The sequence below is a fragment of the Mya arenaria genome, chromosome 10, assembly GCF_026914265.1.
Source record: "Mya arenaria isolate MELC-2E11 chromosome 10, ASM2691426v1".
In the NCBI taxonomy this organism is placed as follows: Eukaryota; Metazoa; Mollusca; class Bivalvia; order Myida; family Myidae; genus Mya; species Mya arenaria.
This window is the reverse complement of record NC_069131.1, coordinates 1,426,568-1,498,656: the sequence shown is the minus strand read 5'-3', so window position 1 is coordinate 1,498,656 and position 72,089 is coordinate 1,426,568. Positions and strand designations below refer to the sequence as shown.

The window sequence follows — 72,089 nt, the reverse complement described above, 5'->3', positions numbered from 1 at the left end:
CAGACTAAATGTATCAAAAAGCATTATATTCCTTAAGTACATTTAATTATATATCACCTTATGTCATTGCATTGCCAATATCGCAAATACAACTTAAAACTTATATTATTTGATTCTGACCAAAATGCTTGAATAGCTCGAGTTCGTCAAGCAATTAATTAAACAAATTCAAATGTAATGGTTGCTATGCATGTTCCTGTATATTCCATTTGGGGTATTCATTTAATCAAGGTTTGTCTAGTTCAGTTACCGTTTAATGGCGATATCAGCAAGTACATGCCAATGGCGAAACGCTGGCATTCCAATGGTTATACAGACAAACAAAACATAGAACAGATTTTTATAGCAACACAATCATGAGTATCAAATAAATAAAGCAATCCATTACATCAAATACAGAATCAACAACATCAAGAGTTTATGGATGTTTTACAAAAAGAAAGAAAGATGCCCAGTGTCTGAGTGTCAGTACTAGACATACTAAATAACAAAAGTGAAGTTCAGGAGTATCAGCTTGTATAAAGTGACATTATGCCTTTTAAACACAGATTCAACTTTTACTTTATCGTGTTTTACACGTTCAAGAGCAAGTCGTGTTTTGCGACATGTTTATGTTCTCCTTTAATTAAACTGAAACAATCTTTGTAACGATTCAGTTTGATTAAATAAAGCATCACGGAGCCTTAAAGTTATGTGTACATGAATGTACCGCGTTATTGTGACGTCATTTGAAAAAAATGTTTCCGGTTATAGTCGGGTCGTTCTATTTACCGAATGGGTAAGAACGGTTACTGAAAGGTTTTCTTAAATGAAATGAAGTATTTTTTAACAATTCTTGAATGAAATAATGAACTATTGGTGTAAATATAAGGAATGAATTGCGGGGTTGATGTCATTATCGGGGATATGAACGCAATTGGGTTTGTCAAAGTACGCGTGGAGTCCTTCGGACTCCACACACATTGACCAACCCAATTGCGTTCATACCCCAATAATGATATCAAACCCGCAATTCGTTCCTTAAATATATATATATATATATATATAAGTAAGTAACGATTTTTTTTAAATTTTGTATCCCTGTTATAGACATATAGTTTAGTTCGTTTCCAGTGTCAGTTTTGAGCATTTTATTTGTTTAGGTATTATATAATTCCCATATCATGTGATTAATTTTATCCATTATGAAATCATTAATAGTTGTCTGAGTACTGAGTAGTTTATTAAGTTCCGCATAGAGAGGTTCAAGATAAGTATAGCGCCCCATATCTAATATTTTCCGAATTTTAGTGTGTATTATTTCGACATCAGATCCTTCATGGTAGCCCCATATTTCTGCCCCATATTTAAGTGTTGGTAGTACAAGAAATACTCACTTACCTCATAAAATATATTGGGATTTCAGTATTCTATGGCCAATGCTGGCTAACGAACGATAACGCAGAGTTATTTACAAAACATGTGTTTCTGGTATAAATTACATAAGCAATACGGCTTTCAGGACATATGGCCATGCTGACTTATGTAATACTGCTGTGGAAATGAATATATGTTGGAAATATCTAAGGATGGATATCTTGCTCTTCTTGATATTAAATCTAGACGCCTTCCATATTTATAACTTAAACAATGTAAGACATCCAATATCAAAGCATCCTAATTAAATCTTCAACTCGAGGCTTACAGTGAGATTACAATGGCTTTTTGAGTGGTAGTGCTTGTAATACAGATCGTGCATGGAATATGTCAAATCGGCATGCTTGCGGCTGTCAGTATTGCAACATTCTTGCTTTTGCCGTGGTCTTCTTTCGACAATGCAAATAGTTTCAAATTGATTTGGATTACGAATAAAATGAGATTAAACGTGTCGATCGGCGTCCAATTGCACTTTTTTTCTAATTTTGAGGCGTCTTCATTCGTCTTCACTGTCTGAACATAATTGATCGGTAAGTAAGGTTAGACAGAAGAAAAACAATTACGAATGCAATTCAGAAAAGAGATTCGTAGAAATTCCGGTTAACTCTCCAAATGTCAGTGTATATTGTAACTTAGTAAGGGTAAAAGAAACTTGTAGAAACGAAGTCGATGGTATTAATTATACCATTTACTGTATCAAATGAAATGCAATCTACGTACGATTAGCAGCCGTTCGTAAAATGCTTTCCGCTGTGTATGCATTGAGCCGTGTATAATTATCTAACTTGATTTGATCTCTCTTCCGATATAAGTTCAGCGTCTTATCGCGTTGACAATTAAATACCAGACACATCATAATGTATAATAACATTCAGGTTTGAAACTAAAAAAAATCAAATCGGGCGACAATTATTCTTTGGCAAGCACTTTGAAACCGACTTGTTATTGATTAAAGCGAGAGTGATTTATGGGAATATAATCCAAAGACTGCATTTTGTTTTCATCGTTTTAGTTTATACGAGTACCTGTAACCATAAGGAATTGAATGAATGGTACCCCTGACCTTATTATCAACTGATATTTCTTACATGTCAAGTTACCTCTAATATAATTGAAACTGTAAGGCAATTATGATAGGAATAAGCAAGATGCAATCCACACTGTCACTGTAGGGTCACTAGGTCGTACAATAAATAAAACAACTACTAAATAAATGATCCCACAGGCCTACAGACTTTAGTACCGCAAATCGAAATCTGCTTTTCTGTAATGACATGTTAAACATAATTTAGGGCCGGGTTTACAATTGGCGTACGGTGTCACATTGTTTAAAAATGTGCGAATGAAGATACAACTTTAATTAAATACGTTCATGAGATTGTAAAGTTAATGTGGATTTGAAAGCAACATTACACTAGCAATAAACTGACCAAAATGTTTGTTTGGATTCGACTTTGATTGCCTGTGTAAAAAAGTAAAGTCACGATTGTTTCGCCTACAACCTTTTAAGGCTTTCAGGGCTTTCATAAGTTTTGATTTTACAATGTATACGCATAGTAAAAACGTCCGTATGGCTTGCTGTATATTTGCTGTATTTATAATTATATAAGTATACGGTTTGATTATCAAATCCAAAGCGGTTGTCATAAATTAAATACAATTTTGAAAATAACGTTTACCTCAAAGGTTAACTGCTCTAATACCGGTATCATCCCCAGTTAATTGTTTTCAGTTAAATGTTTTCATTTATTTATGTTTTCATATTTGAATGGGTTAAAAATCCCTAGACAATTTGGTTAATTAGATGCTTTTAAGTTTGCTTAATACAGAGTACCATTGCAAGTTTAATTGTTAGTATAAGTCTAGTTCGAACAAAGAAAGTAATGCAATGTGCGAAAATACTCGTCGTTAACGAGGTTTGTCATAAGGTCTATGCTTGACATTTTTTCTGGAACATTGAGTAAAATTCAAAGTAGACTAAAGTAAGCCAATGCATTTTCTAGATTACTTCTTAGGTTGTGACAAACAATTAATGGAGAACCTAAACGTCTCCTTAACCGATGAAAAAACAGAGGTCCCTACTAAGATCTTTCGAAGGGCGTTTTACGTTCTCGAACTTTACACAAAGGGAATGTAATACGTGTACCTAAGAAAAATACCGTACGAATAGTGGGGTATATCCAAAATATCATAGCCAAACAGTCAACAAACCTGAAAGAAATTTAGTCACTGATCAAGTCCTTCCATTGATGTTCCCGTGGGAAAGCGTTTTCGCCTCTTCTGTAGGAGATAAATTAACTCAACGTACCGTTTAACAAAACCCCTTCACATCCATTTTTCATACAAAGGTCCGCTAGTCTCACAATTGAGGCTCATTTTCCTCAGATAATTCAATGGGTTTCAGTATTCCGTGACTAATTCTGGCCAACAAACGACAACGCAGAGTTATTTACAGAACTTGCGTGTCTGGTATATAACGGCTTATTACGGGGTAATTTTTGAATCAAGGATTATTTACATGAAAACAATAACACTAAATCTTATTTTTTTGCCGAGTTTGCTAGTGCTTTTACTGTTTAAGTCATTGTTTTATCCTTGATTAGATACACTCCTTAAACTTTAGATCGGATGTTTTAAAATGGATAGCACTATTCTACAATAATGTTATATCCATTAATAACGGACATATATCACAGTCATTTAGAATAGTGAGAGGCGTTCAACAGGGCTGTCCACTGTCTGCCACATTGTTTATATTTTGCTTACAAACACTACCGAACTCTATAACACTAAACAAATAATGACGATAAAAATAATTATCACATAATAAAACAATGTTTTTTTGCCGATGATTTAACATTTGTCGATAAATGCGACTAAAAATCCGTTGAAACACTTGTACAAACCTTAAAAATGTTCCCTAATGATCAGACCTATTGAACACCAATAAATCAATGATAATGAGGGTGGGATCATTAAAAAACACTCGAATATACATGTTTATAATACAGAAAAAATATTTAGACATCTGATTATGCAATACTTTAGGAATGACATTTAAAAATGAAAAGAGTACAAAAATTGTAGAGTTCAGAAACGTATTCAAACACAGTCAAAACGAAAACTGACACTGATAAGCTACAGTAATTAAAAACAACGTTTGCTTTACCAAAGCTTAAGTAACACGTCACATTACTAGCTAATCCAACTAAGCAAATGATAGTTGATATAAAACACACATTTTGTTTTTTTATGTGGGATGGGAAACCGTTTAAATCAAAAACAAAAAAAAATCCTTAACCAGAACGACGAAATACAGTGAACTTTAGATGACATATATAGAATCATTTCTGAATTCAAATAAAGCATTGTGGATAAATAGATGCATAGACCCGTCAAACAATGGAGAGTTGAATTAAATCATTTATAGATAAAAACAAACCTATGGCCATAAACTATTACTAGATTTTGATTAAATAGTTATAAATCGAAACATCACAGAAGGAACTGATGTACTCAGGTCTTGGTTAAAGATAAGAACCGTCATATTATATCATGAAAGCAAGTCGACAACAAACTGAGTTTAAACCAATTTGGATTAATAAGGTGATAAAACAAAATGGTCACATACTATATTCTTAAGAATGGCATACAATTATTTGAACACATATTAGACTACAGGGTAAATTAGTTTATACAGTTTTGAAAAAAACACACGCTTATATGAAAATAAATACAAACGATTTCTTAAAATATAGTTCACTAGTTAAGTGTATCCGTATGCATCTGAAAACTAAAATTAAATCCGAGAATAGCAATCAAACAAGGCCCCAAAAATATTAAGGCAAATTAAAAGAATCGAAGCAGACAAAACAATTATTATATTCAATATAACAAAAACAGTATCAACCCAACATCAGAACCTAAGTGGCAACCTACATTATAAACCAAAATAAATGTATAATACAATTTGCTTAAGCTCGAAAGAAACACCGCTTCAAAGCTTAAATAACTGCTAAGAATACAATGATCACAAATACATATGTTTACAACTGTTCAATAAAAAAACAACTTCGAAACTATGAGCCTTTTGTAACATCAATATCGCATCGATTGATCACCTATTTTGGGATTATCAGAAAGTACACCCACTACGGAATGCCTTAAATGACTTTGTTAAACAACGATCCATATTCATTGTTATTACAAATCTCGACTAACCGTTGCGGTAAATCGCTTATTTCATTGATTGCACTGTAAAGAAAGAAAACATGAATACTATAAATAGTTCACGTCAGAAATATACCAAAGTAATATGACCAAGGAAGACTCAAAAGTGTATATGTTTAGTGTCCGTTTGGCATTAGTACATTTTGGCCTTAATGAGAACTTTCAATTGTAATGTTTTAAATAGGATAGTTGACCTATAGCGATGGTTATGGTATCTCGGAACAACGCAATCAATACCATTCAATGTATAATGTGCTGTATGCTACTGAACATGTCAGACAATGTTAAGAGCAATGGTGTAAGTTTCTGAGGTGACTGCGTCTCTTAGGTATGCCTTAATTTTGCTTGCGTGATGTGCATACGAAACAATAGTTTGTATGGACATATTTTGATGGTTGTTGTAATTATATATCTATAGTGTTACGTCTTGACACATAACTGAAATGAATATCTTGAAACCATCTGGTGATGTTAAGGACAGGCTTGATGTAGAACATTTCCTATTCCTATTTGTGATATTGCTTTGTCGAGAAATATTTCTAGTACATAGCTATTGGCTTGCCAGTCTGAGAATTGAATGATGTTAGAATTAACATTATAAGGTCATATTGGACGCTATTCTCCCAAACACTATAAACAATTCATTATGTTAAATAAATGATATATACATAAATAATATCAAAACAATTCGATTTGGGTTTTATAATTAAACTGTTCGTAAAAGGGTTTCTGAAAGATTGAAGTGTCCACAAAAACGAATAAATTTCAGTCGTGACAATCCCGTTGACAGTCAGACACTATTGGTGCAAGTCAGTAACAAATTACTTCGGAATTAATCTTTGAGGTTTGCAATTATTTTTATATATAATATTAATGGACAGCAAAAACCTTCCAAACGTCACAATTAACCATACACTTCTGTTAAGATTGATTTACCTCTCTACATGCCAAACACATTGTATAGGGCTTTGATCGATTACGCGAAATATATATCAATGTTATTTCCCTTCCATTTATACTGTCTCCGGTCGTAGAGAGACATCATTTCCTCACCAACAGCGGTCATCGGGGGATTAGTGTCTGTCCATATCAGCTTTATTACATTATGTTTCAAGATAAAAAGCGTATTATTGGGTCTTTGTTTAGTGTTACCTATGTAAATGACTTACTGTTTCTTGCCATGAATTAATAATGAAAGGAACAGATGAGGGGTGGGCTTAACGTTTGGCATGTTTAAAAGCTTTTATTCAAATCCAAAACGAAACACAATAAAAAACACACACTTATTGAAATATATTATGGCATTTTTCGACGCGAAAAGGTTTCCTTTTAAAAGTATGATTTGATATAGAGTAGTGATTCATACACATAGGGCGCAATAAACTTGACGGCGTTGGCAGGTTTACACCTACCACAAATAGCAATGTCGTAATCACACCTTTAAATCCAGAATGAGCATATTTTACATCATTTAAAGTTCTAAACCTTCTCCAATGTTAAAAGACACATTTTATCAGAATTTGCTGATTACTAATTAAGTAAAGTCCTAAAAGACTGTATATATATATATATATAAAGTTGAAGAATAACTTGTTACTCGCGTCAGTTACTGCGGAAACTGAATAGGCCTACTACCTTGCACAGATTAAATTGTTTTATATTAACACACTGATAAATACCGGGACATGCATAGTAGACAAAAGTCCAAAACCTAATCTCTGTTTTTGGCCAAAACGAAAATGAGCTGGAGGCACAAACGTAAACACACCAACAACAAAATCCAAACACTATCAACAGACCACACACGCCTTAGAATATATTAAATCTTTGATAAACACACCTAGTTTTTATATAATATATATGCACTGTATTGTTTGTGCCGTTTTGTGCTGTGGTTCCATTTTTCTTGTTTGTGAATTTTTGTTTTTGTGTTCTATGTTTTTGGCGTTTATCATGTGCCATTAAACGGGGATATTTTTAAACTTTTGGCTACTGAGTTTGTTTCTGTAGTTTTTCAAATAAATATTCTTAAATAAATGATTGTATAATCGCCTTAAAACGGTCATAGAAAAAGGAGATACAATGGAGCATAAGTCAACTGGGAGCTAAAACAAGTGTATATGGCTATAACCACTTGTCCTAATATCCATTAACAAAATAGTTACATTACTGTCACACATAAAGAACAGAAGCTCTAATAAGAAGCCGGATACAAGGAACCAAGCAGTTTATTGATAAATTTTTGAGAATTTTTGAGAATCGCCTTGTTACTGTCAATATAACCGCTCAGGATTTCAGCTGGGTTTTAAACTTGTTTGCATGGCCATAACCTTACATTTGTCCCAACATTTATCAATAATCAATAATCAATAATAGAAGCCTTATCGGAGACAATTCCACATTGAAATAAAATAAAATAAATAAATTGAAACTAACATTTAAACTGATAGAGTTAAAATCCACACCAGGAATTAATCGAAATGTTCTAACATTGTCAGTCAATAAGACAAAGGGCTCTATTGTTCAAAACTCTTTGCTTTTTACTGACATGTTATCTTAAAAGTATCCAGTTTAATCATCGACATTGACGTTATCCTGTGGATCAAATCACTGTTGACGTAATTGTTAGTTTACGTTGATGTAACGCTTACGTTTAAGAGTTTGTAAAAGCGCCATTTCCTTTTGCCATTTTTTTTTATTTCGATCAAGTTGTGCTTTGCGATACAATAATCAACCTGTAAACAGTATCATGCAAAATTAATTGCAACTATAAAATGAATATATTAAATAGACATGCATATATTCATACATTAGAAAGAATCAATCTTCGCGTCTCAATTTATCATTCATTTTGATAATATTTTTAAACGTATTATAACCTGTATCAAATTTTAAAGAATCAGTGGGTCATATGTAATGATCTTGCTAGTACAACACACTCTTACGATTACGTTCTGTCTCCAAACATTGTTTATATTTGATATTTGAGTACAGGGTTTATCCATGTAGATTTCGTTTCAACTTCGATTTTTTTTCAAAGTGTTACTAAATGATGACAAAGTCATGCGACTAGAGTAATAGTCGCTTGAATAAAAGTTGGTAGAGTAGTAGTTGAAATAGAAACCTGGTGCATGTATACGACTTTTGCGTAGTCTAGATCTCATTGTTATACATACGAAAATGAGTTATTGCATTATGCAATCATGATAATGTTTAACAGTGCTATGTGTATCTATCTATGTCTGTTTCGTGTTATGTGTTCAGATTTTGCATTTGTTGGTGTGCGGCACATAAGCGAAAAATCTCTGGTGTACTCAATTCGGCTTGGAAGTAAATTTTCTTCTTAAGATGTTTCCATTTAGCCATCACTCTCTTTTGATTCCTAATTTGTTTCCGTTTTCAATGTTCTAAAATATCATTTGAACAATAATTTAAAAGCATCCAAGGAATACAATTTAAATGAAACAAATATATGACATGTATTACTTGGTAACAACTACTTGACTTATCATATTACATGTATGTGTATATTACAGCGGAATATTCCATATTGCGTGCTTCTTACTGCCAGTTACTAAAGTAACCAGAAAAAAACCTTCCACTTTCAACGGATGTAATGGATTCATGGAATGTGTATGTTTCATTTAGATATTTAGGATTATGTCTCTCGCAAATTATTTGACACTGGTGTGTTCATATTTTAAGTATAATCCGTATATTATTCTCAGTTTCGAAATATTTATATTATTTGAATGTTAGTATCTTTAATTTATAGCATTTAGTATTTTTCGTTTCCGAAGGAATCTGTTTCAAAGCCTCCAGAGCATAAACACACTAGTGCCAGCTCATTGACAGCGATGGTAAGTTCAACTCTGTGTTCGATCCTTAGCAGTGTCTACATGGCCATGATATTGCAATGGAATATCCTTTAGTTGATTCTAAATTGTCTTTTTGCTATTTTGTGAAAATCACTATAGGTAGATATGAATAAGTCCGTATCAACAATAACTATTAAATACTAAAGGCATTGCTTAATGTGAACAAGTTTTAAAGATTTATGGCTAAATTTAGATGCTCTTCGCACTACCTGGCTATTGAAACAGACAGACATTCTGGAATCGCTAGAGATTTAAGATTTTTTTATTTTGTAAAAATCTTGTAGAGGATGAATACCATTTTGTTATCAAATTCCCATTGTTTAAGGTCATACGAGAAGTTTATATTCCACCGAAATATCATTATAATTGACGGTATAAGGTCTCAGTGCTTAATACTTATGACTTTTCAACGCTCTATACCTCTATTCCACAATCTTTAGTTACAAACAAATTGGCTCCTCTTATCGAAAAAACTTGCGAGGGAGAAAAATACTTACATGGCATTTAATGTTAAAAAGTTTTTTTTTAATAAATGATCACTCAGATAAATATATTTATTGGACATGCATAGATGTAATTGAAGTTTTAAATTTTGTACTTAATAATTCTTTTCTAAAATACGGTAAATGTTTATATAAGCAAACAATTGGAATTCCAATGGGTGCCAATAATGCACCTTTACTTGCAGACCTCTTTTTATACTGCTATGAAAGTGAATATATGTTGAAATTAACTAAGTCGGCAGAACTCGCTCTTGTTGATAAATTCAATAGCACTTTTAGATATATTGATGATATTTTAAGTTTAGATAATCCTGTGTTTACAGATAATATTCAATCGATATACCCTTCACAATTGCAACTTAATAAATCGAATACATCCGTTTTAAAAGCATCCTATTCAGATCTGCAACTCGAAGTAAAGGAAGATGTATTGAGTATCAATCTTTATGATAAACGTGATGATTTTAATTTTAAAATAATCAATTACCCTTCTTTAGATGGAGATGTTCCTAGTTCACCATCATATGGTGTTTTTATTGCACAGCTGATACGATTAGCTATATGTACAGATGTAAAAAAAATCAGCTCTCGCAGTAAATTTATGACGGAAAAACTTCTAAAACAGGGTTTCATATATAATAAATTAAGGAAAATTTTCTCAAAATTTGTTAATGGTCATTATTATCTCATATCAAAGTACAATAGTAGTCTTAAATCGCTGATTGCTAATAGTATTGCTCATCCCGATTTTTATGGTGATGTTTTAAAGAACATTCGTAAAATTAAAATGTTTCCAGCAGGTAATTGGGCAGATGGACTCTATGAATTACTTGGATTTTATTTAAACCGTGGATATAAAGGCAATATTTTGAAGAGCACTAGCCTTGTAGTTTTTAAAGATGAATTCCTAAAACAAAATATAGGGTTGACTATAGCATCCTTACATAACTAAGCTTTCAGTCCTTTGATTTTATGAAGATTTTGCTAATTCATGTTATCTTTAAAATCTTTTTTGGCTAAAACTTTGTTGGCTGACTGTTTTGGCATGTGACTTCAAATATTTTACATTTTCAAATCATTTGGAAGGAAAGATTAGCTTATACATGTCGCTTTTATTTTTTATAATGTTTCCTTTATTTGTTCTCAGTATAGTACAATGATGTTTGTTATTATGAAACTCTATGATCACACAGTTTTTAACCTTTTATTTTTATAAGGCAGACTGTGTGTGATGTTCATAGTTTCATACAATGACTGCATCGTATCTTTGAAAAGTTTTTGCATTAGGTGCTCTGAATTGTATTCCTCCGTCTGCAGATAGAGCTGGGATCTCTAACCATAGAAGTACTTTGGGTTTACCTATCAGTTTATTATTTTTTGTTTTATTGTTAAGTTTCCTCAAGTTAATGCATACTTTGATAAGATTTACCTTTTGCATTTTATCTTTATTTAAGATTGTTGGGATAAGAGTGAGGTTTGTGCACTTAAACTGGTTTAAACCCCAGTAAATTTACCTTTTACTGACCGTTCCAAGGCGGTACCGATTTTATGTTCTATGTCTTTGGCGTTTACCCAGTGCCATTAAACCGGGTTTATGTTTAAACTGTTTGCTACTGAGCTTGTTTTTGTAGCTTTTCGCATAAATATTTATACGTTATTTTTGCTAATTGCATCTGAAAATGAAACAATTATTCAGAAATTGTCCATGCACTTGTTTAATGCTGATAAAGTAAAACAAACCTTTGTGAATAGCAACTAGCAAGTATTGAAGTATATCGTGGTACTTCTTCAATGCAAATTTGGTCTTTTTGTCTGATACATCTCATATTTGCCTTCTCCTTGTTTATAATTGATTGTATGCATATAATTTGTATATGGGCTGGAGGCCTTCATGCAATAAATGTTTAAACTTGTAAATACTAGACGTCGTGCAATAATACCGATTTCTGCATATTGAATAGATCATCTCATTAAGGTGTCTCAACAAAGCAATATTTATTTATCTTGTATCACTGTCAAACGAAGACATACGTAATCACTTTGCATTAAGTTAAGCTATTCCGTTTCAGTCAATTTAGAAAAAAGAGAGATAAAGATTCACTCAATCATATGTTACCTATTTTACACAATCCGATTTGATTACGAATGAGATATAGCTCTTCAAGCAGTTATGTACTCTTCACTATGAATCACGTTTCATTTTATGCAAGCCATTATCTAATCCAGTAGATATATTTTAATCTTAGGAATCAAGATAAGGTATAAAATACGTTAAAATGATAATAGGTTTAAACAGTTGGATATCACGAATGAATGGCCTATTCCTCGGGGACATGGGTGGTTAATGATGTGGCCATTGATACAGGCAAAGGTGGATAACAATGATCAATACTTCTTATCCATCATCTCATCAGCAATATTAGCTATAAGAAAGGGATTAAATACAGATGAAACAGTAAGGATATATGTGTACTTTAATCAGCCCCCCCCCCCAATAAAAATATCTAATTGCAATAAACAAAATATTAACAACCGCATCTTTGCGAATATCGAGCTTTCAGTTATGACAACATTTAATTGCTTGTAATTGATGAGACCCACCCAATACGAAATATTAGTAATATTTTTATTATACGGATAACTTTTATTGTTCTGGAAGATGAGAACTACCGGCTTTAGACTCATGATAGCTTTCGGATATGATGTAATCAATACGCATGGGATATATTTCACGAAACTCGTTTAACAATATATGGATTTACAAAATTACTAATGTATTTTTGGTTGGACGATGCTAGCTAGGTTGAAAATAAAGATCATAAAAAGGAATTAATCGTTTGAAATACAAAACCATATTGTTTTTGAGTATATAATTCGTCTTGTGGATATTCACGTAAGGTTTGTGCGTTTGCTAATACCCGCTTAAATCACGTTTCTCGAGCTATCGTTCATGTCATTCTTAACGTGTACAATGTACACAGGTATGACGTAACGCAAAAACGCATCTATCACCTGCGCGTATAAGTAGTGTTTTGTAATGTTTCAAATTGTTACGAGCCAGGCGTAATGAGAAAAACAAAGCCAGCAACACACTTTACAAAATTTATTAAGTTCAAGTTACAATGTTGAAATTCAAATTAAATACCTGTTTTACACTTCCAAATAGCTTCCAAATAGCTTAAATAATTCCAATCCTGGTTTATGTCCTATTTCTAATTTTAAAGTCCAAAAAGCTGAATGTTTTTGAGCACTTATAATTAAAATAGTCCACACAGTAAACTCCCCAAAGAATAATCCAAATGTAAATCTGTATTGTAAAATTTATGAATGTCACAAAAGATAACCAAAACTAACCCTCTAACTCCGCTATACCTTATATATATAGTCAAAGATCTTTCTATAATAATCTTCTTCTAGAATATACTTAATAAGTAACAAACATTCCAGAAGTTTCCATACTATTCTATAACTTTCTTAAAGTATCCACAATGTTCCAGAATGTTCCAAATGTAAATACATGTATAATTTGTAACAATAAACATCATTCTTAATACAAAGCAAGTGCATGATACATAAATAAGCCGCCTGCATAACAGAATAAGCTAAAGATGAACATAAGACAGTCATAGCCGAAAGCGCGTATTATTTGGTAACGCCACATCATAAGGCAACGCTTTACAGTGTGCGATGAATTATGTTAAGTACGCGACAACTTACCTAAGAACGTTCGGTGCTTCCTCGGTCCATAATCGCATCACGATCATGACGAACAGTTTATAGCCTGACTATTCTCCAGTTTGAAAGCATCATATTGGACACACTCTTGTTTTTCCATTGTTTGCTCAACTTTGTACTAATCCATGGTTACCCCAGGAGGTTTAAAATGTGTATTTTTTAATTGTTAGAAACTATGTTTTTAAACACAGCATTTTTAATATGACACCTTACCATGAAGTAAACAGGGCCAAGCACAGTAGCAAAACGTTTATATCTTGCTTGTTAAATTGCACTTTGGTTAATGCCTAAATAACATTTAATGATGGACAAAAAACATCAAATTGCAGCAAACACAAGTATCCGTATTTTGACATTCTTAATTATTAAAGGGCGTTGACGTATACATGTATATATACTAGTATTATATAGTTAGATGACCGAAAGTAAAATCTTATTGACTAAGTAAGGGCAGATTGAGCGTAAGGAACGAGACCCCTTAAAAATACAAATAATACTTCAGATGATCTAGCTTAGAATACATCCCCATTCCCCGACACATTGTCAACGCCAAATCTGGCATAGGGAACTTAAATCGGATGAGGGGCATTGGGCGGATCTTAAACGCGAATGTTTAAAATCTTAATGAAAAGGCCAAGAACTAAATGATTCCCTATCTGCCTTTCCAATGGTTGCAAATAAAGGCTATATTCCTAACTTTGTTGTTCATGTCTTGTGGTTTGTCATTCGTAAGACGCAATCACCAAGAACTCTATGATACCGAAAGAAAATACAGTGAAAACAACAGTTCCAGTAGAAGAAAAAGAAGAAGAAGAAGAAGAAGAAGAAGAAGATTTTATTAACTATAAGCTTACAGCCCATCAGTTGCATATAATATAAACATGTACAGTATATAAACATTTCCGATAGAACAACTTTCAAAATCAATCATAATGTATAAACAAAGTAAAGTTATATCACATTTGCTTTAAATACTGAAAAATAGTTAGTGGAGAAAAGTGTCTAATGTCTAAACTGACGCATTTCAAAGCCCTTATAGACAAAACAAGATAGTTTTCTAATAGTAGTTACATTTTCGCTCGAAATCAGTTCGATAAATTTAGGAATATTTGGATTGCGCCAATAATATCGCTTAATGTATACATTTCTTAATTCATGATATAAAGGACATTCTAAGAGAAAATGGAATTCATCTTCAAGTGTATTACAAAGTTGGCATTTTCGTTCATTTCTTGGAATTATCTGGGGCTTGTGCCATCTGCCCATTTCTATTTCTAATCTGTGTGATGCTACTCTTAGTCGTGTTAAAGCTGTTCTGAATTTATTGTTTTGTATGGTGTCTAAATATGACTGATAATTAAAATTTGCAAATAGTATGTATGTTGACGCTCTTGATGACTCTCGTAATTCTTCATTCCATTTTTGCATGAAACAGTCTCTAGCCCTCATCTTAAAGGTGTGTATAAAATATTTTGTATTTACAACCCCTTGGTTAAGCAAAACTTCAGCGAATCCCATAGATTCTAACAGATTTTTAACTTTAATTGCCCAATTTATTTCCGTTGCGTTGTTGTGTATATCAGTTAACATCGAGTTATATGTAAGTCGGATGAATTTTCTTTCATCCGTCATTGTTATTTTCAACCAAAAGCGGATGATTGATGTCAATCTATGGCCATACAATGGGACTCTACCTAATTCTCCATATATAAAGTTGTTTTGCGTTGAAAGTTTAACGCCTAATTGTGTTTTTAAAAAATGGAGGTGGATTTTTTCAAGTCCATCTGCTTTCGAAAAACCCCATACTTCTGAACCATAATTAAGTATTGGAGTTATTAATTTATCGAATAATGATAAGACGTGGCTTACTTTCAAATTTGTAAATATTGATAAGTATTTTTTAAGTTTAAATATGGCTTTGAGCGCTTGACCTCCAAGGGCTTCAAACGTTTTATTAAATGAGCCCCCAGTGGAAAAAGTTATTCCAAGGTATGTAAACTGATTAACTATTTCTATTTCTTTATTATCATTAAAGAATTTTAAATTATTTCTTAATCTGCCCCCTTTCCGAAACACCATAATCTTTGTTTTTTCAATATTAACAACTATTTCCATTTCTGACAATAATTTTGTAAAATATTCAAGCCATTTTGTAGGTCTTCCTCTGAATTGGAAAATATAACGATATCATCGGCATACAATAATAGCAGTAGTTTGAGTGTGTTAATATTAAGACCTCGGAACCCTTTTAGTAAGAATTCTTCTTCTATGTCATTAATATACATAGAAAATATAAATGGAGACAAGCAGTCCCCCTGACGTGTCCCTATTGAACATTTAAATGTCTCACTTAGCTCATTTTGAAATTTATGCTTGATTTTACATTGCAATATAACGACTGTATAGTATTCATCATGTTGCCACGTATGCCGTATTTAATTAGTTTGTAAAATATATTACCCCTTAATAATAAATCAAATGCTTTGGTAAAGTCAACAAAACATACTTACAGTTTGTTGTTTTGTTTAAGAATACTTTCAATGATATTACTAAAGACATATATATTGTCAATCGTACCCATATTTTTTTTGAAACCGGCTTGTGACTCGGTGTAAACATAGTAATTTTCTGCCCATGTATTCAATCTATTATTAATTATACGGGTAAATAATTTGCCTAATGTGCTTAGAAGAGTTATACCCCTATAGTTTTCAGGCAGATTTGGGTCCCCCTTTTTAAATAATGGTACAATATAGCCCTCTGTCCATTGCGAAGGGAAATAACCAAGTTTTAGGACAGTATTAAATAAAGCATTAAAATATCCCGATAAATGAGGAAATCCATGTTTAAGAATTTCGTTTAAGATAAGATCAGGTCCACCAGAGCGACCGCTGGTTAGTTGGGAGCATGCTGTCTTTATTTCTTTAGTTGAGATATCGATGTCAAGTTCTGAGAACATGACTTGTAGTTCCCCATTTAAGAATCTGTTGTTAAAATATTCGGTTTCTTCATCTTCCTGATAGAAAACCGAATCTGGATTATTGATGGATTTAAAATATTGCTCAAACTGCGAGATTGATATATTGCCCGATGACTTATTATTGTTATTATTTTGCCTAACTTCATCTAAAATTGTTTCAAAGACATATAAATGGGTTTGTTTTCTCACGGCAGACAGTTAATCACATGAATAACATTATAACAAAAAGTTTGAGAAAAAGTACCCAATGCCAGCATTGGTTTGTTTATTCCACATATTGTTATTGAATTTATCAAGTTGGCAGAATCCACACGTGGGTGAGTTTGTATATTGCAAGATATTGCGGTGAGGCTTTATTAGCGAAAACAGCAGTGTACTAACCATATTTCAACAAAAACATGCTTTAAAAACAATTAATTATTTACCGCAAACGCTTTGATCATCAATTATCTCTTGAATTAATTATTATTTGAAATAAAATTATTTTTGATTCAAACTGTCTTATTTATTACCAAGTATATAAAAAGGTTTAACGGTTATCAGAACATATGTTTCGTTATTTCTCCTCTTAATAACCTATTCTGCTTCACGTAAGCGTAAGCACAATATCTGAGAAATTATTTCGATGTATTGAGCAAGGCACTCCGTAATTAGAGCAGAAAATCAGTTTATTTTGACTTATGTAACAAAATATCTCGTCATACAAACGTATAGAAAGTGAACAACATTTAATACATGTCATAATGGTAAACAGGTTGTTAGATTAAATAATAATTAAAAACAATTCATGTATAGTTATGGAATATGGAGAATGTTTATCAATGGTAACATTGTGAATAGAAACCAAATTAAGACTTTGCATCGATAGCTTACCAAATATAATTTAATTGACAACATGCCATTTTATTCTTGGAAACCAACTATTTTTCAGCCCTCAGTTACCATTTGTTTGTTAGATCCGATAACCTTGTTGCCACCGCCTTAATATATTCGTGTTTGACGTTTTATTGGACTGTGATGCATTATCAAGGGGTCTTGCTTTGTCACACGTATCAGTGTTATTTCCATGTCTGTTAAGCTACAAGCGGCCCGGGATACATATCACATTGTCCCACATTGACTCGTCTAAGGCGGGGATACATGTGAGGTCTGTGAAGAACAAACGTTTATAAATATGTGTCTTAAAAATGAATAAAAAGCCCAGCAGTTTAAAAAAAACACAACATTTGTTTTAGGTTTAAAATAAACATACCTAGTGTTTTATGTAGTGTATATGGACTGTGCTGTTTGTGGAGATTTGTGCTGTTGTTCCATGTTTCTTGTTTGTGATTTTTTTGTGTTCTATGTCTTTGGCATTTACCCTTTGCCATTAAACGGCGTTTATGTTTTAACTTTTGGCTACTGAGCTTGTTTCTGTAGTATTTAACATCAGTATTAATATATTTGAAGCGTTTGGCGAAGTACATGCATTTCATTGCAAGTAATTTGTTAGAGGGTTGCATGTGTGTCTGTCTTTGATGTTGTACGTTGTATATATCTCGTTAAGTGTTTAAAGCCTTAGGTTCTTCTCATCAATAGGGTCATTGTTTAATGTTTCGCTACTGGTCTTGTCCCTGACGTGAATATTGTTTTATTTACAATCTTAAACGGCTGTTTTCTAATGGTCATTCAATCAGTGGATTCGAGGAACTGCTCCTAAATTAATTATACCAAAACTGACTTAAACTTCAATTGTTTTTGTCATATCGCTTAACATAATCTTAGTGAGAGTGTATGTGCGTTATAGTTCTTCGATTATGTGGAGGTATGTATCTATTTGCTTTTATACTACTGTACTGATTGGCAGGGATGGAAAGCTCTTATTATTATGTTTGTAATTTTATCAGTGTTTTATTATCCCCGGCCGATATTGGCATCCTTAGTACATTATTGTTTCGTGCTACAATATGATGTTTTTGATATACGGGACGGAACGGCATCTGACGCTAAAAACACGTGACTACAATGAAAATAATCAACAAAAGAACTTCTAAAACATACTTTGAATTTGCGTTTCGTTTTGATGGAACGTTCAGTGTAGTGATATAGTTATATGAGAAATATGACATACAATCTGGCATTGTTTGGTTCAAAACAAGGAATGGACAAGTAAGAAAATTCATCATTACTCTGTATAGAATAAAATTGATGCAGTTATTGACTAATAGCCAGTGAATTATATCGGATATTCAATGGCAGAAATTCAGATTGACCAAAAGCCCCAATAAATATGATATATTTTGCTTCGTCGATGGCTATCTTTGCTAATGAAAGTCTGTCTAATTATAGGTGATATTTAAGTTTCATATATTTAAACACTTTTAAGATGGAAAAACACTTATAAAATGACTTATATGGTCAATAGCCACAACTATATACTCGAGGTCGGTGAAGGTCCAGGGAACTATTGCCCAAAGCCAATAAGTCGCTACTTGGTCCTTCTGATAGCAAACGTTTGAGTATTGACCGATATTGACCGATTGACCGGCCATTTAATAATTGATTTATAACATGACATTGGAAAAAATATCATTCAAAATTACATTTGATTATAAAGTTTTAATGGTAAAATATCCCCTTACAGTATATTTCCTAGTGGATTCCCTTAGTACAAGGAGAAATGTAAACAAGCGCCCATTTTCAAACAACTTTAAGTACGAACTGTTTTACTTTGAGACATTGGAAATGAATTATAGTTGAAGATAATACATATTTATAGCAAAATATTAGAGTAGACAATACACAGAAGACAGCTATTTAATCTAAAAGAACATTCGGAACAGATGAAAGACTATCAGTTGACCGGTCACATGAGCCATGATTGATATAGAAAGCCATGTGGATAAAGCTCATAACTGATACGCTGAGTGTCCATGTTTGCCCCAGCTGGATACCTGTTAATATTTGTGCAGTTGCTTGGTTATTTTCTTATAAATCATTAGCACTCAATACAACTCAGCGTCTCTTGAAAGCAGGTCATATATTAAGCCGATGTTAGGGTCATTGGCAGGTTCGCGCATCCCGTATTGACCATACACGAGCACACCGATAAAACTATGAAGATTAATTAGTTATTTTTTCATACAAGCACATCGAATTGTACCACGTGATTGAACTATATAGAGAAACATGCAATTAACGTAACGTATCATAAGTTGCATGAAGTAAGTTGAAAAAAATCACATATGCCAGAAATCGTATTAATAATATAACAACTGTTTTTTTATATGGGTGGTGTTTTTTTCATGAAAAAAAATCACAAATAGAGTGAGGTAAAAAACCATATCCTTTAAATCTGTGAACAAAAATAAAACCATTAAGGTTCAAGACAGCTTTTAAAAAGAGTTATCGAGTTAAACAGATTTGAACATAACATGAACGAGCTGCCACATATGTAACGCTTGTTTTATTGGCAAATTGACCGGTGACCACTCAAATATGGTATATTGCCATTAAAAGACGCATATCCTAAAAAATTTATAATGTATAACTTAATATGTAATAGCTAGATATGCTGCTTGCTAAACAATTCTAATCGACAATTAGAACTACAGAGACATGCCCAGTAGGCGAAAATCCAGATGCACAAAGCTAGGGTCTAAACAACACAATCTATATATACAAATACAATTACCACAAACAGACCGCATTTTAATCAATTTGGCTTACCGATAAATGATGGGATTGTTGCCTTGGAAAGGTCAGAAAAATGCGACTTCACTAGAAAACGAGTTTACTAGCGGCTTATGCTAGTTTCTGTGCAAGCCGACGATGTACTTGAATACTAATTTAAAGAAGAAACCGACCGCTAATACGTTCAAGTCATTTAAGAAAACTTTCTGTATATCTATTTAAAACTCAACAGTACTTCGCCTTCTAATGAATATCAATAATATAATGAACATTACAAGGATGAACAAGGCAGACAAACAGACAAACTAGTAGTCTTTTATATATTGAACACCGTTTAAACTCATACGATGTATATTATGAAATATGTTAACGTGTCTCAAAGTAATAAAACGAGTACATACATACAAAAAAGCCAAACACAAAGCAACAAAGCATCAGAATCAATTCAATTATTTAGTGTATTATGGTACATCATATCTTGAACACTGTATAACATTGAGAAGGTAAACTAGTTGTGTTCAACTATGTCACGGTATTAGTAAAATTCGGTCACAATTCAAGAATATCCGCACAATTAAACATGGACTTATCATTTCCATTCCGTTTTGGGATTGAAACAATTCCTAATAAGAACAAAAACATGAAACTACGACTGTATGCCCTGTGGCTGTAATATATATGCAGCCATCAATATGCAGTCAGTGTTTGATCTAATTCAATTCAATTCGATGTATTTTTATTCTGTATGCCTCAAGTCCAGGACATCATCATACATCAAGTGATATATGGGATTTTCAACACAATCTCAATGTTATTGAGAAGAATTTGCATTTTCTCTATCAAACAAAAGGAAATAGTACTTTGATCACATTTAATCAAAAGAATAAAGTACCAGACGATTCCACTGATCACGATCATTAATCAAATAAGATAATTACGATCTCGTGTAAAACGAAATCAGAAAGTGAATCAACTGTCTAGCGCGGTTCTCCATGATATTGGAACTAAATGAATGTATCATTTTGTCACGTGCAGATCCCATTATAAGCCTGTAGTTTGTTGCTAGTTGACACGTTATATTTGTCATACGCCGAGTGGTATATATTGCTAAATATATCACTTAAACTGAGTAACAATAATTCAAACTTTAAAAAAATCCTGTATTTCCAAGTCGGTGTTGCATAAATTATAATATAACAATATATATGCGATATGATGATAGAACGCTATTCTGGTTACCTGTATCACGTCGACTTCGGTGTGTAAACAAAAACAAGAGGAAAAAGTAGTAAGGTTTATAAGAAATGACTTGACGCCGAACGAGACTTGACGCAGGTCACCAGAAAAGCGTGTTATCGTAATATTCCATTTATCATATACCTTACTGTTTATTTCTTTATTGTTTTTCGGTCAAATTTTTAATTTATTTAAATTTACCGCTATCTTTCAAATGTCTTGCGCGTTTGAATATGTACCGTACGTATGTGTAACATAGGTCAAGGGCGGTTACTCCAGCGAAACAATTTACAAAAAGCAGAATTCACTTTATTGAGCAAAATAAGAGGAAAAGGTTTTATATCTCAGAAAAATTAACAAACTGCAAATACGAAAACAACTATAACATGTCAAAGCACAAAACAATAACAACCATAACCGGTACTTATTTTACTAGTATAAACAATTCGTTATTTCCTTAAGACGTAAAGCGACCATTTTTAACGTAAGTGCATATTCGTAGGATTTTAGACGACCATTATATGCAGAAATGAGGTATGTTCGTGAGTCAAACGCTATTACTATCGTATCGGCCCGCTGCTGATGTTTATGATAATGTTACAATTCATATTCTTCGAATTGGCAAACAACTAGTTCAGTAATTGTCTAGAAAAGATCGGAGGTGTTCTCTGCTTCGTGCTTATCCTCAGGTTTCTTTGATAACCATGCTCATGAATATTTACATGCTACTACATAGTGGCGTGAGTAAGCTAAGGTAATTTTATGTATCCAAAATTTAACAGGTTTTATCAATTATTTTTGTCACGCCATTTTAAGCGCCGCGAAAATAGTTCCCACACTACACATCGTACTAGCATAATACGGAATCAAACAACGAGAGTATGGTGATACGGATTTTTCAGTAAGGCTCGCTGTATTTTTACTGTTGGATATGGAAAAAGAGCTTGATAGGCATATTATAGACTAATCTATTTATAAAATCTTAAATAGATATCCTCAAAATACAATAATTTTCAATACTAGGACTTTAACACCTGTACACAATTACTCTTTGATCTCGACAAATTATTCACGAATGTTTGTTTGTTACTTCAAAAATCTATAAAACTTCCATTAAAAACAATATGTTTTATGCCCGTAATTATTTAACCTTGCTATTAGAATTATTAAGTAATAAAAAGCTAATCTCCAAAACCATTTGCATGTAATTAAATGGCTGAGGTTAGATGACACAGCAGAAACCATATGTATGTAAGCACTCTCAATACACAGTTAAATGAAATGTGCAATTTGATGCAATGTATGAAATGTAAATTGTATATATTATATCGTCGATAGCATCTGAGATAATGTTAGGATATGAATATCTACATGAAGATAAAGGTAAATGTTCAATTCCGTAAATACGCGTGTATCGTCCTGTTGATTCGGAAAGGGCCACGTGAGTTTCTTTGCTGTTCAAAAATGATTTCATCATGATTTTCAAAAACCGTGATAGTAGTCCTAGTGCATTAGCTACCTAATCGTATTGCAAGGATATCACAGACTCCACTCATGGTTGTCCGTTGTCAATTGTGTCTGAATCCTTCTCACAATTAATAACCTATTATTTACGGTGAAGTTTACAGGAGTGTAAACTCACGCGACATTCTCAAACGACAAACGTTCCCAAAACAAACGATAAACTACACATACTTGACAGCCGTAAACATTTCCGGAAATATTTACCACAGCATCTGCACGAATGTACTTCATTTAAAGAGTAATATACTCTATGATTGTTTAACTTCCGACTCAATTATTGCATGATTTAAACATAAACTATGAAAACAATGGGAAACAATCCGGATTCTCGTTTCCTACGTAATCAGACTCGACCATCTGTCTCGTGCGATATGGACTTGATGCAACCAGCTGTTGTTACAGCCCAACAGATCAACCGACTAGCATACAAAATTACCTTTATCCAAAACATCGTGATCTTACATCTGACAGAAAGCAGAGTGAAATCGGGGCAAATACCTGATCACAATTCATTTACCTTACTAACGTATAATCGTCAGTCCATCGTGAACTAAGTTTTACATCATTAATAAGTCTTGAACACACTTTGAAGAAAAGTTATTTGTTTTTAAATCTTACATTATTTACAAGGAAACAATAAAACATGGCTCTTTTTGCCGACATGTTTTAAAGTTTTTGACAGTTTAAACTAAACCACAGTTGTATCCTTAAATGCATAAAATCCCTGAAGTGTGGACCGGATGTTTTAAATGGGTAGCTCTATTCAAAATCAACAGAGTCTGATAATTGATAATGGACATATATCACAGCTATATGGACTTTATTAAGGCGTTTGACCGGGCTGCCAACTGTCGGCCACCGTTTTGTATGTGCTTACAAACACTTTATAACTATTTAACACTAAACAATGACAAAGGTATCTAAAATAACGACAAAGTCATCAAACCATATTTTGGATGAATCAACACGTTTTTTTCAATGATGGCGACAGTATATCCTTTGAAACAGTCATGCAGACCTCAGAAAGTACTCTAAACCTGATCACAAATAAATAAATTATTATGAGGGTAATTACAATTTTGTAACTCAATATGTTTGAACATCTGATTATGCCACTATTTTAGGAATGATATTTACAAATGATAAAAAAATAAACATTGTATGAAAAATCAGTTCAAAAATTAAAGAGGTTAGAAACGTATTAAACCATTTCAACACAGAAAACAAACACTGATGTAAACAGTCACTGTTAATAATACGTTTGCCTTACCTAAGCTCATTTTGTCATTTACTGTACAAGGTAATTCAATTTAACAAATAATAGATGATACAAAACTACATTTTTGATTTTTTTTGGAATGGAAAACTAAATAAAATAAGAAGAACATATATTTTACTCAAACTTCAAATACGTCGAACTTTAACTGAGAGTTAAATAATGATTGTTCAATTCAATTAAAACACATGGGTAAGCTGATATATATACCCGTCAAATAATGGAAACTAGAAAGTATTCTTTTAGAGACAACTACAAAACTACGGCCAAGAACTATTTCTAGAATCGGATTTTGATCAAACAGTTAAACATGGTTTTGTACCATAATGAACTTTCCTAAATGATGTACTCAAGTCTTGGCAAATAAATGTCGTGTTTTCATTTTTAATAATGTTTTTGTTGTTTGTTATGTACCTCTATTATCACACAGTTTTAAACCTTTTATTTGCTAAGGCAGACTGTGTGTGATGTTCATAGTTCCAAACAATAACAATAATTCCATCGTATCTTTGAAACGTTTTTGCACTAGGTACTCTGAATTGTATTCCTGAATTGCATATAAAGTCAGGATCCGTAATCATTCAAGTACTTTGGGTTAACCTATTGGTTTGTTATTTTTTGTTTATTTTATTTATCTTCTCCAAGTTAATGCATATTTGATAATATTTACCTTTTACGTTTTTACTCTATTTCATACGGATTATTGGGATCAGGGGTGGTATTTAATAAAAATCTTAAGATTAAACTTAAAATTGGCCTTATCCTTAATTGGCGAATTCAAGATCTTAAGGTTGAAGTAAACTTAAGATGCTCCTTATCCTTACCTTTCGTAAGAATAACTTATCCTTAAGATTTATTATAAGGTTGACCTTAAATCGGTTATCAAGCACGGCTGGCTGAATATTTCTATTTATGGAACGTTCGGTAGTTTCCAAGTTCTTAATATAGATCCTATAAGACATTATTTTGCGCAAAAAGGTATGCTATATTTTGACGTTATCGACTTTGACGTCATTTGATGTTGACGTCATTTCCTGTTTATTATATACATACAACCTGATGAAGGCCGAATGGCCGAAACGTTGTTTCATAAATAAATAATTTGTGTTGAAGTTGGACTTCTTTAAATAACCATTAATATAGTAACGGAAGTCGAGTGCGCGAACGTTATAGAAAGCATACATCATGGCGGAAAATAAAACAAGAAGTCCTTATTTTACGCAGCAAGATTGAATTTTATTAGCAAGAGTTATGGGGGAAGTGGCAGCTTTTGACCCAGGCAAATCAAACCACAATTTGCAGAAACACAAGTACACTTCATGTAAGAAAACTTTGTATTTAGCTATATTAAGAACGCACGTGTTCATATATAAAACGTACACGTGCTTTGTGTGTGCACTTGTACATTCAGCATTGGCTTAAAATTAGATACATGGTGTTTTTAATTTCAGACAAACACTTATCAAGTTATGAAAGATATGTGTACATGTAGCACTGCTGACATAAACGTCATGTACATGCAAGTTCATGTAGTTTTGAACTTTTCCAGGAATTACCTCAGAAACAAAGAAGGATTACACAATGACTTCATAATGGATCAAGATCAATGATGCCTTCAATGAGGATGCACAGCACCCGAGAACAGCGGCTGAACTAACAAAGAAGTGGGACAACCTTGTTCAAACAAACCGGGCAAAGTATTCCCAAGAGAGAATTGGGTAGAACTGGTATATATTCTTTAAATAAAAATATAACAGTATACTGATTCTAATTGGTATAAAATGTATCTTTAGCCAAATGCTTTTGCTTTAAAAAGACGTGAAGCAACAATTATGTTTTTAAAGTTTATAACCGCAATAATCACACACATATGTAGGTGCAGTTTTAACAAACAATTGTTTTTAACAACTCAAACACATCTGTGAATATTCAAAATTAGATTAATGTTTTGGTAAAAGTGATTATTATGTAAATATAGTTACAAGCTAAATAATTGCATATAATCAATTTAATGGAGTTGTTACACCATTATTATTCAGGTTCTGGAACAAATCCTGTGAAACTGTCTGAGGTGACAGAACGAGTTATGGCAGTTGTTGGGGAAAATTCACCCAACATTGTAGGATTAGGCAGTGGGCTGGACAGCACCATACTTCAAATACAAAGGTATTTCATTTACTAAATGTAAACTATTCTTTTATCTACAGATTGTTTAAAATTGAACTGAATGAATTGTATTTAAAACACTTGTATCACTTTTAAATTGCTTTTAATTGCTTTCAGTTCGAATTGCAGTGCAGTGGAGACACCTTCACAGCTTTCGCATACCATTGAGTAAGAAAAAAATGTATACATAATTATGACATATGAATTTCATTAAATACTTTATTTAATAGCAAACATAAGTCAAACATTATTACACCAAAAGCTTTCTCTGAGTGTAAATATTTTCTTATTTCTTAATGTCAGACTGTGCGAGGAGCCACTACAGCCGGTACAGGATATGTCCACAAGTTACCCTGTCAACTGTTCTGGAAGTAGTAGCAGCAACAACACTAACAACAACGGCTGCAGTCACTGCAGCACCTGCATGGAAATCATGGCCCTGAAAAAGAGGAAACTCCAGCTTGAAGTCCAGCTTTTGGTAAAAAAAACTTAAAACTGATTATTGATGTTAATCAAAATATGTTATTTTCCTGAAGCTACATAGTGGCATTTATTGGTGAAATTGTGTTTAATTTTGTTTAAATTTTCATAATAAATTGGCATTTGTTGGTGATATTTGTATAATTTTGTTAAAGTTTTCATAATAAAATATTTTGATGTCAATATGTGTGTTAAATAGTCCTCCCTTAGTACTACTAATTGTCTAAGTAAACTTTTAACTTGGCCTTAATTTTTTTAAGCAAGTTCTGACCATTTCTGATTTACACAATGACTTCATAATGGTTCAACTTTCCTAAACTAAGCTTACTGGATTTAAATGAAATATATGCATTATACGTTGACCAATACTTCTTGTAGTTTAAACATTGATTGGATATAAACAGATGAGAAACTGACCATGGTTGTTTGCTAAATTATACGTCTTTAGATAATGTAGTATACATTTAAATATTTAAAACATTAAATTCATATATATGTATATTTTAACTTTCGAAAGAAGGTATGCATGAGTGCCACAGAGGAAACAAAAATCACACATACCTGGTATGGTGTAATAAGACACGAGTTAGATTTTGAAATAAAAGAGCAAGAGTTATGAACCTTTAAGTTGATAATAATATCTGCTGTGTAAAGTGTGTACCAAATTGTATTGAAGTATATTTTACAGGGTGTTAGAAATTACCAAGGTGTTTGCATTTCAATGACACAGCCAATGACATAATCAAGGCAATGCTTTTAAAATAACTAGGATTTTTCAACAACAGCAAAAACAAGAATCATTACTGAAATATGTTGCTGCAACATGATCCCTGAATCTATTCCCCGCCGCATTTGGAGGTTGCTGCACTCCCTGTGCCAGTTGATCATCTGCATTATCATCCTCGTCATCAGAATCATCATCGCCGTTGATAGGGATTGCTCTCTCTTTGCAGATGTTGTGCAGAACACAACATGCTACAATCACCCTGAAAGAATATATTGCAATTAGCTAGTCTTGTATATGGTTTCTTACTGCAGTATAGCTTTATATGTTTAACATTTTTACAATGAAAATGAATGCATTATAATGTGTTCCCATTGACATAAGGAAAGTTGACAAAAGACAATGACAAGAAACTCAATAAAATGATAATGAATATATTATGGTAAAGAGTGACATTTGCTTACATATAATTCTAGTCCAATGAAATATAATGTACTTCAGGTAACATGTTTTTCATCATTATGCTATCATCTTCTCATTTAATAGGGCATGAACTTTTCGACAACTATCTCTTTATATGTCTGCCAAGGCAGCCCTGGTTTGATTCCCAGCCTGGGTATATGCAAGTTTGGTTTGTAGTCACCAAATAGGACAAGTAGGGTTTCTCCATGCCCTGGTTTCCCCTAGAAACTTACCTGCAAAATTTTTGTGGCTCCAAATTTATTTATCCATGGAGAACACCAAACCTTTTCTTGAGTTGTCCAATAGATCTCTCCACAAGAGCTCGTGTGATTTTGTGACTTCTGCAATATAAAAAATGTACACATCAAATCTATGACATAAGTTGCATCTATGTATCATTGTTCTTTTGTGGAAATATTTCAGCTCACAAAATCTTCAAATACAATCCTGTTACCGCATGCATGCAATATATTGGAAATACTGTATACTGAAAGTAAGAAGTACACTGAAGATATGATGTTTATTTATAAACATACATTTATTCCAAGGAAGTTTCTATATGCTTGTCTTAATGTATCAACTAAAACAAAGAAATCACTCGAACATGGTATCTACAATTAAAATAACATTAAATGCATACATGTGGCTGAATTCACCATTGATTAGCTACTAAGCATATATTGCAAATACGCATTAAAAATCATATTTATAACCCACATGTTACATATAACACAAGAGGGATAAAAGTTTACTTTGGGATTAATACCCAGAAATCATACCGGTTGTAGCCTTCTTCTGTTGCATTCTGTGGTGCCAAGTAGGGGGTTAGCAACCATCTCTTAGCTGGATATCCACTATCTCCCAACAAGTAGTATCCATTTGCATGACCCCCCTCAATCAAGTCAAATAAACCGCTTTCACGGAGCACCCTGCTATCATGGACCGATCCTGGCCATCTCGCAACTACATCTATAATTCTATGAAAAGGATCGAACACTACTTGAACATTTATGCTATGAACACCCTTTCGGTTCACAAACACTTCTTCATGTTCATAAGGAGCCTTAATTCCAATATGGGTCCCATCGGTCACTCCAATAACATTCGGGAATCGGGCAATTCCCTGAAACTGTAATGAGTTTCGCCTGAACTGATCTTGGATTGTTGGGAATCTAATAAATTGTCTTACAATTTCTGGCGTTGATAAGACATCAATGACTCTAGTCAAAACTCTAGAAACAGTAGGTTGGCTTACTTTGTGTAAGTCACTGCCATTTAATTGTAAAGGCCCAGTTGCTAAGTACCTTAATGTAATTAATATTTTCTGCCGGGCACTTATGGCATTATTTCTATTCACTTTTGGGGTGATTTCATTCCCGATTAACTGTTCCAGATATAAGATGCCATTCATGTCAAATCTGTACCGCTGAATAATTTACATTTCTGTCAAATCATTCAAAATTGGAGCACGATCCATGGCCTGAAAAAGAAACAAATCATCTTGTCGTCAGCGATGGCTTATAGATATCAATAACTAATGGTCCAATATTTGGTTAGGAATAAACTATTTAATGCATTAACAATGTTATTGTACTCAATTACTCTGTAGTTCATAAATTAATTGCCTGTGCATTGTATATTTAACAAGTTCAGAAAAAGCTAATAAATTTTAAGAAAAATATCTGCAATAAAGTATGATTATATAGCTAGTACTGAACAAATGATTAGAGATGTTCAAGGATGAGTGTATTTAATCGTTGTTTATAGATCGCGAAAACATGTTACTCTACAGTTTTATCTGAACAAAAGGTCACATATCAATAAGTGATCAAAATATTTAAATAACTGTTAAAAGATATACTGAATGATTCATTCAATAGGGCAATCAGATACTAGAAGAAGAAAAAAAAACAATATAAACAGAGCAATACAACCTTTGACGGGGACGATCGTTGGAGGTACGAAACATATGGAGATTTATCAATAAATACCGTAAATTAAGCGTACCTGTACTGGCTGAAGCGTTGTAGGTTGAAGTTAAATGGTCCGTACCGCACGCGTCGTATACAACGCGTAACAAAACAAGCAAAACTGATTAAAATGTGCTCGTTCTTAAGTTAAGATTTGTTGTAAGGTAGGTTGTATGGTTCCTTAATTTCTAAGGACGAATCTAAGGTTAAGGCCGTATTTAAGAACGACTTAAGTAGTTTCTTGCATCTTAAGTTAAAAGTTAAGGAAATCTTACCATTTAAGGAAATCTTACATTATCCTTAGATTAAGATCGACTTAAGGTTTATATTGAATACCACCCATGAGCGAGATTGTGCACACAAACTGGTTTTTTGAAAATCCCCACCGTAAATTTATTATACTGGCCGTTCCAAACCGGTACCTAACAATCCTTGATAAACACACGTTGTTTTTGTATATTATATATGCACTGCACTGTGTTGTTTCTGTAGTTTTGTGCTGTTGTTCAATGTTTCTTGGTTGTGATTTTTGTTGTGTGTGTTAAAAGTCTTTGGCCTTAACCCTGTTCCATTAAATAGTGTTTATGTTCAAATGTTTGGCTACTGAGCTTGTTTCGGTAGCTTTTCAAATAAATATTTGTTAAAAATAAGAACCAAATATAATGAAGACAAGTCCTATACAAACGTCAGTAAAACAATAATTTCAAATATTAAAGCGATAAAATAGAACGGCCACATATTTGTTTTTTATCAATGATATCAATACGGCATACAATTTCTTGAACACAAATGCGACTACTGGATAAATGGGTTTTACAGGTGTGTAGAACTAAAACGCTTATATGACATAAATAAAAACGACTTCAAGGATAGTTGACACTAGATGTCTTTATCCACATTCATCGAATAATAATTCCAAAAATATCAAACAAACCAGGCCCAAGAAAAATATAGATGAAAATCGAAGCAGACAAACACATTTTTATATTAGATACAACCAAAAAACATTAATATATAATAACAACAGTATCAACCCACCATCAGAAACTAAATGGCAACATACATTCCGTTCGGCTCGAACGATACATCGCTTCGAATCTGTCTTTACGAATGTTTTCCAAGATTACTACCCTCAACCGATATAACATATCAGCACAAATGGAAAAATGATCTTATGTGAAATTTGTAATATAAAGAGCGTTACAATTGATCACGGTCATAGAAACACGAGTTCACTGAGCACGAGTCAACTGGGGGCTAAAACATATGTATATGGCTATAACCACTTGCCCTAACATGCATGAACAAAGTATTTACATTACTGCCACACATAAAGATCAGAAGATAGAATAAGACACCGCATACAAGGAACTATTAATTTTATTGATACAATTTGGAGAATTTTTGAGAACCGCCTTGTTACTGTCAATATAACCTCTAAGGATTTCAGCTGGGTTTTAAACTATTGAGTATGGCCATAATCTCACACTTGTCCCAACATTTAGCAATTATTACAAAATATCAAAAACAGAGTTTGAAAAATATAATAAAAGTAAAGTAAAACTAACATTTAAACTGAAAGAGTTAATATCAACACTAGGAATTAAACGAAATGTTGTAACATTGTCAGTCATTAACAAAAAGGGTTCCATTGCTCAAAACTCTTCGCTTGCTGAAGTGGTATCTTGTAAAAGTTAATTTAATCAACGACATTCAAATTATCATGCGGTTCAAATTACTATCGACGTAATTATTAGCTAACGTTGATGTAACGTTTACGTTTTAGAATTTGCATAAGCGCCATTTCATTTTACTATTTTTTTTTCATTTCGATCAAATTGTGATTTGCGATACAATAACAAACTTGTTAATAGCTTTCTGCAGAAAACATTCAAAAGCAACTATAAACAATGCTTAAAGACATGTATATGTTCTAACATTAAAAAGAAACAATCGTAGCATCTCAATTAATAATTCATTTTGATAATATTTTCAAAAGTAATATAACCTGTATCAACTTCTAAAGAATAAGTGGGTCATATGTAATGATCTCGCTAGAAAAGAACAACAAGTTCAACACACTCTAATGATTACGTTTTTTGTCGAGTTATTGGCAGATTTATATTGCAAAAAGTATCTTAAAACGTAACACAAATTGCCATGGCTAACAATGTCTCCGTTTCTCATTACTGGGTACAGTACAATTAGTAACGTTAATCAACATTGAATTATATGAATTATTTACAGTAGTCGGAATATATTTGGGTCTGCCTTAGCTTAGCTTGTTTCTGTAGTCTTCACATAAGTATTAGTCCCAGTAGCGTAATATGTAATTATTACCAATCAAAACTTGTACACTGTCGTATCGGCCCATCCTTATGCTTCCAAAGAGGGTTATTTTTTAATTTTCAACCACTTTGCATGTCGCTGACGATTTCTTTGTAAACTTGTATTTTTCATTTTGTATTTTGATAAATGTTGGAGGTCATGCAGATGACTACAAGTAATATGTTTATATGTGTACAGATTTTGCATTCGTGGGTGGCACACTAGCGAAACAAACTCTGGTTTACTAAATTATGCTCGGAAAAAAATCTTCTTCCTAAGATGTTTCCATTTCACAATCACTTTCTGATTCTTGTTTGTGTTACGTTGTCCATGGTCTAAAATATCATTTAAAACACGTTTAAAGCATTGTTGCAATACAATTTTAATGAAACGAAAAATACATTATATTGCTTGGTTACGACTTCGTGCCTTCTTATTTCTTTTATGTGTATATTACCGCGGAGTTTTCCACATTGCGTTCATGGCGCGGGATTTAATGGATTCATGGAATATGCAGGTTGCTTTTAGATATTAAGGATAATGTATATCGCAGGAATAACTTATATTAAACTATTCAAATCATTTAATGCATCTGCGCTATTGTTTTTTTATACACTGATGTACTCATGTTTTGAGAATAGTCGGTATATATTTCGAAGATTTCTATTATTTGAATGTTAGTATTATAGTTTTTAGTATTTTGCGATTCCGAAGGAATCTTTTTCAAAGCCTCCAGAGCATAAACAAACCAGTTCTAGCTTATTGACAAGGCAACATGGATATTTCATAACGTTTGCTCGTCATAGCCCAAGGGCAGCGTTCCAAAGAGGCATGGATGTTCATCAAGTGTAGCCCAAGGTCAACATTATAAGGTTGCATGGATATTCATAACGTTTGCTAGTCCTAGTCGAAGGACAAGGATAGCGTTTCAAGGCATGATGGCTATTCATAAAGTTTGCTCGTCAAAGCCCAAAGACAGCGTTCCAAGGCAGCATTGGTATTCTTAACGTTTGCTCGTCATAGCCCACGGACAGCATTTAAAGTCTGCTTGGATATTTATTACGTTTGCTTGTCCTAGTCAAACGACAGCGGTCCAAGTCTGAATGGATGTCAATGACGTTTGCTCATCATAGGCCAAAGACAGCGTTCCGTTGCAGAATGGACATTTATAACGTTTGCTTGTCCTCGCCAAAGGACAGCGTTCCAAGGCGGCATGGATGTTCATAAAGGTTGCTTGTCCTAGCCTAATGACAGCGCTTCGTGGCGGCATATATATTCATGACGTTTGCTAACTGATCCTTTGTACAGTGTACTAATATGGCGTCTGTGTAGATTTCGTCTACTCACCCTTAACGTTTGCTTGTCCTCGCCAAAGGACAGCGTTCCAAGGCGGCATTGATGTTCACAAAATGTGCTTGTCCTAGCCTAATGACAGCGCTTCGTGGCGGCATATATATTCATGACGTTTGCTAACTGATCCTTTGTACAGTGTACCAATATGGCGTCTGTGTAGATTTCGTCTACTCACCATAAACCATAGACGACGTTCCAAGGCAGCATAAATATTAATAATGTTTGTTAGTTCTAGTCAAAGGACAGCGTTCCGTGGCGGCATGTGTATTTATAACATTTGCTTTCCTGATCTCCTGGACATTGTCCCATTGTGGCTAATGTGTACATGTCGTTTGGTTCCCCGAAACCAATGCCGGCCTTAGAAATAAGATATTCATGCCGTTTGCTTGTCCTAGCCCAAGACGAGAATTACAATGTGGCGTGGATGTAAATGGTGTTTACATATCATATTCTATAAGGGTAGCGATCCAATTGGGATTTGTGTATATGTCGTTTGCATATCCAAGCCCTAGGACGGTGTTCTTGTGACGGCAAACGTCTAAAATTTAGTTCCTTGATCTTTGTTCCTGTAATGTTTTTAAATTATTTTGTCCTTGCATTTTTCATTTGATTGTTAACACCGTATTTACATGATTTCCTTTTAAACATGATGCTCAATAACGCAAACTAATATACAGGGTCAAGCTCGGTAGGCAAATATTTCAACAGCCTCTATGTTTATAGAACCAAGGCTAAGGCACACTCAAACGAGAAAATAACAAAATGTACTAAACGAGATACACGCCATTTCATAATCGAAAGAGAGACTCTTCGTTCATGCTTTTAGATGAAATATGTAGTTTTATCAGTGAAATAACAACAGTGAAAATATCAAATTGATACAGTTCACACAGCAATTTACAGATGAACTGATTTGTCTACCCCACCCACGCGTCAAATTTGTCAACAAACTAGCGTGGTCCTTATCATGACCTGAAAAGCCAACAAGTTTTAAAGCGAAACATACTGGTCTCTGAGAGTAACATGACTGAATATCCATGATTCATGAATATTTATGCAAAAAGCTACAGAAACAAGCTCAATAGCAAAAGGTTTAACCATAAACCCGGTTTAGTGCCACTGGGCAAAAGCCAAAGACATAGAACACAAAATCACAAACAAGAAACATAGAAGAACAGCACAAAACTCCACAAACAGCACAGTGCATACATACTATATATAAAAAAAAATAGGTATGTCTATCAAGAATTGTTAGGTACCGCCTTGGAACGGTCAGTAAAATGTAAATTTACTGGGGATTTAAACCTGTTTATGTGCACAAACCTCACTCTAATCCCAACAATCCTTAATAAAGATGAAACGCAAAAGGTACTCGTGAATATATGTTTTTCTATAACACTCGTGAAATAAAATACGATCTTACACTGAAATAAACAAATATCCTCTATATCATTCCTGAAACGAGAGACTCACTTCGCACTAAATGAGACACTTATTTTGCAATAAACAAGAAAATCAAATTGCTCTAAACGAAAACAAACACCATGCACTAAACGAGACACTCACCACGCATTAAACAAATAACTCACCATGCAGTAAACGAAAGACTCACCATGCAATAAACAAATGTCTTACCATCCCCTAAACAAGAAACTCACCATGCAGTAGACGAGCGACTCGCCATGTCCTTAACGAGGGTCACAAAATGCTCTAAATAAGAGATTTACCATGCCCTTAACAATAGATAAACGATATACTAATGTACATGCATTCCTCTAACTTTTAAAGCTTCCTTAAAAACATGATCATATAACACATTTTAGATCTTCAGCCTAAATATCTGATGGGTACCAAAATAAGTCTTTACCAAGTGTCAATGTCATTAATAAAATTAATTTACATGAACCACTACCGTTTTTTCGTCATACCTAGATCATAAAATACAAGATTAGGATAAATAGTGCGCGTTATTTATCGGTCATACTTAAGTATAATAAAAGGGTTGACAACAATACCTAGACCTCGTGCAATAATACTTGACCAGAATTAGAAAATAGATTTCTGCATATTGAACAGATCACCTCATTAAGGTGTCTCACCAATGCAATATTTACTTATCTTGGATCACTGTCAAACGAAGACACACATCATCACTATGCATTTAATTGGGATTTTTCGTTTCAGTCATTTTAGAGAAAAGACGGATAAAGGTTCACTCAATCATATGTTTCGTATATTACTAAAAACCCAGTTCATTACTTTGCTCTAAAGAAATGAGACGAAGCTCGCCAAGAAGTAATGAATGTCTACACTCTTAATCTTTGTGTCATTTTTAATGCAAGTCATTTTCAAACACAGAAGACATATTTTGATATCAGGACTCAAACACATGGATAAATGACGTTGGAATGATAAAGACCTAAGATTGATCACCTATTCCAAGTGGGCTTGGAGCGTTAATAATGCGGTCGGTGGTAAAGGAGTATAACAATCATCGACACTACTTTTCTTATCAGCTTAACAGCCATATAAGCTATGAAATTGGATTAAAATACATATTAAACAGTCAGGATTTATGTGTGCATTAATCAATCAAAAAATAAATAAATGCCAAGAACAAATTTCAACTATAACAACCGTAGCGTAGCATACATCGAGGCGGGTATACAGAAACAGATGTTGATACATGTGTGGTTCGTGAAGAACAAAATTTTATAAATATGTATATTTATGCGAAAACCTACAGAAACAAGCTCAGTATCGAAAAGTTTAAACATAAACACGGTTTAATTTTTTTGTAAGAATAGCCACCTCGTTTATAGAAACGCTACAGAACATTGCCAAAAAGCTATATTAGGGACCGTGTCTTAAAAATGATCGAAAAGGCCAGCAGTTAAATAAAAAACAACAACATTTGTTTTAGGTCAGATATATTGGAAGACTTTTATGAAGTACATGCATGTTATCGCAAGATATTTACCAGAGGGTTGCGTGTGTTTATCTGTGTTGTTCTATGTTGTATATATCTCGTTAAGTGTTTAAGCCTTGGGCTCGTGTCTTTAACAGGGTCCCTTTTAAATGTTTGGCTACTGTTCATGTCCCTGTAGTTAATACATGTAGTGTTTTATTAACAAACTTAAATAGATTATTCTTATGGCCATACCATTAATGGATCCGAGGAACTGCTCCTAAAATAATAATATCAAAATTGACTTTAACAAACTTAATTATTTTTATCATATTATTAATATATTCCAAGTTAGAGTGTATGTGCGTCATAACTCTTCGATCATGTTGAGGTATGCATCCATTTGCTTTTATACTTGATACAATTTGGTGTATTTGACATACGGGACGGAACGTCAGCTGAAGCTATAACACCACGTGACTACCATGCAAAAATCTGCAAGAAACTTTACACTTTATGATTGCGTTTCTTTTTGATGTTACTTTCGGTGTAGTGGTAAATACCATGTAAAGAATATACAAGAATGAACGTTTAGTGTAGTGATATAGTTATATCATTAATATGTCATACAATCTGGCAATTTTTGGTAGGAAACAAAGAATAGAAAAAAAGAGTTACTTTGCAAAATAGATCGATGTTATTTTACATTTACTGACTAAAAGCAATTGAATAAAATCGGATATGCAGTTGCAGAAAGTAATATTGACCACAAGCTTCAGTGAATATGATAAACATTTTGCTTTTTCGATGGCTGTCTTAGCTCATGACGACTGTCTAATTATAGGTCATATAATAGTTAGAATATATTTGAACAATTCTAAGATGGTAAATACACTTATCGAATGCATTATATTATTGATAGCCAAAACAATTTAATCGAGGTCGGTGAAGGTCCAGGGAACTATTGTCCAACGCCAAAAGGTCGCTACTTGGTCCTTCAGATAGCAACTGGTTTTGAGTATAATTTCAATAATTGATTTATCACATGACTAAAGAAAACATTTAACAAATCAAATTGACGTTTGATCATAAAGGCCCAATGGTAAATTAAAGTGTGTGTCGGTCACACGCAATTAGCACTGTACAGTAGATTTAACAAGGGAAGTCCCTCTGACGATCCAGAATGCAAGCAAACGCCCATTTCCAAGCAAATGTAAGAACCGCGTTACTTTGAGACACAGTTGAAATAAAATAGAGTAAAATATAAGATATCAACATTTCAGGGAAGACAATACACCAAAATAATATATGTAATCCATAAAAACATTCGGAGCTGATGAAATGCTATCAGACAATTGACCTGTCACATTTCAAACACTATTGACTCCTTATTTATATGTAAAGCCATGTGATTAAAGCTTAAACGATGATTGTCCATGTGTGCCCCAGTTGGATACATGTTTGTATTTGGCAGTTGCTTGATTATCTTCATGTCCATCATGATCATTCAATACAACCCAGCGTCTCGGTAAAGCGGAATATATTTTAAGCCGTCGCTGGGGTCATTGGCAGGTCCGCTCATTCAAAAATAGACGAGCACATCGATACAGCTTCTTGTATAACTGTAATAATTAATTACATGCAAATTGCATAATTCCACGTGTTTGAACTATGTAGAGGCTTAAACAATAATCTTAACGTAGCAATACGTTGCATGAAGTAATTAATTAAAATATCACTTATGGGCAAATTTGGATACTTAGCAATAGTGTTGACAATATAATCAATAACAACTGAGGTTTTGATGGGTATTTGTTTTTGAAAAATGCAAAAATCAGGAAGAAAAGTACAAAACCTTTACCTTATAACATTGAAACCCAGAAACATTAGGGTTCAAAACAGATGAAACGGGACGAAACGGCACATTGTATCGAGCTAAACAGAATTAAATTATTAGATGGTTACTTATTTTTACTTTATTATTATACAAAAATGTATGAACATGGATTATGCCACTACTTTAGGAATGACATTTATAATGAACAGATACAAACATTGTAAAAATGTTGAAAAGTTTAAAAAAGTATCAAGATATGCAATGACTGTACTATCTTATCTAACTTAACAAATAAAAGATGTAATAAAAAAATACATTTTGGAATTAAAGTGGGATTGGAAACCAGATAAAACATAAAGAAATATTGTCTACCAAAACTACGGATTCGGTGGACTTTATCTGACAGATAAGGAATCATTTTTAAATTCAATTATATCATTGTTGATACAAAGAAACAAAACAATATCCACCCATCATCAGAAACTAAATTTCAATTAACATTTCCGAATATAGAAAATATTCCTAGGAAAAATATTTTAAATATAGTTTACCTAAGTTCAAACGCTACATCACTACGAAACATTATACAAATTATTGCTAAGAATAATATCCACAAAATTATTATTTTGGGATTGTCAGTAAGTCTAAAAACTGTGGAATGCCTAAAATGACTTTTTAGAACAACGATAAGTAAATATCTTTATAACAAAAGAAATATGATTTTTCAGTTTCCATATCCAAACCTAACATGTACTTATATGTATTTCTCTTATTTTATTATTAAAATTTTAATCAAATAGATTAACACTATCCCAAAGTGTTTGTGTGTGTGTGTGTGTGTGTGTGTGTGTGTGTGCGTGTGCGTGTTTGTGTTTACGTGAGCATGTGTGCGTTTGGGCGTCCATTCGTGCGTTCGTGTGTGTGCGCGCGTGTGTGTATTCCGGGATTGGGGGGAGATTTCTGATTTATATTTTTTGTTTCTCATTTTACATATGCATGTTCAAGATAAAGGCGAAAACAGCTCGTGGGTAATATTTTCGAAATAAGTGTACATTTTTTATAAAATTGGCTTTTTGCCCTCACAACTGTATACCCAATTGCATTCTCCAAAAATGAGTCGCTTATCGCGAGAAAAAGTAAGATAATGACAAGTCCTACATCAAACCTGCTAACAAAGAGAGAGATAGAGTTGACCACTAGAGCTTTCAAAGATATTCCATACAATAGGTTGTCAAGATGTTATAAATATACTTACATACAACACATTATACACTAAATGGTATTGATTGCGTTGGATGGAGAAACCATTTCAATCACTACTTGTAAGAAACTCTAGTTCAAAACATCACACTTTAAAGGTTTTCTTTAAGGTCAAACGGATGCTTTACTAAAGAAATACGTGCGTCAATATATCTAGTATATAGGCACTAGCTTACCAGTTTGCTGCATTGTATGATGTCATAATAGATAGTATAAACTATCATATTCCATCAGGAAGTCATGTTATACGTAATTCTCCCAAAAACTAAAACAGTTCATAATGTTCGTTTAAATGTATAGACATGAATATTATTATGATAATTTGTTATGATATATTTTAATAAACTGTTCGTTAATGTGCTAGTTTAAGATACACGTGTTCATGAATTAAAGTACATTTTAATCATGAAAATCGCGTTGTTTATTGCATCAGTCAGGCCACTCCTTTTTTATTTTTTGGTTTACAAGAATTTTTGGAAAAATGTCCACCGGGTGGTCGAAATTAAAAAAAGAAAAAAGTCACAAAACATACTCTTAAAGGGTAAAAATCTGAGAACAACATAACAACATTGAAAATTTATATTAATTACTTGACATTTTAAATTCTTAAACTGCTATTAATGCTTGTTTTAATACACTCAAAGTTTCAAAGTTCTAATTAACACACAGTTTGAATCGTACATACTGTGTATATAACACGTCAATGAAATTGACTATAATGCCTGTATACATTAATAAACTGCACTTTTATCAAAGATACATTGAATATCACAGCAAGATATGTGTTTAGCTTTAAGAGTATGCTTAAGCAAAAGTTAATGCAGAACATTTAAAACTGAACAATATTAAATTAAAAACAAAACAAAGAGAAGGCGCATTTTTCACATTAAAAAAATGCACTGTATTAAAACAAAACATTACATTTTCTAAACATTGACTCAGTTATTTCAATATTGGTAAATGTCAATAAAGTTAAATAATTACCAATTTTGTAAACAAGTATGTAACATTTTATGAACATATAAGCTTTAATATTGTAAAAACGATTCCTGAAAAACTAAAAACCAAACTAGACCTAGATTTGAGTTTTAATAACCCTTACCATGCGGATTCTGAATATATTCGGACCTAGGTGTGTGTAACCCGACACATGCTAAATCCGGATATTTTCGGACCGGGATATTTACAGTGGGATGTTTACCAAATCCATTTCAAATTCAAATCTTGCTGCAAATTACCACATCAGTACATAAAAATCACATATTAACAAAATAATAAATCTAGCATGTGACTTAACTTTATGTACCAATAGTAGTAAAGTGCCAGAGAAATCCATAATTATATATTGGATATTTTCATTTTCTCCCAACTCCTCCCTTTTGTGTATGCGTTCACCGGGCATCTATACTTCATGTTTGTTTATTTTTCATTTTAAAGAGTATTACTCGGTTACAACAACAAATCTCATTTATAGTGCAATATCAAGTTCATTACAAATTGAAATGGACTTATTCAAAATAGTTTTCAGTGTTGTTTTATCTAAATGTTTTGCACAGTTACAACTCCCGGCATCAGTAAATGTCATTGACACATGTGTTCAACTACTTCATTGTTTTTACTCTAATATTAACCCAACCATGAATAAATATGTAATCTAGGATTTCACCACTCACACTTAGTGCACTGTCATTTGATATTTAGCCATAAAATGTTATAAAATGTTTTTCCTACCAATAATTTACAGATATTTGTGTTTACTATTCAATGGCAGACGCTGACACTTTTATTTCTTATCTATAAACAACAATATTTTCATGATCTAAATTGGCGGGGGAAAAACAACAATCACGTGACAGTTATTGTTTGTGTCGGCTGTTACATTTGTCAATGCTTAGTGCTATTGTTTTTTAACAAATCCTGCATATTTTTATTAATTATTTCATGCAGAGAATGATATGACTGCTATTGTCAATTCCGACGGCGCTGCCATAACAGTTGACTGGCTCGCATGCTATCACTATAAATTGGCGAATGCGGCTACGGAACAAACTAAAAACAGTCGAGATATACTGCATTTGTACTCTTATGTTATGTGTTCGTTTGTTTTCCGTTTCGTACCAAAATCAATAAGGTCGGGAAAATAATTTTGAAAAAAAAAGTTAAATTCAATTTTATTTTTTTGTACTTTTCGGAAAATAAAACCCGCCGGTTTTGTAAACCAATTAATATAAAAGTAGTGGCCTGACAATAATAATAAAAATATAATAAAAATGAAAGTTAAGAATGCCTCGGAATTCAGCTTTGTCGTTTGTATTTATTTTATTTACAATATTCATTGACACCATTAATCATTACACCTCAATTGAAATTGATTTTACTCTCTACATGTCAAACACACTGTATAGGGCTGTTATCGATTTACCGCAATAGAAATCTTAGTCATTTCTCTGCCAGCCATATTGTCACCGGTCGTGTAGAAAAAAAAACATTTCCTCATCTCCAGCGATCATCCGGCCCAAATTTCTCGAAACTTCTTAAGTCTCAGGATTAAGCTAAACTCACTATTTTTGTCTTTCAATATTTTGCGTTTTATATACTCCTTTAAATGGTTTAGTACTTAAGATAGGAATTATCGCTACGATTATCACAATAAACCATTTTTCATTTATAAGAAATTACTATAAACATGTATTTTGGCTAATTGAAATAAGCGACTTAAGCCTGTTTAGCTTAAGAAGTTTCGAGATATTGGGGCCTGGGGATCAGTTAACGTCTATGTCAGCTTCATGACATTATGTTTCAAGTTTAACAATGCACTCTTGTTTCTTTTGAAGAGTGTTTCACAAGTAAATGGCATACTGTTACAGTAATAAAAGTAATAATGCAATGAACATTTAGGGATGAGGTGTTAAATATAAGCATGTTTAAATGCTTTTTTTCCAATCCAAACAGACACACGGTGTCACAAGAAAGAAACACACTTACTTTTTGAAATGTTTTATGGCATTTTTCGAAGCTACAAAGTCTCTTTTTAAAATCGTGATTTGATACATAGAATAGTGATTTATGGATGAAGGGATGCAGTTTACGGCTGTGCTCTAGACGGCGATGGCAGTTTTACACCGCCAATAAATAGATTGTTGTAATTACATCTGTACATTTAGAATGTACCTTTTTATAGCATTACCATATTACTCGTAGTATGTTTTAAGTAAGTTCAAAAGCGGCTGCAATGTTGTGAGACACATTTTAACCAGGGTACATTTAAGGAATGAATTGCGGGGTTGATGTCATTATCGGGGTATGAACGCAATTGGGTTGGTCAATGTGTGTGGAGTCCGAACCCAATTGCGTTCATATCCCCGATAATGACATCAACCCCGCAATTCATTCCTTATATTTACACCAATAGTTCATTATTTCATTCAAGAATTGTTAAAAAATACTTCATTTCATTTAAGAAAACCTTTCAGTAATCCGTTCTTACCCATTCTGTAAATAGAACGAGCCGACTATAACCGGAAACATTTTTTTCAAATGACGTCACAATAACGCGGGAAAAGATCAACCACTTGAAATCACTTTAAAACGTATAACTACCACAATTCTGGTACCAATATATTTAAAATATAATAAACTTACACTTTTTAAAATGTTGATCTATATTTTACGGGACCTGCAGACACAATACAACCAATAACAAGATCAATAGCTTTCATGTATATTGTTATGCAATGAATTACGATACGAACATATCCGAAGATGTTGCGTTCATCGATTGATGAACGCAATTGCCGAAAGGCAGTTCATTTAAGGAACGGAAGTTGAGGTGTAAATATATAATTATTAACCTTAATATGAATCTTATTTTAAACGAAGTATTTCTTTTAAAGGGTGTTTTGTAATATATGTGTTTTTCATGAAAACCAACTATCTACCAGCCCTAACAATCCATTTTTTTAATGGATCCGATAACGCTGTTGTAGTCGCCTTTATATATTTGTGTTTGACGTTTTATTGGACTGTGATGCATTATCATAAACCTGGCACACACGTATCAGCATTATTTCCCTGCCTGTCGTACTGCCGCCGGCCCTGGAGAGATATCACAAACTCAGAATGACAGAGAGAAAGTAAACGTTAATATAAGCCTTCCACTCTGTATCCGTCGATGTTAAAGACCCACTCGCACAGACTGACCGTGTTGACAACTATTTTTTTTTGTATAGGTATGAACATTCTTTGCAAATTTCTGGAAATCCGTGATTCAAGACGGCTGAATATCAAATCACTGGTTTGCTTGATGAGTTATAGTAAAGTGTTTTGCCAAAACTGAGCTATGTACTAGTGTGCCTTTTATGACTGAATTGAAGGTATTGATGATATAAAATCAGCTGTTTCTGAGACAAAAGCTTTAGAAAATGTCAAAACGGTCTATCTGTGAGGATGCAGCTATAAGTAGTAAGCAGTAAGTATTATGTATCATGCTGTCTCTGTGTTCCGTCACAGTGTTTATGAATAACTTAAGATTGTGGAGTGTCATAGCAGCAGTATTAGTAATAGTAGTTGTGATCATAGTAGATAGTAATTGTACTAAAAGTAGTTGTAGTAGTAGTAGTAGATGTAGTAGTAGTAGTAGTAGTAGTAGTAGTAGTAGTAGTAGTAGTAGTAGTAGTAGTAGTAGTAGTAGTAGTAGTAGTAGTAGTAGTAGTGGTAGTAGTAGTGGTAGTGGTAGTGGTAGTGGTGGTGGTGGTGGTGGTGGTGGTGATGGTGGTGGTGGTGGTGGTGGTGGTGGTGGTGGTGGTGGTGGTGGTAGTAGTAGTAGTAGTAGTAGTAGTAGTAGTAGTAGTAGTAGTAGTAGTAGTAGTAGTGGTAGTGGTAGTGGTAGTGGTAGTGGTAGTGGTAGTGGTAGTGGTAGTGGTAGTGGTAGTGGTAGTGGTGGTGGTGGTGGTGGTGGTAGTAGTGGTGGTGGTGGTGGTGGTAGTGGAAGTGGTATTGGAAGTGGTAGTAGTAGTACTAGTTTGAGTAGTAGTTGTAAAGACCAATTGGAAATTCACATCGTTGCACTTACACAGGAGGCCAATTTCAATTGGACAGTAATGCACTTACACATGAGACCAATTGGATATTGACAGATTTGCCCTAACACATGAGGCCAATTTGAAATTGACAGTAATGTACTTACACATGAGGCCAATTGGAAATTGACAGTGTTGCACTGACACATGAGGCCAATGGTAGATTGACAGTGTTACACATAGGTAGATAGATAGACAGATAAATTTCTGTATAAATAAACATGAACTTATATGACATCATACCTACGCATGAGACGAATGGGCAATTAGAAAAGTTGCACTTACACAGAAGGTAATTTGGCAGCTAACAGTGTTAGGCAATCGACAAGGTTGTCCCTACACGTTAGGCCAATGGTCAATTGACAGTGTTGTACCTCCATAGGTGGTCCATTGGAAATTGACATTGTTGTTAAACAGGCTGTGTTGCACATACACATGAGGTAAATGAGCAATGGACAGTTTCGCTTCTACACATGAGTTCAATCGGCACTGGACAGTGTTGGGCAGTACACAGTGATGCATATACATATCAGGTCAATGGGTAATTGCGAGTGTCAAACCTTAGGATAAAATCAATTGTAAATTGGCAGTATTGTACCTTTACTTGAGGTCAGTGGGCAATTGACAGTGTATCATCTACAAATGAGGTCAATTGGCAATTTGTCATTGGACGGTCTGAATCATTATCGTTTGGGTGTTGTGCATGCAGACAGAACCAGGGATTTCTAAAACTGATTTTTTTTCAAAACATTCGATTAGCGCGGCAACTTATGTCGCTGTCTTTTTGTATTTATTTTCAACAATTAAATTTGGAAAGCTTTAACAAGTCCTAAGCAAATTGCAATATGCAGACAAAAATCATGGTCTAATTATGATATGGGAAGATTGCATTTGGATGCATTTGATGAATTTCACTGCACATACACCAGAGGGGATATTAAATTAAAAAAAACGAAAACTGGATACGTAAATAGGGCTGTTGATGAAACAAAAAAAAATACAACAGGGAAATGAATTTCTCTTAGGATGACAACTGTAAATGAATGCCTAGCACATTAGGTTGGCATTTAGAGATATTGAAATGCAATGCGCACTGGATAACATCCATTGGAGGGAACAGACTTTTATGATCAAACGCTACATATACATTTTTGGTTTCCATGACAACAGCGACACACTGTGAGAGTTGCTGACTCAGGTCAAATGATCTTAACGTCGATGTTACTTTAATTGCACCAACTTTTAAATAATGCCGACTGTATTTTTTCTGTTTAACTCTTCGAACCAACTTCCTATTTATATTTATTTTATTTTTATTAATATTTTAGAACTAATTTTTAAAATAATCAATCTAGGATATTTTTACTTTTTAATTAGAATTCGAAGCTATCTACAGAAATGTTGGCTGCAGCTGCACATTGGATTTAGTTGCAATATAACATTCATAAAAATAGACCCATTCATTTTATTAGTATTGATGTCATTAAATAGTTCATTAACTTCAACTAATAAGATCTTTCTTATCCGTTGATGTTTTTTTTTGTTTTAAATTTGAATTTAAGAACACTTCTGATGACTGTGTTGCATCAATTGTTGTTGTCAATGCACAACTTCATAATTTATAAACGGACGATGAGCCAATTAAGCTGAATTAATGGGTACAATTCTGTGACTGCCTTTGCGTTTGGGGACCGAATCAAATAAATAAAAGCCTGGTTCGCGCAATTATCGCACCAACTTTTAGCTAAGCCACCCTGGTTTGATTGCCGCTATGGATTCATGTGTAAAGGTTGATGGTAGGGAAGCCGGACAAGGGCTTCCCTTGTTTTCCAGAATAACACAAGACTTCATTTTGGCGCAGAATCGTGTAAATGAGAGGGACAGAAATAATGAAGTTATAACTTTATTAACAATCGTTTATTTATTTTGCCTAGGACTGACAGTTAGACTATAAGGTATCTTTAAAAAATGTTATTAGAAAATGCATTGAAACACTTGCTGTGGTTGCTTTTGTATTTGATACTTGTGTTTCTACAACTTATCTTTGTCAGATAAAAATGTTCCATGACTCGTTTTTCGGTATATATAGAGGATATTTGTTTATTTCAGTGTAAGATCGTATTTTATTTCACGAGTGTCATAGAAAAACATATTTTCACGAGTGACAAAGCATATCAACCATTACATTTGATTTCGTTAAAGTAATGGCCATACGTACTGTTGCTATTAGGCATTTGATCAGAACCAAATTATATGAGCTTCAAGTTGTACTGGCGATATCGGCAATACAGCAGTATGAGGTGATATTGAATTAGATGTACTTTTAGAATATAATGCTTCTGATAGAGGTTATACCCGTATGTGCACACATGTAATTTGAACTCTTTATATTTAGGTAGCTTAACCATGTTTATGATTTGATACAGTCAACGGTTGGTCACAGAACGCCTAAATACTGTAAACTATATAAACAGTCAGAGAACATAGCAGATATTGAACTATAACAAAAAATGCCTTTTTACGTAAGTTGGCTTTTGATGATTTTATGCTCGAGATGGGAATACATCAGAATGCTTTATTTTTGTGTATATTATGCTTACATTATACATGTACATACAACCTAGCAGACTGATAATATTTAATTTATACAAAAAACAAATTTGGAGACAAGGCCAGAAGTCGATTATTAAAAATAAATAAATCTAAATGAGAGGCCAAAGGCAAGTGCCAAAACGGCAATAAACTAGATACACTAACTTATCAACACAACAAACATTATTGCAAACATCACAGACAAACACATAATTACTAAAATACATTTGCGGTAAACAATCATATAAACATGACGACTAAATCAATTACCTCATCTTACATTACAATTAATATTCAAACGATAATCGTTAACTGAAAACGAAATACGCTCATACATTATCGTGATACATCCCGATACTCCTTAAGCAATAAACCAATGCCAAATGAATTGTTCGAGGAGATCTAGTGAAGGTGATTCATGTCTCTCTCTCTCTCTCTCTCTCTCTCTCTCTCTCTCTCTCTCTCTCTCTCTCTCTCTCTCTATGTCACTCACTCTCTCTATCTCTCTCTCTCTTTCTCTCTCGCTCTCTCTCTCTCAAAGCTCGCTGGTATTAGAATCGCTATTGAACAGCACATTTGAATAATCAATTTATCAATAAAATCAAAACAACATGGGAACTCGTTCTTTGCCAACAGCATGAACCTGATGAGATATTATTTGCGAGAGGAGTACGTTTTTGATGTGAGCAAAAGCTCTGGCCTTGGAATGATCCTCTGGGAAATGAATCTTGCATTGCTAATTTTGCATTGTCAATAATCTAATTTTCTTTGCTTAAACATGTTTAATATAACAAATTAAAACATTTAAGGGAATTGAACACTCCATTCGGTTCGAAATGAAACCACTGAATTGTTATCTTTAAAAACAGTTGAACATGATTTCGTCCAGTGATACCAATGACAAAATGGCCATTGTGTATACTTAGCTATTTCACTAAACGACAGTCAAACGGGCAAATGTATATATTTGGCTATTTCGCTCAGACGTAATGCTAAAGGGAGCATCGTGTCTCCTTAGACTTTTCGTTAAATGACATAATCAGCAAAGGGACCCTCGTATCAATAAGCTATTTCATTTAGTGATCCAAAGTCACAGGGGCTACCGTACCTACTTAATTTGTATGCGATAAGAAGTGATAATCTACGTTTAAAACATATACCATTATTGGTCGAAAATATTAATCGTTCTAGCGGTAAAGCCAATGGCAAGTGTGATTTTGTTGATAAGGAGGTTTTTAAATTCAATCTAAAGTTCGTAATCGCTTGGGTCAATATGTATAAAGAGTACGGTTGAACATTTATTTACAAAATATTTTTAGTTCGTGTATCCATGTTCACGAAATTTCCTTTGTCATGCCAACTACTAATAAATGATAAATCGTCCAGGACATTCAGAGAAAGAGGTTGTGTAGAGTTTATTTATGTGATACAGGATGGACATTAATATAATATATATCAAAGTATGCGCATTTAAAATCGATGCTACTCAAGCACACGTTTAATTGTCGTTAGAAGGATGTCTCAATTACATCTACACAAACAAAAGGCCATTAAATATTTGATCTTTTTCAAGGGTGGTCATATAAGTTACTTTTATTAATGTTGTTTGCTCAGAATAAAATTTACTTAAATTAAATAAGTAATGCCTATATGTGACAATATTATTGATAATTGGTGTAAAATTTCTAATATGAACTCTTCGTTTTTCCGTTTAATTGTTAAAATATATTGTATTTTTCTGCGCTAGAATTTTGTGATATGGTGTTCATTATCTTACTTGTCATAACAGGTAAACAAGGTAACATTATTTATAATCATATTTTTGACGTCAAAGGGGCTGAAGAACGAAAAATTAAATAACAAAGCATATCCACTGGTTTCACTGAAACAAATATACACATCATAGAGCCGGCCATAATTTCTCGAAACTGCTTAAGCTAAATTGGCTTAAGTAGCTTATTTCAATTAGTCAAAAAATAGTTAAATTGAATTAAGATAAATAAAATATGATTTATTGTGATTATCATACCGATAATTCCGATCTTAAGTATGATCTCTTTTAAAGAAGTAAATATTACAAAAAATATTCAAAAACAAAAATTGTGAGCTAAGCTTAATCCTGTTAAAAGGATCCTAAGAAGCTTCTCGAAATTGGTGTCACACTCAGGCAAAACAGAAAAATGTTGCGCAGAAGCCAGACATCAATTTACTTTTGACTGATTGAGTTAGGAATTACATTTGTCTAGTTCTTAAACAAAGTTGATGTTGAAGAAGTATATTGGAGAGTTCATTTATACAAAGCCTGTTGTCCGTCTACACGAAATATCGTAGTATTTATTAAAATATATAAACATCGTCAGACTAGAAGAAAGGTTTACATTTATTTCATTACAGGTAATTATGGTCAAATGAAATATTATTCAGGTATATATCAACACATTGGGAATTTGTACACCTAATAAACCTATGTAAGAGGTCTCCTTAATAATAAATACAGCTATTTTTTTTGAAAATCTCGCTATAGCAATAACCTTGTTCGGATAAATAATATGTCTAAACATGACAACGGCCAAAAACATCATTATTCAATGGTTCAACAATATGTGGGACTGACTAGAAATGTGTTTATTGGTCGATTTATAACACTAGACATTTTTATGGGAAGTCTCTAGTCAAAACAAACCCCAGCTATTACCACGATTGCTGCCACAACTAATGATTTAATACAAGTGCAGTTATGTGCCGTGTCAACATCTTTATTAAGTAATGCATTCAATAGATATTTCTCGCCCGTTCTTAAGAAAGTCCTACTAACCAATGTCGAATTTTAGTTTAAAATTTATTCTTGGGACACGATTATCATATGTTTGCCTTGCAATATAAATTGAAAATTTCCATCCTTAAAAAGGAGTGTTCCAATTATGAGATTTTTCAATGATGTTTTTGGGGCGTACTCCCAGTAGGGGGATTCTCCAATCGATATACTTGAGGCGTACTCGCAGGCCGGGGGATTTTCCAACCAAGGTTCTTGAGGCGTAACCATAGGCGGGAGATTTTCCCAACACTGTTCTTGCGGCGTAATCTTAGGCCGTGGGATTTTGCCAACAATGTTCTTTATGCGTAATCACAGGCAAAAGATTTTCCCATCAATTCTTTTGAGGAGTAATCTTAGACGGGTGGATCTTCCTTACAATATTCTTGAGGTGTAATCTCAGGCGGGTCACATCATCCTTCAATTATACGGCCTGAAAATTAGAATCTCTGTCAGAAACCTCTTGCACCTATATCTGTTTGGATAGCTCTGGCAGAAAACCAATAATGACCTGGCGCTTTATCAATGTCTTGGATTTGTTAAATGACAATCATTACTGGCCTGAAGATTGAAAAGGTTTTGCGAACTAGTTCCTGCAGAAAGAGAGCTCCCAGGAGTTTCCGCATTGAATTTTGGTAGCCATTTTTCTTGGTGCCCTGCTTAGACTCACTCAGACCTACCATGTGGTTAAGTTATAAAACAACTGCTTTTGGCACATCGCCAGAAGACAGTTACCGATGCAAATGTTCTCTTTTTCTGGTACTGTTTTTTATGGTCGAGTGTCGATTGCCGAGTGATTGCGAAATATGTTAGTTTTAGTTTTTTATGTGATCATCATCCTTGGCACTCTCAGAAATCAACGACTCTTATGATTCAAATCGTTCTGCACTAGAAATAAGGCAATGCTGGCCACCTCTTATTTGTATCATTTAGGCGGCATAATTATCACATACGCTGGAGTTATTGAACATCATGTGTTCTTATGTTTTTTTAAGTTAGTTTAAAAACTATTTTGTTATTATGATTTAGTAATTTGAAGAAAAAACGATGAGCATGTTGTATTTGTTAACGTATTTTTGGTCCCAATTGAAATACAATGTCCATGTTTGGTCTTTCAGGAAACTAAAAAAATAAACCGATACCCCTCATGACAGGTTAGCGTTCCAATGATACATAATGCATCATGTTTTATCTTTGATCATGCAATGATACGGTTATATAGCAGATAATTTACTTAAATGTTCCTCCAACAAATTAGCATTTTTGAATATAACAGTTTTAGATCATCACCAACTACTACCGGTTGTATTGTTCTTAAATCAACACAATCGTTTATCAGTGAGGATTTTTTAAATAACGATTCGGGAATCGAGAACACGTGAGGCATTTCTAAATTTGCTTTGGAATTCACAAAATCAGTTTAATCTCAAATTATCAGCGCATTTTGATTTTAATTGAGGTCACACAAAGTACGCCCTTTTCATTATGCTTTGATAGATACAAATGAAAGTGAGACCTTCGGATTAGACTTAGTATATTCTGGATTCTTAATTAATTGGAACACAATGTTATATGTTATTCTCATCAGACATTTTGCATTTTTGTTTAGATACTTTCTTGATTCTGCGACCATGATTAGCATGAAAGTCAACAATTTCTTATAGGTAATAACCTGTGGTAATTGTGAACGATCAAATTAAAAATTCTGAAAATAAAACTCTGAAGTACTCAAAGCCTACGTTTTCAGTAAATTACATAACGTTTAAGAGATGACGTTCAAATGAAGAGATATATTTTTAGTGAAACAGAGACCTTTAATGAAAAATAAATAATTCACGTAAATACGATGTATTTAAACATAACAACTTTTAAAATATGTGAAAAACTTGAAACCATCTAGGGACTAATTATTTGGAACTGACGTGCGATATAAACTGGATTTTGTCTGATATTTTGTAGACTGGAAATCTTAAAAGATGTCATACATATTCCAACTGTTTGTTTTTGCTTTCTTTAGGTCGATTTACACTCATTACACGATCAGTTCTAGGGGAAGGTGTTATATCTTTATTGAAAAAGGTCATAACTGAATCATATCAGTTTATTTAATTATGCCCCCTTTTGAAAAAAGTGGGGTATATTGTTTTGCACATGTCGGTCGGTCTGTCTGTCTGTCTGTCTGTCTGTCTGTCTGTCGGTCGGTCGGAATACCAAATGGTTTCCGATCAGTAACTTGAGAGCGCTTTGACCTAGGGACCTCATACTTGGTAGGTGTATTGGTCATGACCAGCAGATGAACCCTATTGATTTTGAGGTCAGTGGGTCAAAGGTCAAGGTCAGTGTGACCTTTACATGAAAAACGGTTTCCGATCAATAACTTGAGAACGCTTTGACCCAGGGACCTCATACTTGGTAGGTGTATTGGTCATGGCCAGCAGATGAACCCTATTGATTTTGAGGTCAGTGGGTCAAAGGTCAAGGTCAGTGTGACCTTTACATGAAAAACGGTTTCCGATCAATAACTTGAGAACGCTTTGACCCAGGGACCTCATACTAGGTAGGCTTATTGGTCATGACCAGCAGATGAACCCTATTGATTTTGAGGTCAGTGGGTCAAAGGTCAAGGTCAGTGTGACTGTAAGCTGAAAAAAGGTTTTCTGATTGTCCATATTTTTTTAATGCATGCACAGATGATTGGGATTGATGTATAAATGTTTGTATAGAAATGATTTTCTTTTATGTTACTATTTTAGTTGCTTTGCACATGTCGGTCGGTCTGTTGGAAGACCAAAGCTTGTCCGAGTGATAACTCAACAATTCCCGGACCTATGGTCATCAAACTTGACATGAAGATTAGGTATGACCAGTAGATGACCTGCCTCATATGCATCCAATGACAAATCAGCTGTCATTTCAGTCCATGCATATTTCATTCAATTGTCCAAATATTTCTGGCAACTTGGCGCTCAGGGGGCATAATGTTTGACAAACATCTCTTGTTATCATAAAGATTATATATATTCATTCAATGAGTAACCCCGAGGTGAAAGAATGTAAACATGTGTTCGTTATGAGCAATTAAAATGTTTCGCGAAATTTCTTTGTTAAAACATTTAAGCCCACCTGTGCCCACAGTGCTTTTAAGTTCTGTAAATCGGGTTACGCGTTGTCAGCGTCTATTTATTTATATGCACGCAGTAAATCCAAAGTGATTCATGGAATTGCTAGCATGCCCTACTTTGTTCATACAGCGTAAACGCAATACAAATTGCGAGCAATCCTTAAATGATGCACCTCAGTCAGGATAGTTTTCTTTATAACGCATAAATCTAAACTGATGTTCTAACCGTTTAATTGTTATGATACTTAATAAAGCTCTCTAAAATCATAACGTGTTCACCATTGAACGATATGCATTCATAATATTCAAGTTAACACTAGCATATTATGATGTAGGATCAATGCAGTAAATGATAGGGAATACACACAAGTAACAATTGATTTTTTCCCCCATAATTTCGCCTTACTTGAAATATAAATATCCATACCAAACAAATCCTTTTTGTCAAACATAATTTTCAAATTATTCCTTCCAATCACACGGCGAACAAGTGTGTCCTTAAAATGAGCCACAACTTGCATATATATTTTTTTCTATCGTTCCGCCATGCTTGCAGCTTGTCTCCCAACCAACCACAACACCACGAACGAGAAACTGTCTTATAATAAATTAAAAGTTTACGCGGAAATCGAGTTACTAATCTCCGCAAAAAAGGAATAAGTACAATGTAATGAAAATAACTGACGAATATATTATAGAAGGGAAGTCCTTCGAAAGAGCACTATATCCAAAGAATGACAACACTAGTTTTGAATTAATAAAGCCTGTTCATTCACATGTTTTAAGGTATAACATTATAAACGGCCATTAGTATCTGCTTATGCGATAATCTATGTCAATATCAGTAAGAAGTACATCATTTTTTGCAGCCGGATCACACCACTGGGTACAACATTATAATGAAATAGTAGATGAATTAACATTCCGTCTAAGTCGATACCTCATTGGTCCGGTTTTACATTCATTTTTTTTAAATCATGGAAACAAGATAGATTTGTAAATAAAATAAATTTTGTTAGATTTACATAAGTTTCTTATATTCAGTTGCCTAATACATAGACACTCATATTGATGGCACGTGATTCCCTAACATTTAGTTTATTTCATCCTACACATATTCGTTATTGTAGGTGATTATCTAATATTCAATTTTATTTATTATGTCTAGTACTGACAGTCAGAATGTCCTTAAACTCTTGATGTTGTTCATTCTGTATTTGGTGTAATGGATTGCTTTATCTATTTGATACTTATGATTATGTTGCCTTAGAAATCTGTTTAATTGTGTTTTTTTTTTGTCTGTTTAACCAATGTAATGCCAGCTTTTTGCCAAAGGCATGCTGATATCGCCATTAAACGGCAGCTGAACTAGACAAATTATGATAAAATGAGTATCTCAATGACAAACACAGGAACATGCATAGCAACCATTTCATTTGATTTTGTTTATAGGCAATACAATAACATTACGTGATATGAAATTAAATGCACTTACCAAATGTAATGCTTATAGAGGTTTTACCCGTTTTAATTCTGAACTATTAATATTGATGTAGCTAAACTATATTAAATATTTGATAGAGTCAATGGTCGGTCACAGGCCTCTTAAATACTGTCAACTTTATAAACAGTCAACGAACCTAGCACATGTTAAACCAAGACATATGTATTGCTGTTAAAGGAAGAGCACGATCACGTTAAAGCATATTTTTCTCTGGATATCACATGAACAAAGTACCTTGTTTAAAGCATGGTACTGAATTATACAAAGAGAACATACAAAGGAAACAATCCTATTATTCAAAAAGAACGTGTTTTAGAGGAATGACACGCGAATAACAAATTATCTCTAATCAAATTCTCTTATTAAATTAACACAAACATTCAAAACAGCTATAACATGTAATTATGTTTAAGAATGGTCATTTAAATCACTTTTACTTAGGCAATGTATTCAGTCTCAACGAACCTTATGGTAATTACAGAAGTAATGCCCGTGAAAATATAGTTGATAATTAGTTTGAACTATACTACATGTTTTCATTAGTAGCTAAATAATCTGGTATTATTTAAGTTAAAGAGTCTTTATTGATACGTTAATTATAACCCTACTAAATAGAGACATATAATCATATAGTTGACGTCAAAGGGGTTTAATGGATTCACTGAATGTATATAAACCAGCAAATAATTAAACGGTAGCAAAGCAGCCAGAGACCTCAACAGATATTGTCACAAGAGCGGAAATATCAAATGGTTAACATGCTCGAGACGACAATCTTATTTTGCGAGATATTCGCTCGATTCCGGTAAGAATATTTGTATGGTTTGTATCGATATTAGGGGCAATGAATCAATAATTTCTTTTGTATTATAGATGGCACAATGAATGGCTGTTTTATAATATGGCGTGAAGAGTTAAATTCATATCATTGTACATCGGCTGACTTAAAACAGGGTTTTTGAGTGAACAACGCGTAACAACATGTAGTGGAAATGTGATAGGTATAACAAACACTGTCTTTTTCTGGTTATGTATCAGTGATTATAATGTTATTTTACGTTTCCCTTTAAGTGGAGCGTTTTGGGCAATTGGTTAAACTACAGAAGTACATAAAATGCCTTTGTTTCCAAAAGAGAACATATGTTTTATTAATACTTGTGTACATCATCTATGAATCAAGCAGTGCTCCCATATAGCATTTGAGGCATTCCTTTACAATGTAAGTGGCCATCTCTTCGTGATGCGCTAATGACATTACATTTATCGCAAGTGTACATTGAAAACAATAGGTAGCAAAAGCTTTGACTAAAGGGGTTCGTAAGTGCTCATCGCTTTACTCTCAATAGTATAATGGTAGCCATCACCTTTCCTTTAATGTTGCATTGGTTTTCATCGCTTTCCTCGCAACGATGCAATGGTATCCATCGCATTCCTCGCAATAGTGCAATGCTAGACATCGCTTTTCTCGTAATAGTTCATTGACAGCCGTAGCTAACCTTACATTACAACAGTGAATTGTTCCAACATTTATTAATAATTACTTAATCAAAATATATAAACCTCGTCAGACTAGAAGATAGGCATGCATTTATTATAATATAGGTAAATATGGTCAAATGAAATATTATTCAGGTTTTCATCAACACAATTGAGAATCTGAACACCTGAATAAAACTATGTAAGAGGATCACTAATATTTAATATTGCTTTATAATCTCGCTAGTGCATTTACTAAGTTCAGCTTATTAATATGTCTGAACATGACAACGGACAAGGACACCATTATACAATGGTTCAACGATATGTGGGACTGACTAGAAATGTTTTAATTGGTCGATTTATAACATTTGACATTTTAATGTGAGTGACTAGACAAACACACGTTATTGCAGCTATTACAGCTATTGCTGTCACGTATGGAAATAACGAATCACTACAATTACAGTTTTGCGCTGTGTCAACAGATATAATAAGCGATCCATCCCATATATATTTTCCGGCCCTTCCTTGAGAAAGTCCTTACCAAGTTCACTAATCATGGAGTCGGTAATGTCGAATTTTAGTTAATTGGAAATGTCGTCTGGGGACACGATTTTCGAATGTTGGCCTTGCATTTTTACTTTATTCAGGATTGATGGGATAAGAGTGATGTTTGTGATGTAAACTAGTTTAAACCTCCAGTAAATTTATATTTTACTGACCGTTACAAGGTGGTTGCTAATAATCCTTGAAAAACATACCTTTTTATATAGAATATACGCAATGTGTTGTTTGTTGAATTTTGTGCTGTTGTTCCATGTTTCTTGTTTTTTGTTGTTGATTTTTGTGTTCTATGTATTTAGCGTTTACTTTGTGCCATTAAACGGAGTTTATCTATAAACATTTGGTTACTGAGCTTGTTTCTGTAGTTTTTCACATAAACACGGCAATACACTTTAAACATTCCCGACCTTAATGAAGGAGTGTTAAAATAGCAGAGTTTTCAACGTTGTTTTTGAGGCGTACTCTCAGGCGGGGAATTTTCCAAACGATGTTACTTGGGCGTATCATAGGCCTGGGGATTTTCCCAACAATGTTCTTGAGGCGTAATCGTAGGCCGGGGTTTTTGCCAAACAATATTATCTAGGCGTAATCTCGGGCGAGGGATTTTCCCACAATGCTTCTGAGGCGTAATCGTAGGCCGTGGGATTTTCCCAACAATGTTCTCCAGGCATAATCTCAGGCGAGGGATTTTCCCATGCATTTTAGGTGTAATCTTGGGCGGGTGGATCTTCCTCACAATATTCTTGAGGCGTAATCTCATGCGGGTAAAATCATCCTTCAACTATACGGCCCGATACTCGGAATTTAGTGACTTTGTCAGAAACCTCTTGCACCTATATATGGATTGCATTGGCACAAAACGAAAAATGACCTTGCGCTTTATCAATGTCTCTGTTAAGTAAAATGCCAAATATAACTGTCCTGGCGATTGAAAACATTCTTCGATCCTGCAGATTGAGAGCTCCCAGGAGTGCCCACATTGAACTTTGTGAGTCATATTTCTCATTGGTGCGCTGCTTAGGCTCATTTAGACCTACCATTTGGTTAAGTGCTAAAACAACTGCGTTTGCTACATCGCAAGTCGGTAAGACTAACAGTTACCAGTGAGATTGTTCTTTCTTTTCTGGACCAGTTTTTTTTATTTTCGTGTGTCAATTGTCGAGTAATTGCACAGATGGTTTATTTAAGCTTTTGTAAGATCAACACCCTAGTTACTTTAAGAAATCAACGACTTCTATAATTCTATGATCCAATAATTAAAACCTTTACTCAACTAGAACTAAGGTGGTTTTTCACCAATAATATCGCTTTACTTGAAATTTTAAAGTTCCATAACAAACAAATCTTTTTTGTCGAACATGACTTTCAAATTCAAACTTGAGCGACGAACGAGAAACAGTCCTTCTGTTTGTACTATAAATTCACGCTGAAATCAAGTTACTAATCTCCGCAAAAACTACTAAAATGCAACTATGATAACTGAGGAATATTTTTAAGGGAAATCCTTCGAAAGCTCAACATATATCCAAAGAATGACAACACTAGTTTCAATTATGATTTTCTTTTTAAATAGTGGAAAGCATATGATATTATATATACTTAATACACATGTTACTATATATAGTAACATTTTAACGTTGTCAGAATAGTCATTATCGGCGCGGCGGGACCATAATCATCAAAATTGATAATAGCCCCGGGGCTATTATCAGTCACGTGACCGATAATGACCCTGCGATTGTCCGCACGTGCAACGTGACGCAATTTCACGTTGTTGAAGATGGCTGACGGAGTAGACATGGGTGAACGTACGCTCGAAAATTTAGCCAACAGGCTACTTCAGCTGGATTCTGCCATCGAAAAAAAATGAACATTTCACTGAGGCACAAGCCCGGCAATTCATTGAAGCAAAGAAAAAAAGTCTACGGTAACAAAAACAAGGAGTGACATGAAAAAGGTGAACGATTGGCTGAATGATGACGGCGAGACCCGCCAGATCAAAGACATTCCACCAAAGGAGCTAGATATTCTTCTATCCAGATTCCTGCTCATTGTCAAGAAGACCAAGCTTTCGGCAGAGGCGAATGGCCCCGCTGCAACCAACTTCGAGCCATCTACCCTGCGTGGCATCTTGTCAAGTGTAAAAAGACACCTGTCCGAGAATGGTAGGCGTATTTCTGTTTGTTATTATTATCTAAAACAACTAAAGTTAATATATATAAACTACTTAATAGTTATATATTTTATAGTTGCCTATAATTTTATGCACAGACTTTGATTATTTTAATCATAATCAACTCGTTTTGCAGAGTACGAAGGCGATGTCATGGGCGGAAAAGAGTTCAAACTCACACGGGACACGCTAAAAGCGAAATGCGTGGACTTGAAAGAAAAGGGACTTGGCAACAAAAAAAAGAGAGCCGATCCCTTCACTTCCTCAGAGATTCAACAACTCTACGAAAAGGAACTTCTTGGAGCCGGTAGGTTTGGCAGTTAATTGATTGTTTACATATCACTAAGCAACAAAGACAAGGGAGACAACTAAAGCATAAAGAGAACGATATAAGCCGGTCCCCGGTATTCAAAAAAGCCTACCTTTATAATATGTATTGCGTGGTAATAATGCATAATGGGTAATTATTATTGTATGACGAAATTCATGGATTTTATGTCTGTTATTTTATATTTCTTTAACCTAATATATATTCTATAAACATTCATTACTATATTAAGGTAGAAAAAAGAAATCTATATGCATTTAGAGTGAGTTTACAGTGCAGTACATTGTTAAACAGTAGAGAACATTATACAACATAATAATCAAGCACATTTTAACTGTGTAATTGTTTCAAATGGTATAAATTTCGAATTAATTACAGCCTCTCCAATTTCCCTCACAAATACCATTTGGCTTAACAACACCATGCACCTTGGATTGCGAGGAAGACAGGAGCAATTGACCATGTTGTGGGGGGACTTGGAATTAAGCCAGACCTCCGATGGTGTGAGTTACTTGGCCTTCACGGAGAGGGCGACAAAAACAAGAAACGGAGTTGCTGGTGACCACAGGCAATATGTACCTAAGCTCTTTGAACCGCCAGGTAACCATGTAAAAATAGCATTGTTATAAAAAGGTTATTTTTTCTATTGTTAACAGATCGATGTTCATTTATTGCAGTTATTAGCAAAACTTTTTAAACTAAAATCCATTTAGAATAAGAATTCAAATGTTGAAATTGTAAAAAAGAAATAAATTTGTGATTGAGTACTCTAAATGTGTTTTAAAATTATTTGCAGGAGACCCAAACTGCCCTGTAAGGTTATATCAGCTTTACAAGGAAAAGAGACCACCTCAGATGTCCGCCCCAGAAACAAGGTTTTATGTAGCCCTGAATTCAAATTTTGGAAAGGGAACAGAATCAAATGATCTCTGGTTCATCAACCAAAACCTGGGCATGTTAATCACTCTGCAAGAAAAAACATGCATTACAAATTTGCTGGATGCCGGTTGTTTCCCCACTGAGGTGGCACAGCTGACTGGTCACAAAAATCTGATGTCTCTAAATCATTACCATACAAACAATATAGAAAAGCAGCAAAACATGTCCAATATTCTTCACATGTGTAAGAGAAAAGAACCAGTGACAAATCCAGAACCAGAACCAGTTACTAACATGGAGGAATTTGATGATGATGACAATCAGGAACTTGTAGCAGCATCCCAGGAAATTGAGCAAGCGCTATCCTCCATCCAAACATATGAAGAGATTCCTGTAAGAAAACCAACACATGATGAAGCTGAACAAGTTTTAGACCTTCCCATTAAACAAAGCCCAGGTGGAACACTGACTCTGCAAAAAATTACGAAGGACACTCAGTCACTGTTTAATGGCTGCACCTTTAATGGGCCTATCAGCATTAATTTGAGAAATTAGGAACCATACAGTATGCATGTATAACTGGTACTGCCTCCTTAAGTTGTAGGCACTGGAATGAGTGAACAAAGTTATTCTGCATACATGTTTTATTCCATTCATCCACTGTTATTATTATATTGTTTTTATTTCACATGTTTTTGGGTTGAAAAATGTTCTTTTATCTTCACTTCCTGTGAAATAAATGTGTGCTACATGTATTTTATTTCAATTTGCTTTTCCAGTATCGGCATATCGACAGACTACTGAATACTTAAGTCAAAACATGTGTATTAAACAGTTCAATATATGGCCGTGCGGGGCCAATGAGTGATAATAGCCCCGGCATATCGATAATGGCCCTCGGGAAAGCCCTCGGGCCATTATCGATATGCCGGGGCTATTATCACTCATTGGCCCCGCGCGGCCATATATTAATCTCTAAATAATACTCTAACATTCAGTTGCCTTACATACAGATGCTCAAACTGATGACATATAATTCCCTAACATTCAGTTTAATATCAATGATTGTATTATACATTCATAAACATATATTAGATATCGAAGATGATTATCTTAAATTTAGTTTAACAACACTTGATCGCCTTGTGTCTGTTAAGAAAACAAATATGTGTCGCACAATTGTGCAGCTTTGTGTGCATTTATGAACCCAGAGAGACAGTTTTTTAATCATGTGAGTTTATTTGATTTTCTTATCACCTAATGTTCCCTTTTGGGAGACAAAGACTTCTCAGTTAAGAACGTTTTCACATACTTTCATTCAGGTATATAGAGAAAAGAAGTAAGTTTGTTACTTACAAGTCGTACGTAAACTTGAGTATTTCATAGCTTAACGTATGCCGGAATTTATGATTGTAGGTGCACTTAGGTTTAACACAATTTACAGAATAGTTTTAATGCCGTTAGCTTAACGTACGCTAAAATAAATGTAGGTGCACACAATTTTACAACATCTACAAAACAAAGTAAAGTATCTGGATCTATTTCAATAAACAGTTTTTTCTTCAATGTTTTTTAACACAGTAATGCATTAAGATGTCAATTTTGTTTTCTGTCCAATGAGAAGGTAGTTTCTCCAATACATTAATTTCAGTAAATAAGCAGTCAGACGTTATTGATTAAATCAGGTAAAGGGCTTGATATTAAAACAGTAGCTAGCCCAGTTAGTGGGAAGTAAAAAAAATATATAATGCAGGCAACACTTGCACTTAAAGAATGTTAGTATCTCTATAAATTATAAACGACATTATTTTGCGCAAAAGTGTATGCTATATTTTGACGTTGTCAACTTTGACGTCATTTGACGTTGACGTAATTTCATTTTTATATACATACAACATGATGAAGGCCAAATGGCCGAAACGTTTTTACAATATTTACGCCTCAACTTACGTTCCTTCAATGAAATGCCTTTCGGCAATTGCTTTTTTCAATCGATGAACGCAACATCTTCGAATATGTTTGGATCGCAATTTATCGCATAACAATATTCATGAAAACTATTGATCTTGTTATTGTTTGTATTGTGTCTGCAGGTCCCGTAAAATATAAATCAACATTTTAGAAAGTGTTAATTTATTATATTTTAAATGTATTGTTGCCATAAGTGTTTCAATTTGTGATTTCGAGTGGCTGATCTTTTCTCGCGTTATTGTGACGTCATTTAAAAAAAATGCAGTGCACAATTTAGTTACTTATATGACCCTATTCAAAAACAGATCTCATTTAAGGTTTCTTCCTTTAATATGCCTTTTAAAATAATCATTCAATCAAGAAAATTCAGTATCAAAATGTGCAATATTTTGTTGAAGGTCATCCCTGTAACGTTCTGTACTATGTAAATGTAGACAAAAACATGTTATGATAACCTTTATATCAACAGTATGTTGATTTTTAAACGAAAAGTGACATGAACGTTGCTGTTATGATGCTTTTACATTTTTAACACAAAAAACCAACGCATTCTATTTTGCTTTTTCAAGAATGCACAAAGCGCAACAAATTACCATCGCCCGACATTCATTGAATGAAACTAACGCCTCGACTGTTTAACTTTCTCGCCAAAATTCCATATGACTACACAATGGGCGGAGCTAATTGGTCAACTTAGTGCGAACACTAATTTTATGAAGATCGCAAAAATGTATCTAACATATACTTAATTCACTTTTTGTTCAACGTTTTTCCTTAATTTTACTTTTGTGCTGACAAAGTATTTTATTGCTAAACATGCTCGACCATTAATAGGGTAGAGTAGACATACTTTCTCTTGAAAGGACCGCAGCGGCATTGAAAATCCAATGTCAACTGAGTTATAGAGCAGCATCTCACATTACGAAATAGTTTGTCCTACATCACTTCTTGTGTGTGAACAAGCATAGAAAGAGGAATGTAGTCAGTGAATTTGTTCATAGTTTGAAGGAAGCTGGATGACACTTAAAACTGATGATTAATCAGTCATCTGGAGTTTCGAGTGTTTTCTTTGTTCGTTGGTTAGTATTTTACTTTGTTCATTTTTTAAAAAAAAATAGACATATCTGAATAAAACTTTAAACATATCGTTTATTTCATTTCTTAAAAAATAGATTAATATACAAGCTATGGAAACCAAAAACCCTAAATATCAAAAATAAGCTTTATCGTAGACAAATAGGTGCAAAATGACCATTCCTTCAGTGCCTGTATTATAATAGTTAAAATCCGGCTTGGAGTAGTAACAAAATTTCTTTGAAAAAAATATATAAAAAATGTATTTGGACTAAATATGAACAACAACAAAAAAATAGAAAGATTTTAAATATATATATATATATATATATAATCTAATGCAGAAATAATAAGACCATAGGTAATTCGCGATGTTGGTTAGACTGCGATCGTTCACACGTACGAACATTAGGAATCATATACAGATAAATAAATAAATATCTTCGAGAACGGAATGTCAAAATATAGGGAATGACAGAGATGTGTTTCCTCTCAAATGTTAACTTTGTATGGCAATGTGGAATAAAAGTGAAAAAAGTAAAGATATAAGGTCGTGTTAAAGATGCGGTCCATAGTTATCGTAAATCATGAAGTGTCGAGTCTATAAAAATTAATTGATCTAGTACAGAACGGAATTGATGAAAGTAACACATCATGAAAAAAATAAATAATATCACATACTGAGAGACAATGAGAATGTGTTTACAATAAAGCTCAAAACACCACGTTTTTTGCCTCCCTCCGACACCCCTAGCGCCGACCTCAAGTTGGGTGAGAGAGAAATATATTTAAATCACTAAATAAGGTAAAGAATGTGAATATGAATACATTGAACATAGTAATCACAAAGCATGTAAGGATTGTATAATGATATCCTAAACGATATGATTCATTCGATGGACAAACGTTTTTAAATGCTGAAATATATAATCTCAATTAAATGGATAGCGTCTGCCGAAAACCGTTAAAATAACTATCTACGTGTAAGAAACATTTATGGATTAATGCACAAAATCATATGCACCAAAAAATATAACAACAAAATTAAGCAGAAAATTTAGAAGCTTTCACTAAGTTTGGGTTCTGTGGATTTTGTCTGCTATACTGCCTTGATTGACGCCTGTACGAATTTAGGTATTAGAAACTGTCAACGTATTGAAGCTTGATAACAGTTGTCTCCATGACAATGCATACTTCACTAGACTATTGTTCTGGTATCTTCGCCACAGCTAACCATTTGATTATGCTCAAAATATGGAAAACTGGAAATAGGTTTTGTTTAATCTAAACAAATGTTTCAGGAGGCGTACAGATGTGCGATCCAAACTTATTGAATACACTATGGCGATATGGCATTCTATTAAGATTATAGCTTTTTTTGCTCGACTGTGTTGAAATCAAACTGCACATTTTAAACACTCCCGCTTTATGGGTCAAACTCAGCAGTATTGTGTGTCCATCTTAGAAATGAGTGTCCATCTTAGAAACCTCAATAACGTTCACCGACCTGGGAAAGAACCCTGTGACCTCTTGGTCTGAAGGTGGACTCAGACTATACCCTAGATCCCAACCTTCATAATAAGGCATTAAGTTTAACGATACCTTCAAAAAAGCTAAATAATACCAATGGAAACTTAAGTGGTTACCGGACAAAGATTACAATAACAAACGATCGCAACTTTTCAACCGCATTATGCAAACGAATAGTGTTGCAAATTTTTGAACAAAAATGTTTGCCAACTTCTGGTAATAAGGTTTTAAAATGTCAAAGTTGACTTTATGTTTAAATTTAGTTGATTTTGTTCGAACCGTTAAACATAGCAGCATGGCTCATTGATAAACATTTTTTATGTAATAAGTAATTATTAGAAGTTTTAAGTATGCATTTTGCCAGAATGGTTATCGGATTTCGTAGATGTTGGGTACATTTATAATGAAAATGCATGATTATAACCCATAAGTAATTCCTAAGTACAGTTCGTATGTACACTCGAAAATAAATGCTTTGAAACAAAGCTATTGTTTGGAAATTAATGTTCCCTACAAACCCAGCGGCAGGTAAATCTAACTAATTTACCTGATTAGTATCAAGAACGCTTGTTTTTCCGATGAATCAAAATGAATGTGCGGCAGATTGATTAAACTTAAAAGTTGTGCAAAAGTAAAAAAAAACTTTGGCTATTGTGGTCGGTATACTAAAATTAATATCGCATCGCTACAAGTGTGATGCAAGCGCTTTTCATCTCAGACCTGGGTAACATTACTTAATAATTGAAACAACGTTCAAATGCATGGTTGCGGGGAAAAAGAAATGCTCCCTCTGCCTAAAAAGTAGGAAATGTAATATTTCACAGTATTCGGACTGTTGCCAAATGTGCTATGATCCGTCCAACAAAGGACACTATTTATTAGAAATTTCTTACGTAATGATCGCAAACTCATGTTCTTATTGAGAATAAACTTACAAGAATAATGAATAACATGGAAATATCCGAAACAAGCGGAGTTAATTGACAAACGGCATCAAAACTTTAGCTTTGCTTATTAGTTAAATAAGAAAAGCACCACTTGGGGACTTTCAAACAAAATGGTATAATTGTTATAAATGTTAGTTAATTAATATATCAGCTAGGAGCAGAGGTTAACATGAATATTTATGTGAACAAAATAATCACAAATAAGAAATATGAAACAAAAGTTCAAAACTCCACAGACAGCACAGTGCATATATACTATACATAAAAACTATAATGGTCTAAAGACGGAGCATTTTGATCATAATGCGCAAGGTTTTCAGACTCAGAAAGGGTTACCAAGTATTCACTGTCATTACAATTTAAAAAGCGTTTGCAAGTAGAGGTGCAAAATTAATTCCCATAGGAATACATACGTTTTTCCTATAAGACTTATGCCCTTATTTAATAAATGGATTATAAAACAAACAACACGAAACACTTCACAAACATAATACCGTGTTAGACAATATATGTGTCAAATGAAGCATTCGTAGATGTTTTTTTATCATTTACTTTTATTAAGGTAGTTCTTTCTCGCGCAAATGTTGTTTTTTTCTAATTGACCTTAATTAGGAGTTATATTTTGATAAGTAAATGTGAATAGAAGTGTTGAACGTCGTGAATGGCACTTTGTGAATGCCGAGTTTACCAGATCTGTCTTTAATTATAGTATCCGACTCTTCTTATTAATTTTGTTTGAAGCAGACAATACTTGTTGATTATTTATGGTGCCATGGAAATATGTGAACACTTATACCTTTATACATCCTTCAGATAATCATCAAACAACTTTAATTAATATTGCCTGACATCAATGACGTTATAAACGGCAAGTCGAGTCCAGTTTCTAGAATATCAAGTTTCGTCTATAAGTTGACTTTATTGGTTAGTTTGTTCTCTAAATTTGACTTACTTGTTCTCCAGCTTTGTTGTACATGCCACGTGTTGTTTGCCTGTTTATCTATGCCAGACTCTAGTGCCATTAAACTACATTGGATTACTATAATATGGCCTCATGGCCTTTGGACAAGTATGTGGCTGTTTATTTATATAAACCTATCCGAAAAAGAAATTACTCGAACTTCATATTATGTTTTTTGTTGAACTACAAGATAGTTGTTGTTTTTACATAACACAGCTGATGGTTTATATCGACAACGAGCAAGAAAATTGACATATAATTACGATTCGTACCGTGTTTCTTTGAATGTACATAAAATGACGTGAATGCGTGGATACAGTCCTGATGCAAGTCACAATGAATGTCTTAAAAGTTTTCATAATCTCTACGATATACACACATGTACACAGTTCTATGGAACACCAGTAGAAATAATTCATACAATGTTATCAAAATTGTCTTGTTGCACAAGTGTTAAAGTATTATTAATTTGTAACACACATCTAATGCCTTATTTATTTGTTCCTTATAAAAATGTTTGTAACACAAATTACATGTCTAAACTGTTCCTACTATATATATTTGTAATACAAATTAAATGTCCTTACTTTGGTAACACTTAAAGTCTTAAAAATGTAATGGAGCACCTTACAGTTTGAAGCGTAGAATAAAACAGACCCTTCATAGCTTTAATGTGAGGCTTTAATATCAAACATATTTTTGTTTTAAAAGTTATAAAAATAACAGGAATCTTAGAAATGTCTCACTAAGGCTTAGCTATACAAACTTGTCTAGCAAAGCCTATTGCTTAAAGATCATATAGAACATAAAATAATAAAGCAGCTAAAATCATAGGAAAAATGTAGACACAAGAAATAACATTTCATTTAAGAATAAAAATACCATTATGAAACCCTTTAGCTGTGAGAGAAAATAGATACAATGTATCAAATAATACATGCTATTTAAAGATACAGTATTATAAAGAATATCAATAAATTCCTTATAAAATGACAATCATCTTCATACTAAATATGGTGAGTTAATCCAAAATGTAAGGAGTTAAAATACTTATATACTAAAGACAATATTATTATTCAATAGTTTGCAACAAAATATAATGCAAAAGAATATTGCAAAATCCCCATGCTTTTCGATATGCAGATAATAGCAGACATCTTATTCCGCTAATATCTGTTGTTGTTTTTTGTACAGACCTGCTGCCCCCGTAATTCATACGTATGTAATAGGCTTGAAGGGATTATACACCAGATTGGCACAAAACAAAGTTTTTTTCTGTAACGAATCTCATGACAAATTTTTAATAAAAGGTTTTACTCTTTGATATCATAACTGTAAAAAAATACCAGAATGTAAAAAATCGAGTCGGAAACCAGGTTCGAAACGGTGTCGCCAAAATTGCAGTCCAGTGTTGTTTTCACTGTGCTACGAAGCCTTACCCTGAACGTTTGGAATATTAAAGCTATATACCTAACTTCACCGGGGATGAGCAAAAATGTCACGTGATCACAAATGCAAACGCAATTGGCTTTTTGGCTCGAATGATCGTCATTCCAGGTAGGTTTCTTATCGATATTTTTGTTAATCGCGAGAATCCGTAAAAGTGACATAGCGCAAAAAAGAATGCATTGTTTTGTCTTTCGATCGGTGTATTGGTCACAATTCATGTTTGCATAGTTTCCAAGAACACTTCGATACAAATAGTGTCCAGGAATGCAAACGAAGCTAGTGTTAAAATGTCATAGCTTTAGACAAAAAGTCACATTCTTTTCAAATGTTTTCATTTTAATTGCCCAATAATGGTTTTTATTTGTTATATAAATATTATGTGCGATGCATTTTGTACAAAAATGCATTTTCTGAAGTATTTCAAATTTGGCAAACGCACGTTGACATTTTCATAAGGCAAATGTACGTAGTCTACCTAAAATGGCAAACGCACTTAGGCATATTATAATAAGGAGTTTACGTATTTGTCGTTAGTCTTTAAGTTTGAGTTTTTATTTCTTCTATTTTTAATATTCATTACTATTGCGGTAAGATTTTTGAATTTATATAAACTAATTATTATTATTATCATATTGATTACGGTCATAAGCATTAGGGAAAGTGAAACGCTTTATGTAGTTTAACTAAGCTAGATAAGCCATCATCTTAATTAGCGTGTGTTTGCATGCTATATTTTTAATGAAAATGCCTTTACAGATTATATTCTTTAAACGAACTACAAATTAAGTAATATAATTGGCGAAGTGAATCAAGTGGCACTTAATTTACGAATGGCATTTGCTGTTTCAGTGAGTTGTGGGAATGCGTTGGAAACGGCATTGGGGCTGAAATCGCATGAGCAATGAAATGACGGTGTAGGAACATTTACATGCTATAAGAAACATTTTACACCACGGAGAGCATGACACGGCATATGTAAGTTTATTCTATAATAACATTTCTTGTTTAATATTATTATATTATTATTCTATAACTAAGCAATTACCTACCAGTCACAAGCTTAGGCGTTTTCGTTAAAGGTTAACAAAATATTGCAATTACAAGTATTTTAATTTCAAATACAAATATATATACTTTTTAATGGTATATATTTATTTATACAGGTGCAACTCACATGGATCGGATAAGGAGTTTCTGTGCCCGAAATGCATGCAATGAAGGAGAAAGTATAAGGGAAGGCTCATATGAACGGCCACACTGGCGAGAAATCATAGCAGTGCGCTGAATGTGGGAATTGTTATCGGCAAATAAGTAGCTTATGCAAGCACAAGGGAAAATAACCAAAATATCACAATTTAGATTATAAGTATCTTCCATGGCATAGAGAGCAAAGTTCACCCTGCGGGAGGGTTGAGATGAATTTATCTTACACGAGCGGATATCGAGGACTGAGCGCGAAACTGTTCCATCTGCATTTTTGTAAATTGTTCAGGAGAAGCTAAAAACTGTTTATTTATTTTTTATTTAGGCTTTTCTTGTTACTATATTCAGAAACTTAGTTCAAAATGATGTCAGAAAAATAGTTATGACTCAGACTTTAACCAATGCCTTTTTAAAATATGTATTTATTACACTACTAAGTTACTTAGAACAATTTCGCGGTCAAAATTGACTAAAACTAAACTCTTGTTTCACTGCGAAACTATTCTATATGACATTTTAGTTTTAAAAGTATGGTTTATATTGCAATTTTACTTTTAACTTTATACACAAAATAGTTATGAAAATTTGTCACTTTTAGGAAAAAAGAACAAATAAATACTTTTTGAAATTAAAATTACTGCGAAACTGTTCTATTTGCCATTTTCGAATTGCGCTTCTTATATCAGTTACCGAATGTTTTTACCAGATTGAATGACTAAAATTTAACAACTATGAACTGAAACCATTTTTTTTTAAATTGAAAACTGAAGTTAATATTTGAAACATAAGATAATAAACATGATTTGCAGGAAAAAAAATATATGCATTTCAAGAAATATTTTTCCTCAGTTGAATGAAATATAATATTATTGAAATGTTCCCAAGCAAGAAACACGTTTGATCATAAAAAAATGATTGCATGATATCAATATCTATGATGTAAGTTTTTGAAGTAAACTCTGAACTATAAACCTTCTTTTTCTTGTAAAAAAAAGCCTCTTTATGGGTATTTTTTTACGATTGAGCTGAACATCTGTACAGTTGTACAAAACAGAACAAACCAAAAGTGTGAAAACATTCAGTTAAAAAAGTGTGACAACATCAGTTAAAAAGACTACAAATATTTGTGTACTCGTTATATCTGCGATAATGACCAAATCACTGCAATGTCACATCAGTCAGAGTCTAGTGAATCGTGTGAAATTTTGTATGAATATCCTGGACTCGATATTCATTCACATAGTCTTCAGCCGATCAAGAACAATCATATTGTTTATTAGTGGCCAGTAATAACTACCCTGTGTATCATCCAAATACTACAGTAAAATATCTACTTAACAATTTAAATAATTGTTAATGAAGTAAAAAACCCTTATTTATTAGTGTTTGACAAGGATATCTCTTTACTAGCCAGCGCGCATGCAAAACGTCTAGATATTAAGAAACTGTATATATATGACCAATAAATGTACTACGGTAATTAAAAGTTGGTGATTATTTTCATCAGATCTGTCTGTCAATCCATTTAATGGAGACATGAGGGTTAACACTAAGGCATACCAAGCATGATTATGGTCACATATCTTTGTGCATTTGAAATGAATTCTTAAACTGAGGTTCATCCAGTTTTACGTGCATCATTCTGAAAGTCTATTGACAAAGTATTTGATAGTGAACAGTCTGTTTCTGATATTAGCTGATTTTATATTTCAATTGTTGAAATTTAACAACTAATTCATTTTATTTGTTATAATGTATTATAATTACAAGGGTAATGGGTGCTGTAACTGTTAAGTTACATATTGTCAATTTTCGCACTCTCTAAATAGTCAATCAGAACAGCATTTTGATATTTAACTTATGCTTGAAGATTGCTTATAGTCATTTTTATTTACCCTTGATATGAATCTTAATGATTTATACAATAATACACTTCAACACACATTTTGGGAAATAACTTAACCTTATAAACAATAACAAAAAGTCAGTTTAATAAACAACTAGAATTAGTGGTTTGACGGATAAGTGTGTGTGTTGTATTGTAGGGGGATGATGGAGGGGGCAAATCCGGTCGGCACCCCAAAGCCGTTTTTAATTAATTGTCCGAGTTAACTTTTAATGTCAATATTGCAGCAAAATGTACTAGTTCACACTTAAAATAGTTGAAAATATAGCCAAGTCCTTCATATCCTACTCATAAACATTGTTGTTATTTGTCTGCATGCAACTTATTGCACGGTAAAAGCTTTGCCTTCTTGAAACTGTTCTGATTAATGATTAGACAAAAACAAAGAAACGCCTTTCAAATTTGGCAAAAACAAGAATTCACTCTGAATAAGAATAAGAATTTTGCTGTTAATAGTTTGCACATTAGGCCACAACTATAAAATTGCAGTTGCGGTGTTACAAAACTGGGCATTTTTGTTGCCTTATTTGAAAATATCAAGTTTAAATCTTCAAACATATTCATGAATACTTTTGTCGCC

The 72,089-nt window shown here is 33.4% G+C and overlaps 1 long non-coding RNA gene across 1 annotated transcript; it reads right to left on the bottom strand.

Moving 5' to 3' along the window:
* Nucleotides 1-26,922: 26,922 nt before the first annotated feature.
* Nucleotides 26,923-29,095, bottom strand: LOC128205555 (uncharacterized). Its single transcript, XR_008256275.1, has 3 exons — nt 29,062-29,095; nt 27,901-28,082; nt 26,923-27,055 (listed from the first exon to the last, which is right to left on the bottom strand). It is a non-coding gene; the product is annotated as an uncharacterized LOC128205555 (long non-coding RNA).
* Between the last annotated feature and the right edge of the window lie 42,994 nt (nt 29,096-72,089).